The sequence below is a fragment of the Loxodonta africana genome, chromosome 4 (genome assembly GCF_030014295.1).
Source record: "Loxodonta africana isolate mLoxAfr1 chromosome 4, mLoxAfr1.hap2, whole genome shotgun sequence".
Lineage (NCBI taxonomy): Eukaryota > Metazoa > Chordata > Mammalia > Proboscidea > Elephantidae > Loxodonta > Loxodonta africana.
In genome coordinates, this window is record NC_087345.1 from 106,500,028 (window position 1) to 106,572,116 (window position 72,089).

Sequence of the window (72,089 nt, forward strand, 5' to 3'; positions counted from 1 at the left end):
TTTCAAAAAATTAACAGATGAATTTAATGGCACATTGACATTAATAAAAATGGAGAGCTGTGAACAACATTTAGCATTTTATAATCAAACACATAGAGTTGGCTATCTCATCCTTATTTTGCCCAAACGCAATACACACCCCGTTAATACATTAGTTTCTCTAAAAGGACCCACATATAAGACTATAATATCATTTCCAACTTCTCAGGGGTGTAATCTGCTAATTTATATACCACCGTACACTTCAGCCTCATTTTTACAGCAGTGTTTAACACAGCAAATCCCATTTTTGTTTGTACTCCTGATAGTCAGAAACCACCACCATTCATTAAAATTTTCCCGAGGACAGAATTGTTGAAACACATGAAAAAATTTCAACACAGACAATACAAAAATAAAGACCCAGTAATAACTCTTAAAAAGCATCTGGCTCTGGCTTCACATAAATGACAATTGAATATTGTTTATCATACTTTGACGACAAGCACTGAAACTGTCTTTAGCAATGCTGAATCAGAGCAGGACTTGCTGAGAAGCAGGGAGCATTTTCAGACTTTTCAGTGGTTACACATTAGACAAAAGCTTTCACCCAGCTTTCCATTTGATATTCTATTAAATATTATAAGACTAGCTGATAAAACAAAGCAACGGTCATAGAAAAATCTGTTTTTATTTCATGTCTTGCAAAAGAGAATTATAAAAATACCCTGCAGGATAGTCAACTTTCCACTTCTGAGCAAGGTACAATTAAACCACGTGTATGTGTATAATCAACAGCCTATTAAAAGCCATGGGAGACAAAGGGCAATCAAATACAGTGGCACCAAGAGGTAAAAGTACATTTTGCTGCCAGATTTTTACAACCAATTATATAATCTTTTGGTGAGAAATGACTTTCCCAACAGCAATACCATCTGGCACAGAGTTAACTCAAGGTGGGTCTGTTCTCATAAGCAAAGTCATTAATAGTGTGTATCAGATGAAGACCAGCTGTATCTTTGAAAAGTCAGATAAATTCATCAAAAAGAAACAAGAGAAATAAGTTACACAAACCAAAACCAAAACCCACTAAAGAGATCAATTATAAAAATATATGCCAAACAAGAAGAATATGAGACACCACTCAGCAACATGTGTTTGATTTTCTTATTTAATATTTTTCATCATTTCAAAAAAATGAACACTAAAAAATATTCTGGGAGATTCATGACATCCTCTTCTGTAGCAATGGATCTGTCAGTTTTCTCCTGGCTTGTTTTAGTTGATGTTGTTTTTTAAAGAAAAGAATACTTATAATCTCTATGTAATGCACATTTTTTTGGAAAACAACTGGAAACTCCAAATCAAACCAAGTATTTAAAAATGTATTAAGTCTTCACAAGTAAAGATGAAGCCATAAAGATAACTCAGTTAAAGGAAAAGCAATATGTTAAATATTAAATATTTTTAAAATCCAAGTTTACAGAAGGTAGTTATTCATTTTTCAAAGAAATGAATAAGGATTTACAATGGCAAGCTTCCTAACCTAAAATTATTTGATTTTTAGAAGTTTAATTGAAACAAAGACATTCAGGAAAGATTTATTAAAGAAAATAAGGTTCACCTATAGGTTTATAGCCAACTTACCTCTTTTTGCTTTTGATGTCAAGTAGTGCACAAAAAGAGAAAGACATTTAACTGATTCTATTGTTGTTACATAATGTCTTATACCATAAATAGAGTAAAACAACTACACTATGCGCATGTTTTTAAAGCTTCCTGTGAATAGCAGTGGAGCTGGGATTGCCTGGAAAGCCAGAAGTAGGCATTTAAGATCAGCTAAGCAGCCTCCTCATTGGGATATCTGTGACAGGGACCTGGGCACCACTGACCTGAAACAAATGGTCGTCTCTTCCTACTTTAAATTTACAAGTTGAGTTCTTATTGATCCACAGTGATCATAGGCTGACTTTTCTATTTTTAGTAAAACATAATTTCAAGCAATAAAGAGTTAGGAGGTGAGGCTCAGTTGAGAGCAAAAAATGGACAAGATGTTCAACATCGGAGCAGCAAGAAAATCCCTAACATGAGGAAAACCTGTCTCCTTTGACTAAAAAAGGTACCAATTATTTTATCCACCAAAATAAGTTTAGTTAAAATGACAGTCCTATTCTAGATCACTATCCTGCAAAATAGAAAAAAAAATACGCTGCATAAATCTTTAAATCTCAGCTTTCTAAATTATAGTTGTTTCTTTTAACTAATTTTAAGAGTAATAATCCAATGTAGTCCACCTCTGGAGAACATCCACTGACTAAAGCAACAATATGAGAAGTCAGCCCCAGAAGTCATCCTTCAGAAGGAGATCTGATTTGTGGAGCTAGGCACACTAAAGTGACATAAAACACCTGCACACCAAAAGAAAGAAAAAAAAAATCTCTGGGGTCCGGCAATGATTAAAGCCAAAACAAACTTGGCTTTTGCATGTACGGTTCATAAAGACTCTAAATTTGTGATACTGAGAGTATATCGATGACTGATTATTTTTGGCTGAGAGGTGACAAAAGACAAGGAATTTAATGGTTATATGACATCTTTTGGGCTTTACCTTTTTTTTTTTTTAAATAATTTTTATTATGCTTAAAGTGAAAGTTTACAAATCAAGTCAGTCTGTCACATATAAGCTTATATACACCTTACAACGTACTCCCATTTACTCTCCCCCAATGAGTCAGCCCACTCCCTCCTTCCAGTGTCTCCTTTCATAACCGTTTTACCAGTTTCTAACCTTCTCTACCCTCCCATCTCCCCTCTAGACAGGAGATGCCAACACAGTCTCAAGTGTCCACCTGATACAAGTAGCTCACTCTTCATCAGCATCTCTCTCCAACCCATTGTCCAGGGCTTTACCTTTTTAATAGTAAATAACAGAAAAGAATGTAGTTGACCATTTTCAGTTGTGTCTTTCCTTTTTCCTCTCCTACCTTTCAGACAGAATATACTGGGCAACAGTCGAGAAAACTGAACAAGCATCAATGACTAAGGAGATGGGTGTGTGGAGGAACACAAGAGGGTGGCAGGTGCTTTATTGTTGTGTAGGGAATACAGACCCACCCAGTGCCGTCGAGTCAATTCCAACTCATAGCGACCCTATAGGACAGAGTAGAACTGCCCCATAGAGGGAATGAAGTGCACTGTGAATTCTTTCGGGTTGATTAACTGTACAAGCTGAATTACTAGGTTACTTTAAGAAGTCTGGAGCCCTGGTGGTACAGTGCTTAAGAGCTACGGCTGCTAAGCAAAAAGTCAGCAGATCAAATCCAGCTGCTGCTCCTTGGAAACCCCATGAGGCAGTTCTACTCTGTCCTATAGGGTTGACTATGAATTGAAATTGACTCGGTCGAAATGGGTTTGTTTCGGGTTTTAAGAAGTCCAGGTGTTAAGTGCTATGGAACTGTATTTTTACTCTATCATTTAGAACAAAGGAATAAGAAGTAGAAGTGTGGGCTTCCCATAAGCATTATAACTACAGTCATTTGTGACAGGCTCACAGCAGAGCTCAGGGTGCTCCCTTCAGACCCTGCACAACTCACTCAGAGCTCAGGAGGCCTGCTAAACTAAGGCTTAGCTTTTAGAAAATTCCATCCCTCAAACTGTTTAAGGCCTCATAGGAGGTGACGGGCACCACAGAAGCCTTTCTGAATGAAAACAGTGGCCCCATATCCAGGCTAATAATAACAGCTATACTTGTAGAAATTGAATCCCATCAGTTTTGAGGAGGAAATCAAAGCGTTAGTACACTGCAAGAACATCGTTCCTTCCTGCCTTCTTTAGTCAGTATAACACACAGATACTTTAATCTATCTAATAGGCTTGTTTTATACATTAAATAACTGGAATTTTCCTTTTTCTTGATGAAAACTATACCATATAGCGCTGAGATGTTTTAACATATTTATTATTTATAAGTCAATTTAGAAACCTGGATTTTATACAATGAGCTCCAGTCCCAATCATGGAGAGAATAATTTATATTCAGAGAATCTGAGAATCTCAGAGCTTGGGGGTGGGGGGGGTAGGGGTGTGGGGGGGTGCAGGCCCCTCAAGATTCTGCACTGAAATCTTTCCTTTACATTTATAAGCATATTTGGGCAGCAGATAGAGCTAGCTAGCACAGACAATGGGCTTCCTTGAGTACCTAATTATGGCCTTTTCTTAATATTTTTTGCAAATAGGAAAAAATCCTTTGAAAGTTACAGTTTGGATACAACATCCCACAGTGTTTAAAACCAAGGTGGTTATGTAGTTACAGTCAGGGCAAATTGGTGAATACAATAGACTGGTGCAGGCAGATAAGATTAAACAGGGTGGGCATAGCATGTAAGACAGTGATGGCCATTTTCTTCTGGAATACAAATGAGAGAGGCCCAGCTGCCCACCAGGACAAATCCTAGAACTCTTCTCTGCATGTGGGGGTCTGGGTGTCAGGACAAGGCAGCAATTGTAGTGCCCAACCCACTAGTGCACGGGATACCAAATACTGTTCACTCTTATTATTTCAATAACTGAAGCCTGTGGAACGAGGAAGTATAGTGATAGGTGGAAGTGGAACAGACATATAAATGGAAAAGCCTCTACAGAAAAAAAACATGCTTTAGAAAAAAAATCACTAAGGCTGCTAGTCCAGGAACGAAGTTCAAATAGCACTCACCGAGCTCCTTCTACATACAGAACATGGGAAGATGAGGGGCAAGGGCAGGAAGAGTAGGCTGTGTGTACCTAGGACACGCTGGATTTCATATATAGTTAGACGTCTGTTACTTCAGACAGGTGTAAACAGTCATGATCTTTAATTTTGATTCTGGGTCTCCACCACCTCTCATCTGCATATTTCCTTAGTCTCCTAACCTGCTTCTTTATCTCAGGTGTCTCTCACATCTAATCTATTCTCCACCCTGTCATCAGGGTGATCCCATACAATGAAAATCTGATCATATTCCTAAAACTGTTAGCTATACCCACAGAATAAAGTCTGTGCTCACTAACCTGACCCTCTGTTCTCAGGTTCCTGCCCACCTGTCCACTCACACCTCTTCTGTAAGACTGTTCCTAACCACTCATCTCCTTTATTTATTCCAAGAACATCTATTAACGTCATTACTTATTTGCCTATTTATTTTCCCTACCAGATTACAAGTTTCTTGAAGAACAAGGGTGGTGTTTTATTTGAATATTATTGTATACCAAGAGCCAAGAAGAGTGCCTGTCGCATAGTGGCTGCTCAATAAATATTGTGAATTGTGATGAGTGAGTGAATGAGCAAACGAGTTAATGCAAGAAATGTGATTTTGGTACGTGCTGAAAAACACAGGCTTTGCAATACGGCAAACAGATAAATGTCTCGATTGAGCGTAATGAAATGTAAAGGCAAATTTCACTACAAACATGTTTGTCTATCACTGGCTATATATCTAAAGCAGTGATTATCTATCAAAGGTTAACACATTTGTCGTAGAAAATGTTCATTTTAAAACAATACCATTCTCTGACACTAGTTCAGTAATCCATGTCAGAGAAAGACAGAAGAAGAAAGAGAGGGAACAAGGGAGGAAGGAAGGGTGGATGGAGGGATGGAAATGATATGCGCAAACAAAAGATCCAAGAGGAAAGGCTCCTACGGAAGAAGACACAGTGTAAGGAGCCAGCTGCTTAGGCTATTACTTCAAGAAGAGAGTTTAAACTTGCTTTCCAAGTTTGAAATTTCTTATTCTGTACAAACGCTGCACTTAGGTCCTTATTACAGAAATAACATCTCTTTCTATAAATCACATGAGTTCCTTTTACATATTCTGATTGTAATTACTGATGAAATAGATTTTTTTAGTATTTATCATTATTACAGAGGCCTAGGTAGTTAAGGCAGCCAGATAAAATATCAACTACAAATAATGATTTGATGAAGATCTACAGTCTGCTGCCAGACTGCAAACTCCTTGATGACCACAGAGTCCATTTTGATTAAGGATCACCAAAACTGGAAGCATTTGACAGGTTAGCTGGTAATTAAGACCATAAAAACTAAGATGAATCGGCATGTGGGAGGACAGTGGAGTTTGTGGGCAACGGAAGGGGTAAGTCAGGAAGGCAAGGGATAAGTAGGGGACAAAAAAGTCAACAAGACATGGCCAGAAGCTCTGGAATTTCAGGGGCTGAGGTGGCAGAGGCTGAGTTAAAGTCAGAGGCAAGGGTCAGAATTTCTCCCAAAAGGGTGAGTTGTGGTAATGTTGCAAATCAATGCTGCACCCTAGGGCTGATTCTCCAGAAATTGAGCAACTGTGCCTTTAAGAAGATGGACTTTTCTGCTGATCATCTCATAGAACTGTAATCTATTTGAAAGTATCTCATATTTGGTGAAAAACATTTTATTTTATGTTTTGGATCTTAAAATTTTACATGAGATTTGTATCTCTCTCAATTGCTCAACCAAAAGACCCAAAACAAATCAGCTTTATTTTTGTTGATATAATTACTTAAATGATCCTCAATAGAAAAACAACCTCCAACTGTGCTTATTAGACTAATTAAAATTATCTAAAAAGACATATTACGAACATATTTTAGAAAGCAGTGCTCATCAAAAACATTATGATACGTTAACAGGAAATTGATCTTGAAAAGAATCATTAATATATATTGTTACCCACCAGTAAATTTTATAATAACCAACAACTTATATTAAATTCATGAATAAAACAAAATACTCATAGTTATTTCCCATGTGTTTAAGGCATGTTTTCTTGCATAGAACATTGGGCTGATTATACATAGCATATTTTCTTTTTCTCAGCTTAATGAAAACATTTTATATAGTAAAAGCATCATAAATAATGTTTAATATGCTTTATTCAATATAGGTCAGCCTAGAAAAAATAACATATATTGTCAACAATGCAAGTATTTTTAGACGCTACAATTTATTAAAGCAGTTAGTCACTTTCTACAGTAATTCATTTAACTAGACTGTTTATAAAGTGTTGCTGGATTGATATGCTAAGAATTCATTGATTCTTCACCATGATCACCATGATATATAGTTGAAAACTCCTAAGGTTATAATCACAGCTTTATTTCCTTCTCCTATTATTATTTTAACATCGAATGAATGGTTAGAAATATAGAGTGTAAAGTTTATCAATTTGCTATGTTGTCATTAAAGTGATTTTCTGGGCAAGTGATAATTATGAGTTCTATGTTATTTACAGCACTAGTCTGGTATGTAGTAATCATTTATAAGGCCAATGACATTTTCTGGTTTTCCAGAATTAAAGCACTTAAGACAATCTAACGGCACTCACATTCATCTGAGCTGACTGGCCTTAGAGGTGGAGAATGGGAAGAGTGAGCAGTAAATAGAAGAAAGATTCAGAATGTCTGAAAATGAGCAAAACATTTTGTGGAGCTTTTATTGCACTAATATACCCTTACAGACAGCAATATCAAAATGTAGCAAAGAAAAAAGCATAAAGATGCTCCTACTTTTAACCCAGTGATCTCACTCTTGAGAAAAAATTGAATAGATGAAAATTGAGTACATTAGGATATTCACAGCAGCATTCTATAATTAACGAATAATGGGAAACTATCTCAGGGGACAACAAAAGGGAAATTAGTCATTCATGGGCTAACATTTGAAATAAAATTTATGATGCAACTACCTTTAAAATTAAAAATACTATGCAGCAACATGGAAAAGCTTATGATATAATGTTAATGGTTTCCACAATGTAATGACAATTATGTTAAGTACATACTCATATGAACAAGGATCAAATGGTCATATGCGAAAATGAAAACATTTTTCATTACTGTTGTTCCCACCATCCACTCCCGTGGAGTCAGTTCCAACTCACGGTGACCCTGTAGGACCGAGTAGAGCTGCCCCACTGCGTTTTCAAGGCTGTAAATCTTTACGGAAGTGTACTGCCACATCTTTCTCCTGCGCAGCAGCTAGTGGGTTCGAACCTCCAACCTTTCAGTTAGCAGCCAAGTGCTTAACCACTGTGCCACCAGGGCTCCTTGTTACTCTATTAATATTTATTATTTATTTTTTAATCTTATTGATGTGTCACCTTTTGTTAAAACAAAACAGGGGTTATTTATTAATCTTACAAATGTACTTTCTAAGTTCTAGTAGATAGTGCTACGAAGAAGAAAAAGAAGACTTTTTTGAGTTTTATCCAAATTGGTGTCCTGATGAATCATTACCACTTTGGTGATTCACCGGCTCTACAAAGGTACCTTCCAAAGGGGCCTAACACAATAGGAAATGAGTTACGAAAGTAGAAACACCCATCAGTGTGGCTGATTATTTTTTTTAGATGTACATTTTGGCTATTATGCTCTTCTAACTCAGTACTCCTACCAATTTCCTCAAACGTTCTTAGAATGTTGAACGCGTGCTGTAAGTTTCCACACCACATCTTTTAATCAGAATCAGTAGGCTGATTACATGAATCAGAGAAGGAAGGTATTACAGACCCAAAGGCAGAGGTTTCCAAAAAGGAATTACGGTAAAATTGAAGAAAATTAGGTAGGAAGACAATAAATTAAAAAAAAAAAAAATTCTGTAGCAAGTGTGGCAAACTAAAAGGTTACAGAGGGGCCAGATGATAATAGAAATGAACACAGCAGGCTGGGTATAAGGTAATACTGAGTGATGGGGACTGTGGCAAAAATGAGAAAGCTTCCCCTGTTCTAAAAGCAGCAGTTACTACATGGCTCCAATGGTTTGCTGATATGTAAGAATGTAGACGCAGGGCTGCCAGATAGCAAAATCTTCCAAAAGAGACCAGAAATATAGATGCTCACGTCAAATCTTGAATTTTTAACGACTGACAACTAATTTGAGTTAGTTTTACTTTCTCATTCCCTCTGGTAGCCAAGTAATAGCAGCCCTTGGGCTTATTTCATTTCATGGGTTGTCTCTCTGCCACTTTTGACCCATGGTTAACATGCAAAACTTTCTCAGAAGGATGATCTTTCTTTGCCAGAAGTCACATTTTCAACTGAAGCCTCTTCATAGGAAAAAAAATTTAAAAAGAAAAGAAAAAGCTAAAGTAAATTGTGAGCATATTAGTAAGCGTAAATAAGGGCTTGCAAACTACAAGAACATTATGCTAAGACCTAAATGTTCCTGAGGAACAAATGCTTAAAGGATTTTCTTTTATTTTCTATATACTGATTAAGGAGACATTCTGAGTCACTACAAAAGGAAATTACCCCCAAAGGCTTTTTATAGAGATGGCTCTCTTTACTAAAATTACGTTAAAAATGGTATGAATGAAATGACAAAATCTGACCCAAATGGACTTGCCATTAGCTACCAAATTGCAAATAGGATCCAGGTGTGTGTCCTGCATTGTGCCTGTTGCTAATTTACCTTTACTTATCCCATTCCTTCCAACTCTCATTTTCCATCCTTCTCCGTTCAAAAGAAGTCTCTAGAGACACCTAAGGAATTACTGTCTGGCTGCCAATAAAGGAGGAAACAGGAAGCTAAGCATAAAGGAGTTTTTACTTTAAGTGTAGGAATTTATAAGTCATCAAAGTTAGACTGTGCGGATGGGTAGGCATGAGTGGATGGAAGGAACGGGAGAGTTGTCTGTTCAACTAACCATTTGCGTCACATGCACCCAAGGAAAAAATGTTTACCTGGTGGAGCCACGGTTAACCTTTTTTCCTTGCTGAGCCGCTGCCCTTGGATGAATTCACTCATGGAAGGGGGGCCCTTCAGAAGAAATGATTCTGTGGAGGTGGGATCAGGGGGAACTCTTAATAAATTCTGTAGATAGGTAGCCCCTGAAGTCCTGGGACGGCTCTGATCACAAAGGGAAGGTGAAAATTGTCTTGCAGGAGATCCAAGAAAAATACATATAGGAAACAAAAAAGTTTTACTTTAATTACCTTTCAACGCCTCACCAGTGACAACATTATTTATACTGCCATTTAATTTTTTTAAACATGTAAGTCAAGATTTTTGCTTTTTTTTTTTTTTTTCAGTTTTCACACCAGGATACAACCCTACTTGGAAACTGTATTAGATACTGGAAAAGAAGTTTATTACAGTTAGTCAGTTTGAACCACAAATAAAAAATACTTGAATTATTTGATTCTTTACTGAAAGCTCCTAAAATAAAGTTTTTACCATTACCTGAAAATATAAGATTAAGTAACTCAACATCCAGGATTCTGGCAAAAGGTCACAAAATCAAGCCACTAAAAATCTTACAAGTGGTTTCTTTTAGCAATATTCACATACCAACTGAAAAGCATAAAAACCTACTTTTATGTAAAGAACTAGAAGTATTTCACTCCATTTTACCCAAATGTATACATCCGCTTTCTGCCAGTCATCAGTTTTGGTAATACGGACAAAGCTTCCTCTAAGAGAACATTTTCAGACCCTTGCCCCACTATCGAGAAGCTGGTAAATAGCACCATTATCAGAGGTACATTGACCTTGAAAACTGTAACCCTTGTAAAACACAGCTTCATTCTTAACATTCACTTTTCATATAGCAGTTTTTAGGCTGGAGGTAAGGGGGAGGCATATTTATGCATAGAAAGAGCAGCAAAAAATGTTGACAGGCACTTGAAAATTATTTTATGGTGAATCAAGAGGTGGGATGGGGACAATATATAAACACACTTCTCAAAAGGTTTTGATCTGCAAAGATCAACATTAGCAAGGTCTCCCAGCTCCCATTTTTTCCCTTTTCCTTCCCCTCCTCCATCCTCCACAATAAGAACACATTAATTTTTGCAGTTAACTAAAATCTGGCCACTGCACCACACTATGAAGATCGCTGCATGCATACCTTTTCCTCTGAGTGCCACTGCTGACCCGAATGGTGGGTGTCTGTGGGCCCTGACTATGCAGGAGGTAAGTGTCTATGGTGGACACGGTGACTGATGCCTCCCCACTTACTTTAGGGCTGCCGATCTTGCTCTTTCCAAGTTTGCCTTTGCTGCGTCGAGACTGCTCATGATCAAACTCTAAGTCCTCCAGTCGCTGGGTCAGGGCGAGTTTTTGCTGAATGGCCATTCGTAACAAAGTGTTTAGAGTCTTCTTCTCATCCTCTGCGGCTGCTAACTGTCTCTGCATCTCATCCAACTGTATGACATATTCATCACATCTGGAACCAAAAAGAAAAATGGTCAGGAAAAAATCTTGGTGAAGTTGAATTTGGAACTTAAGTTGAAAAGTAATAAACGTTACTGGTATTTAGATATGAGACCACTGGTCTTCCTAGAAGCAGACTGGGGACAACCTATAACAGTAGAAAATTTGAAACAGTAGAGTAGGTTCAATAAATGATGGATCATACAAGGGAGTATATATGGGGATATTTTAATAGGTGAAATCTTAAAGCCCAGGGGTAGAATTATTTTGAAGGCTGTTCTGTGGTGACAGAAAAATGAACAGCAAAGTCAAGTTGCCACAGCACCTTGGGTGTGTGCTGCAGAGACGCTCCTTCTGCTGTGTAGCACGGCATTTTTTGGAGGAATGTGAGAAGTTTCTTATAGACTATGCCTGTGGCATCCAAAAGAGATCCTTGGGTGGCGCAAATGGTTTGCTCTGGACTATTAACCTAAAGGTTGGCTGTTTGAACCCACCCAGAGGCACAGGGGAAGAAAGGCCTGGCAATCTACTTCAGTAAAGATTACAGCCAAGAAAATCCTATGCAGTAGTTCTACTCTGTAAAACTCGGGGTTGCCATGAGTCAGACGCAACTCAACAGCAACTGGTTCAGTTTGGTTTTGGTGGCCTCCAAAACAATGTTTGTTAGAGAAAACATTCCCTCCTTATCTATAGTTATAGGTTTTATTTTAATATGGTAGAGATTAGAACTGTCACTGTTTTCGACATGGCAGATTAGCCTGATTTAGAAACTTGAACATTTTCCATGATTTCTGCGGTGGATTAATTACTTTTGTGTGTGGCCTTTCTAGCCATGAGTCAGAATTGACTCAAAGGCAATAGGTTTGTTTTTTTTTTTTCCTAGCCATGGTTTTGTAACTTCCATCCAGATGATTGTGTGATAGGGTTATTGTGGACTACCAAGGGGATTGGTCAGTTTTGCTTTAAAAGAAAGCCAATTCCAGAGCAAAAAGGAAAGCCCACCACCACCACCAAGGAAGGAGCAGAGACCCGCGGGATATGGTGCAGTGGACTTCCCAGCCCACAGAGACAGAAAGCTAGTGCCTTTGGGCAGAGGCTGAGGGTTGGGAAGAAGTCTACGCCTGACCCACGAATTTGGGACCTGCTAGCCTCCACAACTTCCTGAGCCATTTCCTTTACATAGTTCCTGAGTTCTGTAATATCTTCCAGAGAATTAGGGAACCCAAAGACAGGAGGGAGAGTACTGAGGTGAGAGGGAGTAGTTGATGTTAGAAGTGGTGGAAAAGTTAAGACATTTGGGACATCTTTAACCTCTGCCTCATAAGAACCAGCTTTGTGCTGATCCTTACAAAAGAAATAATTCGTTTTGTTTCTCATCCAGAAGGTAGAGGCAATGACTTGTCAAAGAAAACCACGCTTTGCACGGGGCCTGGATATAGAAGAGTGTCAGGAACATCTTTATTTCTGTTTGATGCTTATGCTGTAGCAGGCAGATAAGGTCAGAGATCTTTTTCCCACCAAACTTAAAACCTGAGCACATACACACTGAGAAGGAAGAAGTGGGGTGGAGGAAAGCTCACCCTAAATTTTTCTGAGTTTATTTACCCAGTAAGATATTAATGGAGCCCATTGGTTAAGAGCTGTGGCTGCAAATCAAAAGGTCAGCAGTTCAAATCTACCCGCTACTCCTTGGAAACCCAATGGGGCAGTTCTACTATGTCCTGTGGGTTGCTATGAATGGGAATGACTCTGTGGCATTTTTTTTTTTTTTAAAGACATTAATAACAGGTACAGTCTGCCCTCCATATCCATGGTTTCGGATTTGTGGATTCAACTAGCCATGGACGGAATATACAAGCAGACCCCCTCCCCCACCACCCGTCATCCACGGTTTCAGTTTCCTGAGGTAAACCGCGGTTCCGGGCTCAGCTGGAGCCACTGGCTCCGCCACGTGCACCTATTCACCGTCAGCCTACCGGCATCCACCTCCCCACAGTCCTCAGACCTTCACCTACTAGTCTTCCTTTTTCAGGGGCTCGCGGGTTAGGCTGCTCTTCGCAGGCGCAGGAATGGGCACCAGCGCAGGGCACCGGCACAGTGCGGGTCCTTGGACCACAGCCATCTTATATAAGGCATTTGAGCATCCGCGGGTTTTGGTCCGCGGGCGTCGTGGAACCAATCCCCAGTAGATAGCGAGGGATGAGTGTAGTCTTCATGCGCCAGCAGATGGCTCATAACTTTATGGAATGAAAGAGGTAATGTGCAAACTTTGAAATTAACACAAGACTTGGGGCATTTTAAAGGAAAAAAAAAAAAAGTATTTTAAAGAAAAAGCAGGCAGGGTCTGTAGTGAAACATTTTGAGACCCAGGTGGTTCCCTATTATTTTGTTTAACCTTGACTGTCTACAAGCAGAGGGGCAATATGTATGTCATAAGAAAAAGCAGGGTACCGTAAAATACAATGTAAATTTCAAGACCCTGAATTCATCTTATTTGGTCAGTTAACAATATTTTTTTTAAATACTATAAAGTAAGGCAGCTACTGTACGTGAAAAAACAAATGTCTTTGAAAATGCATTATTTCGGGGATAATTCTTATATAAACCAGATTAAGACTTTAAATATCCCTTTAAATTTTTAAAAAATTTATTCTCAAAGAGAAAATTTATTTTCTTGATTCCACACGTAACGCCAACTGATTTCTTTCATCAAACAGGGGAACATGGTGCCTCATTCCCATTCTTCATCCTGCCGCCAAAGGGCCAGAGATGTAACATTCTATTCCCCAAACTACTGTGCTCTGGGACCCAGAAACCAGCTCCCTTCATCCTCCACACTCCTGAGTCATTTGGGCATGCAGCCTTTTGCCCATCTCCAAGAGATTCAAGCACAAAGCCTGAGCTTCAGCCTTTTCTCCCCTAATAAATGAAGAAAGCTGGACAGACTCCAGGGACCCCTATAAAGCTGAGGATTTTTTTTTTTAATGTTTTCACCAGCTACATGTAAATTATTCATTGCATCTGCAAGTAAAGGCATAGCTATGCTTTGTAAATTCTGCAACCAGATTTGCATGATACAAAATATTTTTTGAGGACAGGCACTGAAATGTGGCAGCAAAAAAAGAGATTTCAACTATATTGAAAATCTCAGGCTTTTATACCTATGAAGTAATGAATTCTAAACAATAACTTCAAGTTTAAAAACAAAATATAATGGTGTTTCATGATGAAACTAGTGGGGGAAGTAGTAACTAGTATTCAATTAATTGGTTGGACAATGTGAAAATTTTGGTGATATATATGTAATTACATTTTAGAAATTATAACAAGTTTTGGTGATGATAATATTCAGCTATTTTAGGGAGTGTTTTCTTTTTTCCTTATTAAAGACTTTTTTGTTGTAGCTCTAATTCTTTAGAGCACATAAAGTCTTTTTCCTAATTTAAAAATCTTTCCATGTAAATGAATTGTTTGATCCAATGTGTCCAGTAGAAGGTTGTAGAAAAATGGCACAAAAGGTTTTATCTTCATTTGTCACAATGGACTCTCATGTATTTTCTTCATAACCTTACCCTTCTAGATAGCACACCAAGTCACTCAAAATACACAAAGAATTTCAAAGTCTTTTCCCCATGTACAACCCTCCATGTTAGCAAGAAAAAACTGTTACCTTGTTGCAAACATTGCTCTCAGGGATGAGAAAGTTGCTGCATCTTCTTTCAAAGCCTTCAATTCATTTCTAAGTTTCGTCATAGTTTCAGTCACCATTGCTTTTTCATTTTCATATTTGTTCTTGAGATTAGCTAGTGCCACCTCAGCTGTCTGAAGCAGAAAAATCATAATGCTTACACAATTTTCGTATCATGATTTTAGATGATACATATCTCTTCATGGTGGGCTTATTATTTTCTTTCATACATGCTTTGGACATAGGCAGTTTTTCTTTAATGTCTAAATGCATTACAAATCCATAATGTTGTTAAATTGCCCTAGAAACCAGATATGAGCAGAGTCAGTATCAGGTGCTGAGGGAATGACAGCAGTTACGTAATTACTTAGTGCAGATTTACGAGGGTGTGGGATTTTCAGATACTGAGGGGGCCAAATTGAACAAGCTGCAAACTCTATACAAGAATTTTATCAAGGAGAAGTCAGTGAAGAAGCACAGCTTCCAACTGAAATATGTTAGAGCTCAACTTTTTTTGTAAAATTCACATAACATAAAATTAACCATTTTAAAGAGATCAATTCGGGGCGTTTAGTATGTTCATAATATTGGGAAATTACCATGTCTATTTAATTCCAAAACATTTTCATCACCCCCAAAGAAAACCATGTACCCTTCAAGCTGTTACTACCCACTCTTTCCTCACCCGAGCCCCTGGCCACCACCATGAACTCAGATATTCTTGTGCCACCTATGTTCTGTGGACTAGAAACATAAAGAATAACAATATAGACCATTAAACTTATAACAGAAGTATATTGCAAACTATAAATCCATATTAGTATATTAGTATATTTTTAAGGAAAAAAAATTCCACAATGAATCGATTATTTTCTTAGTCTTTGCATACAGCTTCTTCAAAACACTGAATTAAAGTCACATTTAATGCTTCACAATCTCCATAAAAGCAGAGATTCCAAAATGTTGACTAAGTTAAAATATTTGTATGAATTTGGGATTTGGTCATGTCTGAAATTCTTGGAATTGATATTGCTTCAAATCAAGAACTAGCCTTGCCTGGGGTTTTACACCTTGATGTCTCAAATGTAGAAAGATTATCTAAAAATCATAACTTGAATACCTCATAATTTTTTTCTTTAAAAAGAAAAAAGACTATGTCTCTGTATCAATCCCAATAAATGTGTTGCTTGATGATTTAAAACACAAAAAAGAAAACATCAAACCTAGCCTGGTACATAAAGGAAGTTAAAAAAGTTGAATGAATGAATACATGAAATCAGCAAATATTTAGGGCGTGCCCATTTGGTGTATAGCACATGGTTCTATGCATAATGAAACAAACTACAAACACCATTTTTACAAACTGTAAACTATAGGGTAAAAAAAAAAAAATACCCCGCTGTTGTCCAGTTGATTCCAACTCAAAGCAACCCTATAGGACAGAGTAGAACTGCCCCATCAGTTTCCAAGGAGCAGTGGCTGTTGGATTCGAACTGATGACCTTTTGGTTAGTAGCCAAGCTCTTAAGCACTCTTAACCGAAACTATAGGAGAGTTGTGTAAATATATCCAATACTAAAGAAAAAGTCCCTTATTGATGAAAAGAAATCAATTACTAATGGAATTTCCCAAGAAAACTACTCTGGTTTTTCACATCTCCTTTGTGGTGGTGTGGTGGTTAAGAGCTACAGCTGCTAACCAAAAGGTCCGCAGTTGGAATCTACCAGCTGTGCCTTGGAAACTCTATGGGGCAGTTCTGCTCTGTCCTATAAGGTTGCTATGAGTTGGAAATCCATGGCAATGGGTATAGCTTTTTGTTTTTTTGTGCTTGAAATGGACAACTTCAACATTCTTACGCAAAGTACTAACTTCTACAGAGATAGATTATTTTTAATTAAAACAATGTTGGGATGGGATAGTTTATTAATGTTTTGAATTCAAAGAAGTTTCTCATTAGTTTAGTTTAAATCTAAGTTCAGATTAAAATGAGAAGCTACTCATAAAATATTTTTGTATATTCTGTAGTGACATTTTAGAAATATTATTGATTCAGGAAATTATCCAAAATACAGAAACTGACCTGAAGAAAACAACAGATGTTTAGTTTTTAAGAAGTTTAGACATGTTCATAAATTAGAACAGATAATGAAGTTTAAGCTATGAAAGTAAATATGTAACAAGTTTGTAATCACACAGAGCCACACGGAGAATGACAGAGGAGCAAGATCTCAAGTAAAGTACAAATTCATTCTGTTATTTATGAGAAATGCCCAGAAGGATTCAGCTTTGTTTGTAGTTTTGTTTGTCCACAGGCTGTGCTAACCTTTGTCAGAGGTTAAGGAATTTTAAATACTGAATAAGCAAACTTTAAAACTGGGGCTGGTTGGCATGACTGAAATGGTTAATCTCAGACCTAAACTGAAATTCTATTTTAAATTAAACTGCAACTAGGTTTGAAGGCTGCCTCTGCCTTCTACAAAAGACAAGTTGGCTTCCAATGAAAGTTTTAATGGCTTGTAATGTAAAGAGTATAGAGACCCTTTTATGTAAATAATCTTGCTATCTTAACAGCTCTCAGGCAATTGATCCAGTGAAAGCCTAGGCCCTAACTCACTCCCTCCTAGCCAGATGGGCAATGTTTATATTTCAAAAGGTTTTGAATGAGAGCTGATTTAATCTCCTTCCTAACTGAATGGTCAACTTTTACATTTCAAGGCCTCCAACTAGGGTTGAACCAGCAAGCCTACAATCAATGACTAAACCCACCACATCAGGAGTGTCTACACAGTTTGCTTTAGAAATATTGCTTTAGTCAATTTATATTGGGAAATAAGAGAGTGATGTTGGGAAAGTTTGTAGCTTGACAACCCCTCATAAATTTTTCCTCCCTTCCCCTGCACTCCCTTGATGTGAAACCATTTTGCCTTTGCTGCCTGATAAATACCTCACCGCCAACCCTGAAAGCCAGAATACATGCTGCCTCTTGTTTGAACACCCATGTGATTCTCCATGTAGTGAAATGACCTTATTTGCTTTTTTCCTTGAATAAAATTCTTTGTTATAATTTCTAGCAGAGCAACAGTCTAGTGTTTTCACTAGGACAATACTTTATAACCCATGGTAGATTTGTTAATGTCTACACTGACCATATTCCCTGTATACTCTCAAAATTGACTTTGTAAGTAATCTTTTTTCCAACTACAAAGATTTTCACAATTCCTTGAATATATCACCCTATTTCTCACTTCTTTGCCGCTCTACCTATTATTCTTTCTGTCTGGAATTATTTCTTCCTCCTCTGGAAAACAACCTTCATCCTTTAAAAACCAACTCAATTAAAATTGCTTCTGTAAAGTCTTTTCCAATTCCTCTAGAAGACAGAAGTCCCCGGCTGGTATAAACAGTTAATGCAAACAGCTGCTAACCAAAGGGTTGGAGGTTCGAGTTCACCAGGAGGCACCTTGGAAGAAAAGCCTGAAAAATCAGCCACTGATAGCCCTAGGGAGGACAGTTCTAGTCTGACACACATGGGGTCGCCATGAGTTGGAATCGACTTGATGGCGCTGGGCTAGGAAGCATTAATTGATTTCTCTGCTATGTTCCCATAACTTGGATTACAGCATGCATAATATTGAACTGTAATTATCTGTTTATATTCTGACATCTCACTAAGCTGTGAGCATCTTTCTTGAATTTTCAGCATCTAGCGTGGTTCAATACATAGTTGGTGCTTCATAAACCTTTACTTATTACATCAGAAGCGTATAAAAATAATCCGAAAGTATATTAAAAGATTTGTGGAGAATGTAAAATGCTAATTTTAAAATAGGAGGATTCCCTTTTTTTTTTCCATATACCACAAAATTCTCACCTTAGCCTTAAGAATGAACATTTTACAATGTGTACATATAATGGATGCCATCTGTAGATACTTGAAGCTAGAAAGTATTACAGTGATAGGCCCAACACCATTGAAATGCACACCAAATGCATGACTAGAAATACATTTTCATTTAATTACTGAGCATATTAGGGATGCGGCTCTACTGCAGTGCAAATGGTACCATAAACCACTGCGAAAATAAGAATTCAGCCAGAAATGCTTTGGTCCACTTTACATTCCTACGGGACTGTTTATGCCACTAGTGTTTGTTACATTCTGTCCTCTAGATAGTTACAGGCATGTGCTGAATTCCTACTAAACAAAAATCAAATCAAACCAAACCAGTTGTCATCGAGTTGATCCTGACTCATGGCAACCCCATGGGCTTCAAAGTAGAAATGACCTCCATAGGGGTTTTCAAAGGCTGTGGCCTTTCAGAAGTAGATTGCCAGGCCTTTCTTCTGAGGCACCTCCAGGTGCATTCAAACTGACAACCTTTCAGTTAGGGGCCAAGCACTTACCTGTTTATGCTATCTAGGGACTCTTCCTACTAGACTGTTGTTGTTACTTGCCATCAAGTCCATTCTGACTCATGGCGACCCTACTTAGTAGCTTTCATGAACTATGTAATCAATGAATGTTTGTTCCCGAGTTACTCTCTTTTGGCTGATCAACTATGCTTATCTATACCTGTGTCACTTAAGCAGCTTGGCATTTTTATGGATCTAGGATTCCAGACTGAGGTTTGTTAATATTCAGCCTTCAGGAAGACATTGGAAGCCTTATCGGAATGGTTTGCCCAAGGATGCCCCAGGATATTATGTCTTTGACAAAATTTGTGTGAGCGTCATCTGATATGGTGTTAGTTGTTTCTGACCATGTTGAATCTTTGGATCTTTGGATTACAGTGGAGTTTATGGTAACAAATTTCTTCATTCTAACCTCAAACTGGAATCAGATCTCTCACAATTTCTTAATTTATCCTAATCTTTTCTATTTCTCTGAAGTGGTGACACAAAATAAGGTCTAATTTTGCCCTTAGATTTATACAAAACATGTTTCTAGAGCAAACAATATTGCTTCTGGCATAGACCTCCACTTTATATCAGTGGACTTTGAAAACTACAGGCACTAGAAAACTGCACTGCAGGTGGTCTCCCCCAGACAAGGGCAAAAGAAGAAGGTAATCTGAGATTAACCCTCCCTCTCCAAAGAGTGAGCACCACGATCCTCTACTAGTCACTGGCACCACTTGTATTTGCAAGGAGGTATTTAATGCTTTGTTGTTTCTCTTTACCACCAACATTTCTTCAATACTCTCTCGAAGATGTGTCTTTCAAGACTATCTTTACAGATAAACTAAACAGAGGTTAAAAATATTTTCCTGCCTCTATTCCATAGCACTCTCACCCAGGGTGGAAGACAAATTCAGTTATCAAGGAGGTCCAGGAATTCATGTTGTAGAATTCGTACTCATTCCAGAAGGACAAGTTCTATGGTTAGGAAAAAAACTCCCTACTGTTTAAGCTATGACCCAGGTGAATTAACATCCCTAACTGAGCCTAAATTTCAGATATGTGGTCACTGGTAGAGGTAGTTTGTCCAAGTGTGTGTTCTCTCTCAATTTCTTATATTGCTAATGTGTCCCCAAATGATTTTGTTTGTGGTAACAATCTATTTTCATGTATGTCACTCAGTTTCCCACAGTTGTCTTGTCTTTCATCCCTGAGTATCAGACTCAATCATGCATCTAGTACTTTGTTTCTCTAAGTCTGGGGTGAAGGACTTCTAAAAAGTGACTCTTGAATTTGAACCTCCAACCCCAAAGTTGGGATCTGGTTACTGGCTGACAGACCTCTCTCATCTTGCCTATACTAAGACTCCCCTCCGTTGTTCCAGCTGCCGGCCAATGTTTGTCTTTCTTGCTGAATGTCCTTGATGTAAGCTGCACACCTGCACACCAGCCTGGCCTGCCAACTCTCCATCTGTTGTACCCACACTCACTGACTGCCAGACTCCATCTAAGCACCACCCCAAATTCCTCTCTGCATCTGCAACTGGATCTTTTCCTCTGTTCCTACTCTAACTTCCTTTACCTCTACCTCCACCTACAGAGCTGTGGTGGCGGAACGATTAAGAGCCTGGCTGCTAACTAAAGGGTTGGTGGTTCGAACCCACCCAATGGCTCCATGGGAGAAAGACCTGGCCATCTGCTTCTGTAAAGATTACAGCCTAGAAAACCCTATGGGGGCAGTTCTACTCTGCACACATGGGGTCACTATGAGTCAGAACTAAATTGATGGCACCCAACAACAACAACCTCCACCTAGCTTAAAATAAGTTAAGTTCTGACTAGCACTGTGGATGTAGTTTGTTTTATTCCTCCACTGATCAGGAATCTGAACTCTCATTCTGTTGACAGTGGATACTCAACAAAATCAAGGAATATATTAGCTAAGAGAGCATTTCACTAGCATTCTTTGTCAGTTGAGTGAGATTACCTGTTTGTTGGCTTTCAATACTGCCCTCAACGTGGCAATCTGCTCTCGTTTGGTGCTCAGCAGGGACTTTAGCTTGAGGATCTCTTCCATTAAGGCTTCCTTGTCTTTATCGATCATGGGGGCCAGCTCCCGTGCCGCTGCTCTTTGGCGGGACAGTTGCAAGGACCGGTCCACAGCTTTCTGCAGATGCTTGATTTGGTCCCGGATTATGGCATTAAGGTTGTAGATATTCATTGGCTCTTTGCGGATGTCACTGGTATCCAGTACTGGAGATGACGGTGGGGCAGTAATAACAGGAGAGACTGTGGGAGTCTTAGTTGGACTTGGTTCTTTGCTGGCCTCTGTGTTTTCTTTTGAAGCTGGTTCAGATGAGGGCCTTGTTTCTACTGGGGATGACACACCCCGCCTGGCTAACCGTGGAGACAAAAGTCCCCTGGGATCATCGGGCCCTTTCAGACTGCCACTGCGGGTGACTCTGCTTTGCCTGTAGTAGTCCAGCATAACTCTGTTTGGAGTTTCATTATTACACAGACAAACATGGTGGTAAAGCTGAGCTAGCTCCTCACTAAATGTCACTAACTCATCCTGAGCTGTATTAAGGGTATTGTGATTTTCGTTGGCTATACTGGTCATCCTTTGCAACTCCTTCTCCATGTGCACCATCTTCTCACCACTCTCTTTGGTGGTCTTCTCAAGGCTTGTCACCTGCTCATCATACATTTGGATCTTACTCTCATACTTGGCCTTCTCATCAGTATAGTTTTCTACAGATTTATTGTATTTCTCCTTTAAGGCCTTAATTTCAGCTTTCAAATCTATCACCTCAGTTACTGCCACCCTGTACTTGCACTCAAGGATCTCTAACCCATTAATGTCCACCTCATAGTCATGGGCCTCCTCCCCTGAGTCCCGGCCCTTCTCCCCGTCCAGGTCCTTGAGTTCTTTGCTGCTCTGCAGGCCTCTCATGGCATTGACGTGCTCTGTTAGCCGATGCACCCGTTCATGCTGCTCCGTCAGCGCCCCCTTGGTGTGTTCCAGCTGTGTCTGTGACTCCTGAAGGTTGGCCAGAAGAATGGCCTTTTCCCGCTCTACCTGCAAAGGCAAAAGAAAGTCAGTGAATGACTTAACGCAACTTAAACAACTGCAGCAGGGCCAATGTTCCCATCATTTCAAATTAAATTGGAGTATATTCAATGCACTTTAGTAATGCAACCTTATTTTAGAGATACTGGTGAGTCAATATAAAAATATATAGTATAAAAGAATTGGTCTGCATAGATTACCTATTCACACTCCTATGCACCATACACATATGAACTTATGAAATTTGAATGTTAATCAACAACCTTACTTTTATCTTTTTGCACCTTGGGAAAACATAATATGACTTCAAGAGATAAGCACAGCATTTGGCATTGGTTTTATTTTGGGGGTTGTAGGAAACCCTGGTGGCACAGTAGTTAAGTCCTACAGTTGCTAACTAAAAAGGTCAGCAGTTCAAATCCACCAGGCACTCCTTGGAAACTCTATGGGGCAGTTCTACGCTGTCCTATAGGGTCACTATGAGTTGAAATCGACTCAATGGCAATGGGTAGAGGACATCTGATCCTTAGTTCAAGTGGGACAAGTGACTGTCTCTATGTGCTTATGAATCATCATTTTCTTCCCAGAGCACAACCCAAAATCAGATTTAAAACCTAAGGCTTTAACTTAATGAATAATGCCAAATACCTTAACCATCCCCTTAACAATAAATATTTAATGCCCAAAATAGACGTGTACTCACTTGGATAATTTTCAATATAAAAATCATAGAATCTAGCTCTTTAAAGTTAAAAGAACAATTAATAAATCTTTCAATTTCTTCAGTCCAAACCAGGAATTTTTTAAATTATCAATTAATTTGAGTAACATGACACTTTAATTATTGTACAGGTGGCAAATATTATTGTATATTGACAAATATTCAGGCATCTACATAAAATACATAATCTGAGAATTTTAAAAAACCTTTTCTCTGATTCCATATGGGTAATCACTATTACGAATTAGAAGTTGTAAAATATTTATAATGAAAATACTTTTCCATAAACAAACTATACTGTTTACAGTTTAAAAGCATTAAATAAAAGCTATCATCCTGTTCATATCCTCCTGTACCTGCTCTTTCTTTTCTTTCTTCTTCTTTATATATTCAATTTTTAATAAACCATCATGAAATTTGCTTTAAGGATAATGGATTGATGTTCAATGTCTTTAGATCTAAAAGTCTTTACATCTAAATAAAAAAAATATTTAAAGGAAGGTATAAATTCAAACTTTCAAACTTTCCTAGATTATACATTAAATCTATCCAAACTCTTCTAAATTCCTAGGAAGCAAATAAGATTATCATGTTTAGTAATATTTATTTTAACCAGCATATTGGGAATATATATGTGTGTATATATACATATGTGTATGTATATATAACAGAAGAATAGCATGTTTATGATCCTTTGTAGTTCTTGAGGTCCTTCATAAAATTATCATGTATAGACAGTCCTCACCTGGCAAGGTTACAATATGCATAAATTTCAGTTAACATAGTTCAGTTAAAACACCAAACCCACCCAAACCAAACCCATTGCTGTTGAGTTGATTCTGACTTACAGTGACCCTATAGGACAGAGTAGAACTTCCCCATAGGGTTTCTAAGGCTATCATCTTTATGTAAGCAGACTGCTACATCTTCCTCCTATGAAGCAGCTGTTGGTTTCAAACTGCTGACCTTCTAGTGAGCAGCCAAGTGCTTAACCACTGCACCACCAGGGCTCCAATTAAAACACCAGTTTTCCCAAAATTTGGCTCAAATTTCAGTTACCAGGCATATTAACTGTGAGTAAAGCATTTTTTTTTTAAAGCATAAAGTACAAACTGCTGCTAGCTCTTCAGTCTACAGATCACTATGTAATACCATCATGATCAATGACCAATCACATGACTTCTTTCAAAGTCTGTTGTTGATTGGTCACTGTGTATCTGTTATTCAGTTCACACAGCAAAGTGTATGCTTGTGTTGCTTTCTTGTCTCCCAGTGATAAACCAACATAATATTTCACGAAATGAGTGACTGTAAGAGGAAATTGGCCAAAAAAGATGAAAGTGCAGCAAAGAAACAGTGATAACGCTGGAAGTGAAATTTGAATCAAATTAAATAGCAGATGGTAGGAATGATGAGAAAGTGGCATTTGAGAGACTCAGATATGCAGTCAAAGGAACTCAGTGAAGGTGAACTTACAGATATAAACCACTTGCCATCAAGTGGATTGCAACTCATAGTGACCCCATGTGTGTCAGAGTAGAACTGTGCTCCATAGGTTTTTTAATGGCTAATTTTGAGGTGCTCTGGGTGGACTTGAACCTCCAGCCTTTTGGTTAGCTAACAGCCAAGTATGTTAACCATTTGTACTACCGAGAGACTCCACTTACAGACAGAAATAAGAAGATGGTTGTGACTAAAAGGATGAAGATGTCCTAGAGGAAGTGAAGCTGTCACATTAAAGATATTCTCGGAGTTATTCCAAGATTTTGAAAACACAAAGGATAAAATGTTGGGGGCCGGTCCAAACTCAGGAAGGAGTATAATTTGCTAACACCTAGAAAAGATGTTCACTCCGTATAGTAAGTTATACAACATGAAGACAAGTTCAACTACACTTGATAAGCTTTTTACAAAGAAATAAAGCAGTTTAAATCCCAAGGTTTCTAATGTTTTAAATGATTGTGTAGTAAATCAGTAGTTTTACAATTTTTAAAATTTCCCTGTACTTTTATAACTAACAGTAAGAGAGTTTTGAATGTTCTGACAAAAGACTTTAAGGGACACAACACAACTGTAATTCTTCCCATTAATTATTAAGATTATTTTCCATGAGTTCAGTTTGCACAGTCATTTTCATAGTTCTACACTACTGTGCAAAGTAAGGACTGCCTGTAAAGTATGATCATGTGTATTAGAACTGAAAATATAGTTTTGTTATTTAAAATTATTGTCTAGAGGCTTTTGAGTTGTAGCTTTGATTTTATACCATAGTGTTTGAAGACATATATGTCGGAAATACAAAATCCATGAGAAAATAATACTGATCTTTAGATAATCCTATTTACAATATATTTTTGAGCAATGCACTATGGCCTATATGAAGTACCTTGTTAATTAGTTTAACTCCTCCCTTCCCTGCTATGGTGTTTGAGACATAGATGTTGTAGAAAGCCAAGTTCCAGGTAATTTGTATTAATATATTTACCTCAGCCCAAGAAGCAGCGTTGGCCTTAGAGATTTCAAGCTAAGTATGTTAATATAAACAACACACAGCTTTCCCAAAAGAAACAGTCAAGTAACTCAGGGTATCTGAAGCCACGATTACATCTGAAGATAGAATATTCATAAAACTTGATCTGGAAAGTTCTCTGTTCTCCCTCTTTTTAAATAGGCAAAACATTCAGTGTTCAGAAAAATCTGGCTGGTGTCATGGACTAAATTGTGTCCCCCCAAAATATGTGTATCAATTTGGCTGGGCCATGATTCCCAGTATTGTGTGATTGTCTTACCATTTTGTTGTGTGATATGTTGTAAATTCTAATCTCTGCCTATGGTTAATGAGGCAAGATTGAATTATGTTAAGGAGGATTAGGGTGGGATATAACCCTTGTTCAGGTTACATCCCTGTTCCATTGTAAGTAAGGGGAGTTTCCCTGGGGTATGGTCTGTACCGCCTTTTATCTTATAAGACAGAAAAGGAGAGGGAGGAAGCAGGGATGCAGGGGGGACCTCATACCACCAACAAAGCAGCACTGGGAGCAGAGCGTGTCTTTTGGATCCGTGGTCCCTGCGCCTGAGAAGCTCCTCCACCTCAGGAAGGCTGATGACAAGGACCTTCCCTTCCTCCAGAGCCGACAGAGAGAGAAAGCCTTCCCCTGGAGCTGATGCCCTGAATTTGGACTTCTATTCTACTAGACTATGGGAGAATAAATTTTTCTTTGTTAAAGCCATCCGCTTGTGGTATTTCTCTTATAGCAGCACTGGATGACTAAGACAGCTGGTTCGAAAAAAGTAACCAGCCCAAAATTCATCCCATCAGCCCCAGCCCACCCCACCCCAAATTGTAGGCTATTGCATACTTAGATATGTTTCAAGCAACAGTCCTAGATTTAAATGCCACCCTAAATCTGGGATATTAGAAGGACCCATGTGAGTATTTTCTTTCCAGAACTTAAAAAAACACACTTTCTCTGACAGGACATTTTAAAACAAGATCATAAAAACTATCTTCATAAAATAAAACCGGCTATAGGAATTCATTGTATAAATAACCACTAATGTTTTCTAAATAAAACAGCTTTATGACTTCATGGTCAAATCGCAGCACCGACACTTAGCTATGTGATTCTGCACAAGCTTCAGGTTCTTTATCTATAAAATGAGCTTGATAATGTCTCCCTCATATGGACATTTTGCTGATTAAAGGAGATAATGAATTCAGAACTCAAGGCATAGTAATGGTACCTGTTGTTAACACATTGTTAGCTCTGACCCAATTCTTACCACCAATGCTTTTACAATACAGACATATATGTTTTCACATATTTGTACCTGTATGTACAAAAGCTACTCATTTATTTCAGAATCAGGGTGGATCTGAATACAAATCCTCTTGGCTGGGTCTTCATTACATATAACGGATTGTATCTCTATAGCTGAAATTGAGTTTATTTACTCAGATTATTGAGCAACAATTTTACCTAGTGAAAAACCAGGTAATTATGTTGTATGGTAGTCAATGAATAGCCAAGTCATTTGTATTTTTTATAAAGTATATGGAAAAATTGCTAATTTTCCAACTACTGGCATTATATACAATTTTAATAAAAATTAATATTAAAGTGTTTTCTGTTTTTTTTTTTCCTTTGAAAATTTAGTGAAATTGCTCTAAAAACTCTAAATACCATTTGATTGGGATATATGATCACAGATGAATCTGCTTCTATTTGTATAAAATAATCTTTGGATAAAAAAATTTTATAAAAAATGTTTCTATTTCCATAAAATAAAACTGGATCAAAGTATACAGAATGTGTCTCAAGCTTGTTGTAGAATCAACAGTGTTAGGCTGAATGAGGTAATTCCTTTAGAAGAGTTTTCAACCTGTACTCTAGTTGCAAATTCAGATTTAACATAAATATTTTCTAAGCTTAAAAGAAAAAGTCTACCAGGTTTCTTTATGATAGAATATCCAACAAATAGGAAATAGAGTATTGCCTTTTTCATGTGTATGTGCTCCATAAACTGTATGGCTCTATACAATAAATGTCTAATAAAATCAATTGAATAGGAAGTGGTATCCAAATTTTATATACATGTGTGTGTATGTATAGGTACACAGACACAGACACACACCCAATTTAGGATGATCTGACGAAATGCAAAAATAAATAAACAAATAAGAGAAAGACTACTAAATTACAGATAATTTTGTGACACCTCACTGTTACATTTTTACTCAGCTATCCAGGCTTAAATCCATTCCCCTAGAGGCAATTCTGCTCAAAGTGACCCTATATCCAGGCTTAGAGTGCTTCAAATTGTATTCAGACTTCAGAGAGCAGGTGCTTAAACTATTTAAAACTCATTGCTCTTTGAATTAATAGATGCAAAGCATTTAAGATTAAAATTACCATATATGTTAAGTGTCACTAATCTCCATTTGTGAAGAATTTATTCAAAAGAGATTTGCTGCATTAATTACAATCGTTTTGCATTGTTGTTGTTAGGTGCCAGTGAGTCAGTTCTGACTCAGAGCAACCCTATGTACAACAGAACAAGATGCTGCCTGGTCCTGTGCCATCCTCATAATTGTTATGCTTGAGCCCATTGTTATAACCACTGTGTCAGTCCATCTCATTGAGGGTCTTCCTCTTTTTCACTAACCCTTTACTTTACCACCATGAAGCCCTTCTCCAGGGACTGGTATCTCCTTGTAACATCTCCAAAGTATGTAAAACGTAGTCTTGCCATTTTTGCTTCTAAGGAGCATTCTGGTTGTACTTCTTCCAAGACAGATTTGTTTGTTCTTTTGGCAGTCCATGGTATATTCAATATTCTTCACCAACACCACAATTCAAAGGTGTCAATTCTTCAGTCTTCTTTATTCATCATCCAGCTTTTGCATGCATATACGGCGATTGAGAACACCATGGCTTGGGTCAGGCACACCTTAATCTCCAAGGTGACATCTTTGCTTTTCAACACTTCAAAGAAATTTTTTGCAGCAGATTTGCCCAATGCAAAGCATCTTTTGATTTCTTGACTGCTGCTTCCATGGGTGTTGATCGTGTGTCCAAGTAAAATGAAATCCTTGACAACTTGATCTTTTCTCCATTTATCATGATGTTGCTTTGGTCCAGTTGAGAGGATTTTTGTTTTCTTTATGTTGAGGTGTAATCTATACTGAAGGCTGTGGTCTGTGATCTTCATCAGTAAGGGCTTCAAGTCCTTTTCACTTTCAGTGAGCAAGATTCTGTCATCTGCATAAGGTAGGTTGTTAATGAGTCTTCCTCCAATCCTGATGCTCAGTTCTTTTTCATAGAGTCCAGTTTCTTGGATTATTTGCTCAGCATACAGATTGAATAGGTATGGTGAAAGAATACAACCCTGGTGCACATCTTTCCTGACTTTAAACCAATCAATATCCCCTTGTTCCGTCCAAACAACTGCCTCTTGATCTATGTAAAGGTTCGTCATGAGCACAATTAACTGTTGTGGAATTCCCATTCTTTGCAATGTTATCCATAATTTATTATGATCCACACAGTCGAATGCATTTGCATAGTCAATAAAACACAAGTAAACATCTTTCTGGTATTCTCTGCTTTCAGCAAGGATCCATCTGAAGTCAGCAATGATTTTCCTGGTTCCACGTCCTCTCCTGAATCTGGCTTGAATTTATGACAGTTCCGTGTTGATGTACTGCTGTAGCCACTTTCGAGTGATCTTGTGTGTAATATTAATGATAATGACGCAAGAAGCATCAAAAGAAGATGGAAGGAATACACAGAGTCACTATACCAAAAAGAACTGGTCAACGTTCAACCATTTCAGGAGGTAGCATATGATCAGGAACAGGTGGTACTAAAGGAAGAAGTCCAAGCTGCACTGAACGCATTGGCAAAAAACAAGGCTCCAGGAATTGACGGAATGCCAATTGAGATGTTTCAACAAATGAATGCAGCGCTGGAAGGGCTTGCTCGTCTATGCCAAGAAATTTGGAAGACAGTGACCTGGCCAACTGGCTGGAAGAGATCCGTATTTATGCCTATTCCCAAGAAAGGTGATCCAGCCGAATTCAGAAATTATCGAACAATCGTTCTATAGTGCCTAAGAATAGTTGCCTCGTTTTCTCTTCCTATAGCCTTCACCTGTTATCTGGAACTGGGAGTTTTATTTTTCACAGTAAGGCTAGTTGTTTGGCCAGAAAATCTGAATGCAGAATTTTTAAACTGTTTAGTCTAGTGCCAAGCTCAGTGCAAGTGTACAAAATATGGTAACTACTATTATTGTTGCTGTTATGTCCTGTAGGAATTATTTTTTATTACACTGAGTTTTTGCCTTTTAAATAAAAACATTTACATGTATTGAGAGCTGCTGGATCGTTTTGTGAAGGAATAACAACAGCAACAACAAAAAGTTAATCAGAACTTATATATTCATATTGGAGCTTCTACAGTAAAAGAAATTATAGCTGTTTTATAAGCTATGCATGTCTATAAAGTCTTTATTCTGGTCATCTGGCTCTCAATTTGAAACCTGAATGATTGGTGTGATTCCTAACTGTAAACATAGGATATTAATAAGTAAAAATAGGACTCAGCAATAGTTTATCCTTCTCTGAAGTGAAGCAACTTTGCCAGTGTGTGCCTGTGCCCTGACAAAGGAGTACTCTGAAAAATGGTCACAGAAACCCCTGGGTGAGGGAATCTAGCTGTTAGAAAAGAAGGGCATATGTTTTGAAGAATGTGGTGAGAAGAAAACTCTTTCTCTCTCCTTCTCTTTCGACTCTCTCTTTTTCTCTGCCTCTCTCTACACACACCCACACACAAACACACGTCAGTCAGTTGGATAAAGACTCAAAAAGACAGAAGAAGGGCCCTTCCCAGCTCATTGTAGGAGACTAGTATTACTCTGATACTAAAACCAAAGACATTATAAGAAATGAAAACTACATACCAACATCTCATGAATATAGACACAAAAATACTCAACAAAATACTAGCAAACCAAATTCAGCAACATGTAAGAAGGATTAGACAAGATGATCAGTGGGATTTATACCAGGAATACAATGTTGGTTTAACCTCCAAAAATCAATAAATGTAATACACCATAATATTTAGAATACAGGACAAAAAAAAAAAAAAACCCACATAATCATCTCAATATATGCAGAAAAAGCATTTGACAAAATTCACTACTCTTTCATGACATAAGAAGCCCTGGTGGCACAGTGGTTAAGCGTTCAGATGCTAACCAAAAGGCTGGCAGTTCGAATCTACCAGTCATTCCTTGAAAACCCTATGGGATGGTTCTACCCTGTCCTATAGGGTCGCTACGAGTCAGAATCGACTCTACAGCAACGGGTTCATGATATAAACACTCAACCATCTAGTAATAGAATAGGAATAGAAGGAAACTTCCTCAACCCAATAAAGGTCATCTATGAAAAGCCCAAAGTTAACATCATACTAAGGTCTCTGAGTGGTGCAAATGGTTTTTGCTTGACTACTAACATAAAGGTTGGCAGTTCAAATCCACCCAGGGGTGCTGCAGAAGAAAGGCTTGGTGATCTGCTTCTATAAAGATTACACCCAAAAAGTCCTATGGAGTAGTTCTATTCTGTAGCACATGCGGTTGCCCTGAGTCGGAACTGATTTGTTGGCAATGGGTTTTGTTTCTTTTCTTTCTTTTTACAAAGCTTATAAATGTAATATTTAACTATGAGTTGGAACTGACTCCACGGCAACAGGTTTTTTTTTTTTTTTTGGTAATACCTTCATCATTTAAATTGTCAACTTTGTACTAGGAAACTATTTGCTACCTTAAGTTTTAAGAACTAGGAGCTGATTCGTCTTGTTTTAATGAATTTCACCTTACAAATACTCTGTGAATCTTTGTTAAGCAGAGATAATATAAAGTGCTTTGAACTTTAATAGGACATATAGCAAATTGACCACTTACCATTGTTATAGTAAAAATTAAAATTGTCCTTAATGAAGTAGACCCAAACACATGAATCTTTATTTCTTCCACATCCATGAGGACATAACAAATTAATTTCAGTTTTTTAGAAACATTAGTTTTTTTCTTCATACTACATGTGAAATTATATAGCCAGTTTGATACTAAAATATATATATATATATATATTTATTTTTTCCAAAGAGTTTTGTCCTGCTTAGTTTGACTCTATGTAGATGGGAAGTTAAACAGAAGATATTTATTGAAGGCAGAAATTTTAGCACAAGCATAAAGGACTCCTTTAAATAGATTAAATAATTTAGTTTTTCTCAGACAGACTCTACTTATTTTCATTCTAATAAAAATAATTAAAGGGCTTGACTATCACTGGAAAATGTAAACTATAATCTATTTGAAATAAGCAAGTCTTAAGGGCACCAAGAGCCAAAATAATTTATCTAATAATGCTCAGAGAAATTCTTCTCAGGCAATAAAGGACGACACTAATTGAGCTGTTCTCTATTAAGGTCTATTGTCACATGTACAGGGATTCTTAGATGAATTAAATATGTTCTCTTGCTGTGTTTCTTTTTTTGTGTGTGTGTATGCTTCTGTGTTAAGTAAAAGCTAGGATGACTGGCTAAATTTAAATATGACTATAATTTATTCCATAATCTAGGAAAAAAAATAATTCAGAAAAATATTTGCTCCAGGAAAAAAAAAAAGAAAAAAGCACCCCTAAATTTAGGTCCCTGGGTGGCCAAACAGTTTGCATTTGACTACTGACTGAAAGGTTGGCACTGCTAACCAAGCCAGAGGCACTGTGGAAGAAAGGCCTGAGATTTACTTCCAAAAAATCTGCCATAGAAATCCTATGGAGTGCAGTTCTACTCTGACACACATGGGGTCACTGTGAATCAGCGTCAACTCGATGGCAACTAGTTTTTTAATTTAGATACAGTCTTACCATCACTTGCCTCTTCCTATACTTTCTATGGTTTATATTTTAACTGAAAGAAAAGTGGTGACCTTTTTGGCACTTCAAAAATTGATGGCAGGTTCTAGTACAATAATAATACCTTGTAACGTTTTATAACTTATACATAGCTTTATATGCACTATCCTATTTGGTCTTCACAACACTCCACAAAAGAGATATAACAATATATGCCTATGCAGGTTGTATACCAGGAAGCACTATTTAAATTGGTGGCACACTGGTTAAGAGCTTGGCTGCTGACCAAAATGTTGGCAGTTCAAATCCACCAGCTGCTCCCTGGAAATCCTATGGGGCAGTTCTACTCTGTCCTATAGGGTCGCTATGATTTGGAATCGACTTGATGGCAAAGGGTTTGGTTAGTTGCAGATTTTTATATTTATTATTACAATTTCCCAGCAGATGACAGTATGGTACCTAGAGGAAGGGGAACCCCCCCCCCCACCAGCTCCAACAAAGGCATCATAGAGACTAGTTGTGGGGCTAATTTATTACCTGCCCTATAACTATGAATGGGCCTCACAAAAGTAAAGCAACTGATCCACGAGTCCTGATACTCAAGGCAGGAACATAGGATTTTTTTTTTTTTTCTTGAATCAGGTTAGCTAAATACCCTCAGATGAGAAAACATGATTCATATGCATAAATCCTTCTAAGGTAAGAAAGGGCCAGCAGGCTATTTTCAAAAGGTTCCTTCATCACAAGGAAGATCTTAAAAGCTGCACATTGTGCTCCTGCCTGCGCCCTCTCCCTCTTCACAAACCGCCAACAGTAACTAAAGGCAGGCACTGGATTTGAAGGTACACAGCTTTCTCCCAGATGCAGTGTTTTGGATTCTGGCCAAATCCTAAGAGACAAGAAAGCTATGAGAATACAAAGCGTCGCCTCCAAAGTCTGCCGATGCTATAAGCTGAGGTATGCAAAATAGAGAGCTGCCCAAAGGAGGGCAACTGCTGCACCCATGACAGCACAGTTTCAAAATCCAAAAGGCTCTAAACAAAAGTTTGATCATAACTCACTTGGTGGCAATATTCAGACAGCCCTAAACTCACTGGGCAGCAAAACCGCATGTGACTGAGGTGAAGCCATTTATAGTCCTTATTTTTTCCTTTTTTTTTTAATGAATACTCATACAATTCACTAAAGAAATGCTAATATTATTTGATTATTGGGTGCCACACCTGACCCCACTGGGCTATTACAATATTTGTGGTATATGTTACATATAAAACCAAAAAAAAAAACCAAACCTGTCGCCGTGGAGTCGATTCTGACTCATAGCAACCCATTATGAGCCATATCTGCCATAAATAAAAGTGACTGTCAAAGTCTAAGAGCCTCTATTTATGAGCTACGCATGAAGAACTTTGAGAGTTAACAGACTGAAGATTAGGCCTCAAACTTACTCACCTAACAAGCTCGTTAAACCAGAGAATCCTGGTTCAGTAGATCTGGTATTAAAAAAAAAACAAATCCATTGCTGTCGAGTTAATTGCGACTCATAGCGATCCTATAGCACAGAGTAGAGCTGCCCCACAGGGTTTCCAGGGAGCACCTGGTGAATTCGAACTGCCGACCCTTTGGTTAGCAGAAGTAGCTCTTAACCACGATACCAACAGGGTTTCCAGATCTGGTATGGGGCCCAATAATTTGTATTACTAATAAACCCCCAGGTGATGGTGATGGCGGTGATGCTCTTCCTGAGACATTTTCATCAAGCCCTTGATTAAGGTATGGCAGGGAGGCAAGACTCTGAACTAGAAAACCGTTTCACAATGAGATAGGGTTAAAGCCTCGGGCTCTTCACAAGACGTCTGATTTGAAGATGCTAAAAATTTAAGGCCTTGCATACTGTATTTTTAATTATAATCGTGTCCTGGCTGTTTGTATATAGGAAACTCCCATGTCTTTTAAAGCTTAAAGTATTCCTGTGAAATGTGACTATTAATCTTGGAGCTATGCATGCAGTTGCTTGTAATAGAAATGTGCGTTTTCTGTCATTTCACTTGTATATAAAGCTTTTGGATTCTTTTGTTAGCCAGGAAAGCCTTAAGAGGCTGTCTTTTCTCCCATCAGATTGAACCGGATCTAATTATGTGTCTAAGAGATTCATTTCTTAAAGCAATGCAAATGAGAGATTTCTCTTGAATAACCCTGCCACGTCTGTTTAAAATATTGTACTTTCAAAGTTGCCAGTTAAAGAAGCAATATTTTAAAAAACAATCTGAAACTAAAATAGGAGAATATGAAATCCCCATAACACACTACATGGGACCTACATGAAATTCACTGTTGACTGCAGCAGCCCTAAACAAAGTTCTTACCTGCATAAGTTGCTGCTTCAGCTTCTGTATTTCTGTAATGTTGAGCTCACTGAATAAGTCAGAGACAGGGTGCAGGGACTCTCCTTTCCTTAAGGTGGGAGTCCGATAATCTCCATTCAGTTTCACAAGAGGCCCATGGATGTGCCCATTCATCTTGTCGTCATTGTTGGGTTCACTCCCATCCTCAGCAAACTTGAGTCCATCGACTGAGATGCTGATATGGTTATCATTGAGGGTGATGTACTGGGAGAGCTCCTTCCGCAGGTTGTTCTTTTGCTCCCTTTCATTTTTTAAGGTCTCAAGGGCCTCTTCCAGCTGGTGCTCAGCGATCTCCTTCAACCGGATGGCATCTTCCAGCTGGCTATTCAGCAGCACTGTTTCCTCCTCAAATCGCTTAATCTCATGCTTTAAGCCTTCGTATTCAACCTGAATCAGATAGGATAAAGAAGATTCATAAAACTAAAATTTGGGTCTTACAAAGCTGCCATTAAACACCGTAGTGGACCTAATAATAATTTAAAAAATTGGTACATTAGTCTAAAAATAAATCATAAAAAAAGCATATCACGTAGTCTTGGCATAACACAGGATGGTTTCTTTAGAAAAAATAAGCATTTAACATGGAAAAATCACCTTTTTTCAAACTGTAGTACATAAAATTCAATTCTTAGTAGAGATGAAAAAGGAATCATCTCTTGTTTTAGTATTTCTCTTATGGGGTTCAGTGGTCACAAGGGGGCACTGTTTGCCTAATAAATCAGGAATATTTTTGCAATAATTCATTCAGAATATTCATAACCTAAGAAAAGATTTTATTGTAACTATTAATTTTGTTTTATTTCATTATAATAATGAGGAAATTTTTATATACAGAGATAAATTAGTTAAAAGATCACAATAAGAACATAACCTCAACAAAATGTTTGGCAGTAAGATGAGAAAGCCAAAAATGATTTATGTGCTTAAGGAAAGAGTCTGGAAGAAAAGTTACAAATTATCCAATAACAATAAAACCAAAAACAAAACCCATTGCCACTGAGTAGATTGTGACTCATAGAAACCCTATAGGACACAGCAGAACTGCCCCACATGGTTTCTAAGGAGTGCCCGGTGGATTCGAACAGCCAACCTTTTGGTTAGCAGCCGTAGATCTTAACCACTATGCCACCAGGGTTTCGCCAACAACAATAACTATATATATATATATCAATGTAATATTCCTTTGAATTATAATCAAATAAGAGCCTAGTTCAAACACCCTCTTGGTCATTAAGGCTGCGGTGGGATTGATTACTTCCATGTGAACTTTCTAGACATGGTCTTGTAACTCCCTCCCAGGTGACTGGGTGACTGTGTGATAGGGTAATTGTGGCCTACCAAGGGGATTGGTCAGTTTTGCCTTAAAAGAGTGCCAATTCCAGAGCAGAGAGGAGGATCCTACAGCAACCAAGCAAAAAAAGCCAGGAGCATCCTTGGGACCCAGGATCCCTGTGCTGAGAAGTTCTTGGAACCAGGAGACTAAGAAAGAGAGAACAAGCTATAACCCTGAAGATGGTGAGAAATAGCGGCAGGAGAGACCCAGCAACAGGAGCAGCAGGAGATGGCATGGTGGGCTTCCTGGTCCATGGAGAGAGAAAGCTGAGAGTTTCTGGGGAGAGGCCTAGGGCCAGGGAGAAGTGTGCCTGCGAGCATGGTTAGGAAGAGGCTGTCCTGATGGAAGAACTGCATCTGAGTGTTCTTGAGCCTGTATTGGAACTGTTAGTTCCCTAATAAGCCCCATAATTGTGATCATGGTCTGTGAGTCCTGTGTGGCCACTGCAATGAATTATCGAAGCCAGAAGAGAAGTACAGAGTGTTGTGTGAGGGATGACTGGTGTCAGAATTAGTAAAGATAGCATAAAGAAAAGGCTTGTCTGGCCTCCACCTCGCGGGAGTCAGCCTTGCACTGTTGATCTTGGTTCTCTTTCCTTCTTGCGGGTTGGAAGAGGTCAGATACCGCGCCCAAGCTGTTTTTACAGAAGCCCACAGATGAACAGGATCTATCCTCTGAACTGACATGCCTCCTTGGGATCTTCTCCATGGCACTTACCACAGGCCACCTTTTATAAAATATTTAATCTCCATTTGTTACTACCTTGTAATATTTTTAGAGAGAGGAAGTACTTGTGATTCACTAAGTGTTCCCTCATAGTGCTTCAGTGTTCACAGTGTTTCAACAGAATTCTGCTTTTCAATAAGCATTTGCTGAAAAAACAAACTAAAGCAAATGAAAAGAATAAACTAGAAAAAGTCACATAATAAAGTCATTATGATATTAGATACTGTTATGGATTGAACTGTGTCCCCTAAAAGTGTATGTTAACTTGGCTAGGCCATGATTCGCAGTATTGAATGACTGTCTACCATTTTGTCATCTGATATGATCTTCCTATGTGTTGTAAATCCTACCTCTGTGATGTTAATGAGGCAGATTAGAGGCAGTTATGTTAATGAGGCAGGACTCAATCTATAAGATTAGATTGTGTCTTGAGTCAATTTCTTTTGAGATACAAAAGAGAGAAGTGAGCAGAGCAACAAGGGGACTTCACACCCTCAAGAAAGCAGCACTGGGAGCAGAAGACATCCTTTGGACCTGAGGTTCCTGTGCTGAGAAGCTCCTAGACCGGGGGAAGATTGATGACAAGAACCTTGCCCCAGAACCAATAAAGACAGAAAGCCTTTCCCTAGAGCTGGCACCCTGAATTTGGACTTCTAGCCTCCTAAACTGTGAGAGAATAAATTCCTCTTTGTTAAAGCCATCCACTTGTATTTCTGCTATAGCAGCATAACATAACCTATGTATCCAGTTTTATGTTTATTTTAGTATTCATATCAGTTTAAACTCTTTAAAATTTTTATTATGCTTTAAGTGAAAGTTTACAAATTGTCAGTCTCACATATAAAAATTTATACACACCTTGCTATATGCTCCTAGTTACTCTCCCTCTAATGAGACAGCACATTCCTTCTCTCCACCCTGTATTCTCCGTGTCCATTCAGCCAGCTTCTGTCCCCCTCTGCCTTCTCATCTCCCCTTCCGACAGGAGCTGCCCACATAGTCTCGTGTGTCTACTGGAGCCAAGAAGCTCACTCCTCACCAGTATCATTTCTATCTTATAGCCCAGTCCAATCCCTGTCTGAAGAGTTAGCTTTGGGAATGGTACCTGTCTTGGGCTAACAGAAGATCTGGGGACCAAGACCTCCAGAGTCCTTCTAGTCTCGGTCAGACCATTAAAGTCTGGTCTTTTTATGAGAATTTGAGGTCTGCATCCCACTGCTCTCCTGCTCCATCAGGGATTCTCTGTTGTGTTTCCTGTCAGGGCAGTCATTGGTTGTAGCTGGGCACCACCCACTTCTTCTGGTCTCAGGCTGATGTAGTCTCTGATTTATGTGGCCCTTTCTGTCTCTTGGGCTCATAATTACCTTGTGTCTTTGGTGTTCTTCATTCTCCTTTGCTCCAGGTGGGTTGAGACCAATTGATGCACCTTAGATGGCTGCTTGTTAGTGTAGTTTAAACTTATATTAAAAAAAAATTTTTTTAACTGAAGAATAGGGTTCATAGGCCATCTTATATAACTATTTGTCTGTCTTCATACATTTTCAATGCAATGGGTTGTCTTCAAAAGGTTAGGATATCGATTTTGGATATAAGTTTAGTTAGGATGTAGGTTTGGCTGATGTAACAGAGACCTAAATATGAGTGATTTAGTCAGGACACAAGTTTGTTTCTGTCTCATAACATAACAGTATGGAGGTAGACAGTCAATGACCAGGGAACCTCTGTTCCATGAGGGCATTCAGGAACCAGATTCCTTGTCGCACTGCCATTCCTACTCTAATCCACATGATCTAAGGTGGCTGATCAGGTTCCAAGCAGAGGGATGGAGTGAGGGGCACACCTCTTCCCTTTGATAAGATATCTCAAAGCTGCCCATATCCCTTCCCCTCATCTCCGACTGGTCAGCACTAACCACATGACACTTAGTGGTAAGAAGGTGAAGAAATACCATCTTTAGTCTGGGTAGTCTTATGTCCAGTTAAAAACTGGGTAATAGTTTGGGAGAAGTGAGCAAAGGATATTGATGGACAACCAGCATTCTGCCATAAAAGACCACTGGAATTTCATCATGTCCATGACAGAATCACACAAAAGAGTCAAATCATAGAGACATGTTTCTATTATTTACAATAATAATAATAAAGAACTAATTGTTTCACCCAAATATACCTTTGAATAAATAAAAGAAGTAAAAAATAAATATATCCATGGCATACACCATGGATAGAATTGTGTCCTCCAAAAATATCTGTCAACTTGGCTAGGTCATGATTCCCTTGTACAATTGTATGGCTGTCTATCATTTTATCTTCTGATGTGATTTCCCTATGTGTTATAAATCCTATCACTATGATGTAATAAGATGGATTAGTGGCAGTTATATTGGTGAGGTCTGCAAGATTAGATAGTGTCTTAAAACAATCTCTTTTGAGGTATAAAAGAGAGAAGCGAGCAGAGAGACATGGGGACCTTATACAACCAAGAAAGCAGCACCGGGAGCAGAGAGCATCCTTTGGACCTGAGGTTCCTGTGCCGAGATGCTCCCAGACCAAGGGAAGACTGATGCATCACAAGGATCTTCCTTTCAGAGCTGAAAGAGAGAAAGCCTTGCCCTGGAGCTTACACCCTGAATTCGGACTTCTAGCCTACTGGACTATGAGACAATAAATGTCTCTTTGTTAAAGGCATCCACTTGTGGTATTTCTGTTATAGCAGCACTAAATGACTATGACAGCATATTATCAATAATTGTCTTCTAAAAGTATTCAGAAGGAAATTTCTGAGTTTCATATCAATAGTCATCTATCAATTACCACCTATCAAGATCATGGGTGCTTCATAGGAGAATAAATTGCTCTTTGGGGAAAATGCATAACTGGGCATTTTAATATGGACAAAGACATATTTTTTAAATTCCAATTCCATGTTACCTATGTGAAATATGGAATAGCTTCACAACCCCTTACTACCAGCTACCCCAGATTGGTTTGTTCCTGTGTCTTCTTTCTGTACACTAATGGGCTCCCTGGGAAAATACATGTTCCAATGTCCTTTCCATCAATTCAGACATTAAATGCTTTCAGAACAGTGATCACAAAATAGTAGCTCCTATATATTTTATATTTGCGATCACAAATAAAAATTGGTATGGTTAACTATACATCATTGTTGTCAAGTCAATTCTGACTCATGGCGACTCTATAGGACAGAGTAGAATTGTCCCATAGGATTTACAAGGCTGTAATCTTTACAGAAGCTGATCGCCACATCTTTCTCCTGCTGAGCGGCTGGTGGGTTCAAACTGCCGGTCTTTGGGTTAGCAGCCAGCCTGCATCACCATGGCTCCATGGTTAACTATAAACCAAACACAAACCCACTGCCGTCAAGTCGATTCCGACTCATAGCAACCCTATAGGACAGAGTAGAACTACCCCATAGAGTTTGCAAGGAGCACCTGGTGGACTTGGACTGCCGACCTTTTGGTTAGCAGCCGTAGCACTTAACCACTACACCACCAGGGTTTCCTTATGGTTAACTATACTAATCTTAAACTTAAGTTTTCTTTCTAAGTTGCGGTGTGAATTAAAAGAATGAAAAAAGTTTATCCATGCTTTCAACAAGTATTTATTTAATGCCTACTCTGTGCCAGGCCCTGTTCTAGGTGCTATATCTTAGGAAGAGAGATGGAAAACAAACAAACTAATAAATAGTATATAGGGAGTAATATGTGCTATTTAAACAATAATTATTTGCAAATAATCAATCAATAGTTAAAAACCACATGAAACTTCAGAAAGGAAAAATCTAGTTCTTTGAACTAAGCATTTAATAATGTTAGTAGCTTAGCTGTTTTGAGAAACATTAAACAAGGCTAGAGGAGTGTACTATGAAAAGAGAGCTCAAATCTAAAGCAACATTCAGACCAATTTTGTGAATGAATGCCAGTCATCTTCATCTCCTGAAAACAATCTGTGTCATCTGTACCTAAGATATTATATATAATATTTCATTAATTAGAAAGAGTTTCTAATAGATGCTAACTTATAAATAAAGGCCAACAGTAGTGGGGAAAATGGTATTTCCTTAATCGGGAGAGATTTGTGGCACTACAGTGTACCCATTTGTCATGGAATAAGCCAAAATGGCCCTAATGACTTCAAAGTAACTCATCAGACACTTAACGGGGAAAATTACCACACTGCATCCAAAAAAATAAGAGAGATGTGTAAATTTCCCCATTTTTTACTGAGTTAACCATTTGTTCCCCACGTTTCAATTACTGGTAGAAGGGGCAGGTAAACTGTAAAGAGTAATCAGTCCAACTGATAATACCAATTCCCACAGAAATGAACACTCGCAGGATGCTTGGGTAGGCTTTCAAGAATACCTAATACTGGCCTTAATTAACCTCCTGAGTAAATTAGTCTACCACATACATTCATGGAAGACTCTACAGGGAGGATGTCTGGTTGTAGGCTACAGGATAGAGTGTGCCTGCCCATGCAGAGAGCAGTGAGGATTTGTACGAGTCGAGAAGTAATGGCCACTTTAAATATTCACATGTCAGTGAATTTGTTCCAAGTTCTCTACGTTCTTTACCAGGAACAAAAAAACAAAACAAAAAAACACCACCAACCAAGAATTTTATTTTAACAAGTTTCTGGGAAGCACATTAAAAAGAAAAAAATAAAATATCCTCATTTCCTCTACTGTGAGCTCAGTTACCCTAGCCAAATCAAGACCTGTGATGTCCATGGTACTGCCAGCCCTCAGGACACACAAAGTATCAGTGACTCAGCGCTTATGAGGGAAGGAATGAAGTGAAAACACTTGGGGATATATCCTGGTAACCTTTTTTTTTAATGGCCTAAAACTGTCCTCTATACTCCTTCCAAAAAAACCCAAACCCGTTACCGTCGAGTTGATTCCGACTCTTAGTGACCCTATAGGACAGAGTAGAACTGCCCCATAGAGTTTCCAAGGAGCACCTGGTGGATTTGAACTGCCATCCTCTTGGTTAGCAGCTGCAGCACTTAAGCACTACGCCACCAGGGTTTCCCTACACTCCTTAGCAGACCTCTTATTCTCCATCACTCCAAAGCTGGGGGAAGTGGCAAGGATCAGGAATCAAATTTCAATTGTGTCAATGCATGGATTCCCCCGCCCCCCGCCCCCGGGTTTTTCCATTCCCCCTCACTCTTTGCCCTTATATCAACGCCTATAATAATTTTGGACATAGACACCCTACTTGGGAAGGGAGCAGAAGTAGAAACATATATCTGGACTGGTCTCTAAGTTTACTGGGGGCAAGATTCATGCCCTATGGGTTTTTGTATCTCTTCACTTCAGCACAGTGCCTAGCACCATAGTTGATCTGAACTGAGAGATTACATTTAGATCAGAGTGTAGGTTGTAGTTGAAGAAGCTCCTTAAAAAGAACTTGAACAGCCAGTTCGCCTTTGCCTAGCTGCTGATAGAACTGTACTCATGAATACACTCTATAATTACAGATTCAACAGCGCTATTACTAGTCACTATAGAAAATCACAATGCAAATCAATCAGAAAACTTAGGCTGTCTAAGGCTCACTATAACAAAACTTCAAAAAACAAACAAAAAAATCTTTTTAGTCAGGTTACAGGTCTCTAAATGGGCATCTTCTTTTTATTATTTTGTTCTTACTGGTTTATACTTTCATAACTTGTTTCCCTCTAAGATTTGAAAACAATTTACCAAGAAAAAAAAAAATATATAAGTAGTTGTGGGAAGACTGAAGAGAATCTTCCTTTACTTCTTTAGCTTGTAGTACAAAAAAGTTCATAGGCCCAGGCTCCTAAGTGAAATTGTTAAGTTAAATTTGAGCCAATACATTTTACTTACTCCTAAAATAAATTAACACGGAACTGAAGTATATAAACTAAAATTCTTCTTTTTACCAGTAAAGTTTTATTGAAACTATACTACTTATAGCTATCAATTTCCTTCTAAATTTTAATAGAAATAGAAGAGTTGAGAAATTTTATCACATAACTTTTTGTGGAGAGAAGATTAAGGAGTTACAGCAAAAGTGGACAAATTCCTTCCTGAGTGTCTTAGTTATCTAGTGCTGCTATAACAGAAATACTACAAATGGGTGGCTTTAACAAACAGAAACTCATTTTCTCACAGTTTAACCAAAAAAACCTGTTGCCATTGGGTCAATTTTGACTCATAGTGACCTTATAGAACAGAGTAAGGCTGCCCCATAGAGTTTCCAAGGAGCACCTGGTGGATTTGAACTGCTGACCTTTTGGTTAGCAGCCGTAGCTCTTAACCACTACACCACTAGGATTTCCTCACACTTAAGGAGACTAGAAATCTGAATTTAGGGTGCTGGCACTAGGGGAAGGTCTTCTCTGTTGGGTCTGGAGGAAGGTCCTCTCTCTTCTGAGCTTCTGCTCTTGGGCAGTCTTCATGTGGCTTGGCATTTCTCCCCATCTCTGCTACCTTGCTTGCTTGTTTAATCTCTTATATCTAAAGAGAGATTGACTGAAGACACACCTACACTAATCCAGCCTCATTAACATAACAAAGACAACCTATCCCCAAATGGAAATATAACCAGAGATTAGGAATTACAACACATATTTTTGGGGGACACAATTCAACCCACAACACTGAAGTGTAAAGACAAAATTTAACCTTAGTAGTCAGAATACGCAGATCCATCTGAAGTGTACCTCAAGAGAACTTTTGAAGCCTTACCTGGTTCTGCTTTAATGTGGACACCAGTTTCTGCAATGTGATATTTTCTTCCTCCAGTTCAGTATAGTCCTGAAGGAGTCGGGCCTCCCGGAATTTATATTCTCGGATTTCATCCTTCATTCGTATTCTCTGTAGTTCCAACATCTCGTTGTTCTTAAACAATAGAATAAATAATTAATACTAAATTTTCTTATTCTAGATTTTACAAAGTGTAGACAAAGTCTTGGTAGTTAAAAAGTAATAACAAAAACACTTCACTGAGTGTAAATCGGTACAACCATTTTTTAATGACAATCTAATGCTATCTGTCAAAAGTTTAAAAGCACATACACATGACCTAGCAATTCCACTTCCAAAAATCTTTTTTAAAGCTATTCTCATAGTATGTCCCCTGGACACCCTATCAGCTCAGTAATGAAGCCACTCCTGAGGTTCACCCTTCAGCCAAAGATTGGATAGGTCCATAAAACAAAACAAGAGTAAAGGGGCACACCAGCCTTGGGACAAGGACTAGAAGGCAGAAGGGGACGGGAAAGCTGGTAATACAGAACCTAAGGTCAAGAAGGGAGAGAGCTGACACGTCGTGGGGTGGTTAACGAACGTCATAAAACAGTATGTGTACTAACTGTTTAGTGAGAAACTAGTTTGATCTATAAACCTTCATCTAAAGTACAATAAATTTTTTTTAAAAAGATATTCTCATAGACATAAACAAAATGAAAGATAAATCCATGTATAAATACACAAATAACTAGAAACAGTCTAAATGTCTTCTATTAGGGGAACAATTAAATTATCATGTATCCATTGAAAGGAACATTATAAAATTATAAAAATGAATAAAAAAAGATGAGGAGGAATTTTATATACTAAAATGAACAGATATCCATAATATATTATTAATATATACAGTAGCTTATAAACTAGTATGCGTATCAGGATCCCATTTGTGGTAAAAATAAAGAGAGGCATATATGTACACACACAGGCGTGTGTGCACACATACACACACAAATGTTATAAATTTGTGTATTTGTAAGAATATCCCAAAACTGTCAATAGGAATTATTTCTAAGGACAGAGATTGGACCATCCATAGGGATAAAGACAAGAGGCCTGTGTGAATTTTATGTCCTCTGGGGCACTTGAGGAGCCCTGGTGGCACAGTGGTTAAGCGTTTGCCTGCTAGCCACAAAGTCAGCAATTCGAATTCACCAGGTGCTCCTTGGAAAGCTTATGAGGCAGTTCTACTCTGTCTTATAGGGTCGCTATGAGTCAGAATCGACTCAATAGCAGTGGGCTTGGTTTTGGTTTCTTTGGATCACTTAAAGATTTTACAAAAAAACATGTATTACCAGGTCTTATGTACAAAGGTATAGGATACAAATAATACAATTAAGTAAAATACTCAGCTTTTTTCCTAAACTTGTGTAACAAGTATAAGCTGTGTTTTAATTCAGAATATATAATGACCTAGAATAAAATCGATTATACATTTACACATGTTAATATATTTGTAGTCATGGAAAGGAATATAAAAGTTTTGTCTTTTTTTTTAAACTCAGAATTCATTAGTTTCCTGGTCAAAGACAAATGTGGAGGGAAAGTACTGAAGAAACCATAGACCACATTTTTATTTTATGCAATACTTGGTATATTAAAAAATAAATCATGACCACATTTGACCCACAGGCCATAGTGTACTGGCCTTTGTTATAAAATTACGAAGGGCTGACAATGAATAAACTAAAAAAAAAAAAAATTTTTTTTTTTTTAATTGCAATGTGGATGAATCTCAGTAATATAATGTTGAGTGAAAGAAGCCAGGTGAAAAGATTACATGCTGTACGATTCCATATATACGAAGTTCAAAAACACACAAAACTAATCTATGGTGATACAAGTCTGTACAACAGCTACCTTTGGAGGAGGGGGTAGTGACATCTGCAAGAATATGAGCAATTTAAAAGGTCTCTGTCCTAACAGAGAACCCTTCCTAAGATAAAACCTGATTTTCCTGTGTATGTTTTCAAGCGCTCCTCATTTTGCTTCACTTTCTACAGCTCTTGACCTCAAATAACTCCTTTTGACTCTGGTTTTTATTCTCATCACTGTCTAAATATGGTGATTTTCCCTACTGACTTGGACCCTAAGTACAGCTCTCTGTGGTTCTGCTTATGCTTATGTGGAACAGCAAATTATAAACCTGTAATCTTTAATGTAAAAAAAGAAAACCGTAAGCTCCATACCCACTGATTCAGTTCTGGCTAATAAAAAAAGTCATTCTAAGTCAGAGACTGCAGTCTCTAAATAGTAGTTGTTAGTTCCAAACCTTGGGAGTGTAGGAGCTGTGGATTCTGGTGGGAAGACAGGCAGTCATAAACAGCCATCAGATAAGGATGAAGGCTGAGAATATTTGCAAGTCATTTGACTTAGTGATATAAATTCTAACTTCTGCAGGGCAAAGGCTCTTTCAGCATCAGATTTATACCTATTCTGTATCTTGTCATCATAAAAGCTCTCTGGCTAGACTGTACAGAGCTCCCTGGAGATGTCCAGACTTCATATATTTAATGTACTCTCCTGTGGAGAGTAATTGTCAATCTGGAGGCTATACAAACTAACTGGCTGTCTTGGAAACTTGTATTCAACTTACTACGTGTAACGTCACTTGTATATAAGGGAGGGGTTTGAGCTCTTTTGTTAGTCAGAAAGCTTCCAGACTTCCTGACTTTTCTCCCTTTGGCTCTCATTATAACAAATTGATGACTCTAACAGGATCATCTACGCCTGCTTCGTTAACTGATAACTGCCTTATGCCCCATCTTAAGCTTCACCTCTGTTTATAGCAACACTGACCTCTTAAAGGGGTCCTGCCCCGCTACGGGTCATATGTTAAAATAATTTAAGAGTTCTGAAATTGTACCTTGTCCATTGGAGTCTGATGGCTTCAATGATTTTCCTAAAAACTAAAAAAAAAAAAGGGGGGGGGGGAGGAGGATGGGGGTACTTTCATTGCTTATCTTTATAATGAAGATTATTTTAAGTAAATATGATTGGATTGATGGAACATTAGATGTTAGTATATAATCCTGTTGGAATGAGGTTTTCCTGGCTCTGGGAAGCTACTGCTCAAGCATTCTTTATAAGCAACAGATTCTGGTATCCCAGTAGACATATGGAATACCAAAGAGTTTCATTAATTCAGGCAAGATAACCAATAAAAATTAGCAATGACCAAAAAGGTTGAAAATGCAATTTGAATACAATCCCCACTTTCCATGCCATGGGGGAATCCACCTGCACATTTCAAAATCTGCCAAAGAAGTCATATGATCTGGGTCTGCCTCTCTCTCCAACCACTTGCCTCCCTATCACTCTGCTCCAGCCACTATAGCTTTCTTCCTGCTCTTTCCTCTTGCCAGACATGCCAGCTTGCTCCTGCATTGAGGCTTTTTCACTCTTCTTTCCAGAAATTCCCTGCCTTCAGATCTGGGGTTCTCAACTTCATTTTGTAGCATGACCCTCGTTGACAACCTGGTGAAGTCAGTGAACCTCTTCTCAGAATAATGCTTTAAAAATAATGGGTATAATATAAGAGGCAGGATTACAAAAGAGACCAATTATGTTAAAATTAAGTTATTAGAATATTTTTTTAAAATTACGATACGGTAATTGGGGTAGATAATGGACCCCAATTATCACACATCCCTGCAGTCCCCCCTTGTGGAGTCTCCTCTCAAACTGACTCTGAACTGGCCTTCTGAATTGCTTTGACCCACAGAATGCAGTACAAGTGATGTTGTGGGGCTTCTGAGCCTAAGTCTCAAGAGTCATTGCAGCTGACACACTTCCTCTCTTAGAACACTGCCACCATGTTCTAGCTGGCTGGAGCTGTGCAGCCCAGCCATTAGCTGCCAGGCCTGTGAGTGAGGCCATCTTGGGCTATTTAGCCCCAGCTGAGTGGCGAGATAGATGACTGCAGCCACATGAGCAACCCCAGTCAAGTCCATTAGAGCCGCCCAGGTGAGTCCAGCTTAGATGGCTGGCCAAAGAATCACGGGCTATTGTTTTAACCCCCTAAATTTGGGGGTTATTTGTTACACAGTAATATATAACCAATACTCTAAAGCATGTGCTTCTTTATTCATATAATATATAATCAGATCTAGTGAGGATCTAAGAAATACATAATTCCAATGCAACGATATTTTGAGATACCTGCTAAGAATCAAAATGTGATATGAAAACACCTATACTTTCTACTTACCACAAAGTAACACATACTGCTAATACTTCTGAACTTTACCGACGATATTCAGATGGAAGAAAATACTAAAATTTAGTCAGAGTTTAGTGAAAATGAAGATGTCTTTATTTTTCCTATCCAAATTCATATACCCATTACCATCGAGTCAATTTCGACTCATTGCGACCCTGTAAGACAAGGTAGAACTGCCCCATAGGGTTTCTAAGGCTGTAAATCTTCGCAGAACAGAATGCCAGATCTTTCTTCCATGGAGCAGCTGGTGGGTTTGAACCACTGACCTTTCCGTTAGAAGCCGAGTGTTTAACCACTGCGCCACTAGGACTCCTCCTTCCAAGTTTATAGGTCTCTTGAATTCTACCCACAGACTCCCAGTCCATAGACCCAGATTAAGAAATTTGTCTTCTACTTGTCATTTAGATCTCAGTTCAAATGTCCTCTCCTCAGAGAGGCCTTCCCTGAACAGCTGATATAAAACAGCTCCTCTCCTCCTGCCCTCACCCATCACCTGGTATCATTCACTTTATAGATCAATATTTAGCTTAGAGTAGGCACTCAAAAAAAAAGAAAAATGTTGAGTGAATAACACTAACCATGACTTGAAATTAGTAGTCACCTATTTTTTGCATTTATTACATTCCCTCTGTCATCTGAATAAAAAGTACCTTTTCTGTTTTGTTCATCACTGTGCCTCTAATGCCTGGCACAGTCTGGGCCCTTATAACCATGGAATGAATAATAAAACAGGAATACAAATGGCTAAAACCAAAATAACTCAGAAAAAAACTAAAATAAAGAGGGCTATTACTGAATGGATGATGGGTTTTTTGTCCTGGGTTGTTTTCCAGGGGGAAGAAAGGAACAACGCACTTTTAACTAAAATATAGTTAAATCTGTGAAATAACTAAAAAAAAAAAAAAAAACTAGACTTGTTATAATTCTTATTCAATATATCGTTGAGCTACTTGGAAGCCGAAATAACTATTTTATCCCCTGCTCCTCGGACAATACTTTGAGCACACATGGTACATAAGCACAGAAAGAAAAATAGTCGTGTTCCACTAATTTGGTTATAAACCCAGACTATAATATAGCCCCTAAATTCTTTTATTCTGAAGAAACATGAAATCTTAATATCGTTTTTCTATTTCCTGAAAGTCTATCATTAATTTAGTGAGTGACATATATTTTTTTAATTGTCTTTATTCAACATGTACAAAGATATAAGAAAGCCTAATAAATTGGATACCAGTCATTTATATAAAATTATAAAGAAAAATGTTAAGATGCAAGAGATTCTGTAAAATATGAATATATACATTGTATATATACATTGTAAAAGATGTAATGGCCAGAAACCTGGCTTGTATACCCTGGGAATTAACCATAAAATCTAATACAGTAAAATAGTAAATGTCAAGACAAACTTAAGACCAAGGCCAAGTTAATGAAGATCAGAAAACAAATAACTCGTAAAAAAGCTAATGAAAACTGATGCTAATTAGGGAAAAGAGAAGAAAAAGAAAGAGCTTGGGCTGGGAGACTGGTTAAGGGAGACTTGCTAGAAATCCCTAAGATTAAACTGCTTAAGATGAAATTCTAAGGGCAATATTCTTTGCCTCCACAGTAGATTTCAAAGATTGCCACTGTTGTTTCTTGTACTCCTCCTACAATTTTTGTCTTCCGATGATAAGACGGTGTTGGGCTCTACTAAAAACTCCCATCAGGAATATTGAGATGAGAAAAATAAAGCAGGAGGGAAGTCAACACAATGGGGAATGCGTTAGTCTTTCACCTCCGGACACTCGAGCTCCTGCTTTTCCTTAAGGGAAGAGGGAATTAACCTGACATGTTTGGGGTAGACCATCCTCATTTTCACTGCACCTGAGTGTACTAGCATTCTTGAACTTTTATTTTAATTAACATTAAAAGGATTTCTTCATGTAGGAATAATAAATTCCTTCTATTACTGGTAAGAAGTACCATAAGGGAATATAAACATAAACACTTGTCACCACACGAGAGTAATGTATATTTTTAAACAAATGCCTTCCAATTACATAGCTATTAGTTTTTTATAATTATATTCATTGACAGGTGAGTGGGTAACATAACTACTAGTTTTCTCACCTGTAAAATGGGGCTCCTAATCAGTTAAGTGCTTGGCTGCTAGTCAAAAGGTTGACAGTTCAAACCCACCTAGCAGCTCCATGGAAGAAAGACCTGGCAATCCACTCCCATAAAGATTAAAAAAAAGCCTAGAAAATCCTCTGGGCAGTTCTACTTTGTCACTTGAGGTCACTATGAGTCAAAATCGACTTGATGGCACTTAATGACAATAACCAGTAATAACCAATCACTGTTGAGTTGACTCTGACTCATGGCAACTCCATGTGTGTCAGAGTAGAACAGTGCTCTATAAGGTTTTCACTGGCTGATTTTCAGAAGTAGATTGCCAGGTATTTCTTCTAAAGCACCTCAGGGTGGACTTGAACTTCCAACCTTCACATTAGCAGCCAAGTGCATTAACCATTTGTACCACCCAGGGATTCCATAGGGTAATTGGAAGGGTTTAATGACGGGGCAACAGTGGTTCAGCGGTAAAATTCTTGTCTTCGATATGGGAGACCCAGGTTTGATTCCTGGTCAGCATACCTGACGCACAGCTACCAATCTTCTGTCAGTGGAGGCTTGCATGTTGTTATGATGTTGAATGGGTTCCAGATTAAGACAGACTAGGCCTGGTAATGTACTTCCGAAAAATTAGCCAATGCAAACCTTATGGATTACAACAGACTGGTCCCATGGTGCATTTGGTGGCTATGAGTCAGTAGCCAACTCGACAGCAGCTAATAACAACGGTAAAACAGGAAATTTAGCAGGGATTCGAGGCACGTGATTAATTTACCATAACACAATGGAGCAAGTGCTGTTACAGGGATCCACACACAAAGGGCTGAGCAATCGATTGCTCCTGGGTGAGTCAAGAAAAGCTTTATAAAGTGAGTTACATCGGATAGAACCTTGAAGGGCAAGAAAAGTTAAGTAGATGGGTAAAGACGAGGACAGACTTTTCAGTCAGAGATGAACCTAAGAAGAAAAACAGTCATATTTGTTTGAGGGCAGTGGTAAAATATCCAATAGGCTAACCACTTCCTCAGGGCACTGACGGAGAGAGAAAAAGAAATCTAGAAAAACCCAGAAAATAGCTAAATATTTTTAGTACATACCTAAGTTTGGTGGCGTTTCATCAAATATGTTAAATTACAGTCCAGTGTTGTTAACCTTTAGGGTAGTGGGGAGGAACCAAAATAATTTCAGTGCTTGGAATCTCTGAAGTTCTTAACACGTTCAGGAAATGGTGCAGTTTGGTGTGGCTGGAGCAAAGTGAATTTGCAGGAAATTTTATGTTAAACAAAGGAATTAGGAGAACCATCAAAGTCTTTTAGGCACAACAGCTACAAGATCAGATCTATGTTTTGACAAGTGACTCCGAGTGTAGGGAGGGTAGACAATAAGGAACAGAATCACAGAGAACAAACCAAGCAGCTTCTCAGGCAGCCCAAAGTGAGAAAAGACGATGAGGAATATTGAGGAGGGAGTAGATCAAGGAATATCTCAGAGTCAGAATTAACAGCATTTGGTCATTGATTAGGGGGATAATAAATGGAAAAAAAAAAGTAAAGAAAAATGCCCTAGTAAGAATAAAAGTACTTAAATAGAGTTGCAAGAAAAAAAGAAATTTTACCTCAAAGTTAATGTGAGAGTTAATGATGTGTTCTAGAAATAATTTTAAGTAGAAGTATTAATTTAGATAATTAAACCAGAAATTTCTGGATCTAAAAGGAAGAGATGGCTGCTCTGGTCCAGGTGGAGAAAGCTCGAGAGGGGGAGGGTAGGGCATATGTACATGCTTTGTTACTCTCCCTCAATGAGCACTGAAACTGCTCTCATCAAAGTCATAGACTTTCATGTTGCCCTTGGACTCAGTGACCACTTCTGGGTTTTCCTCTTACTTGACTTCTTCAGCAGCATTTACCAACCTCCTTCCATTTTGAAACATTTTCTTCTATCGACTTTCCAGACATCTAACCTCTAACCTCACTGGCTATTTTGCTTAAGTCCTTTTTACTTGTTTCCCTCTTTCTCTGCTCAAAGTCTAAACGTCCAGTGTTCCAGGCCTATAGTAAGGCTTCCCCACACCTTAACCCTTCCCCTGCCCCCTGCCCCCACTTTTCTATTTACTCACTTTCCATAGGCAACCGCATCCAGGCTCTCCTTAGGAATATCCATCTATATGCCATCCGGTGGCACCACAGGAGAAAGACCAGCCATCTGCTCCCGTAAAGATTACAGCCTAGAAAACCCTATGGGGCAGTTGTACTCTGTCACATGGGGTCACTATGAGTGGAAATGAAGTCAATGGCAGCTAACAACAACATATGCTGACAATTCTCAAAACTTTCCAGGGCTAACAAAATGCTATGCGATCTGACTCTTGTTCACCTAAAGATCTCATCACTATCTTTTCTCCTACTCACCCACTATGCTCCTCTCCATGGCCTTCTTTTGGTTTCTTATAGATCTCAAACTGGGTCCAGCGCTAGAGTTTTTTTTTTTTTTACCATGTCTCCTCTGCCTGGATGTTCTTCTCCTTGTTCACACTGCTGTATATTTTCATTATGATCTCAACTCAAATGTCATCTCTGCAAGAAGTTTTCAGGGATCATTCAGTCTAAAATAGCTACCCAGTCAGTCACATTCTATCACATAGCCCTATTTTAGTGATCTGAAAAGCATCTATCACTATTTTATTTGCTTGTTTACTTGCTTATTGAATATCTTTCCCCCGCTAGACTGTAAGAGCCCGAGAGCAGGGATCTTGTTAGTAATTGCTCACCACTGCATCCTCAGAGTCCAGAGGAGCGCCACTCAGGGTAGCTGTTTCCCACTGCTCAGTCTCATCACTTCCAGCCTGGGTTGGATTGGTGGTGACTTTAAAGAAGGTAGGGAAGTATTTGTAGGGTTGAGTTTAGCTTGGTGTAGCCAAAGAAAGGAAACACAAGTATATTTCATGAGTCTAGAGATAAAATTCACACCTACAAATCAGGCCCCCTGTAAAATTCTCCAGTGTTCAGAAAACCCTTCCTGGTAGTACCCATCCCATGGGTACTTACACTTCATTCCATTTCTGTAGAAATGTATGCTAAGGAAAGAATTTAATAAACTCACTTACTGTAAGGTATGTATGTCTGATAGGACTTAGTATGTTATCTCTCTTGAGGATGGTGCAGTTAAGGAGAGACAGAGGAACCCATCTCTGTGATATCAGACAAGAACTAGCTGATGGATGGACACAAAGGGATTCCCCGCCCCCCCCCCACCCCAAATCACAATAAATCCAGCCCTATTGCTCTATCAGGTAGTAATGTAGGCTTCACAAGTCTTCAGGGGGTGCTATCAATCAAAAAAACAAAATCCAGGGCAATCAAAGAAACAAGAAGACAGGCCTGGAAATCTGCTTCCAAAAGGTCACAGTCCTGAAGCTCAGTTTTACTCTGACACACGTGGGGTAGCCATGAGTCAGAATCAACTCAATGGGAACTAATAACAACAATGGTGAATATAATTAATGTCACTGAATTGTATACTTAAAAATGCTTAAACTAGCAAGGGGGGGCAAAGAATTAATTTGGAAAATGTTAGGTTAAATACACTCATACAATTTTTTTTTTTTTTTTGCTGCTGGACTTCCCAAAACCTTTAACATGCTTGTGTGCATAGACTTCCTAAGAGCAAGAGATGGTATGCAGTGTTTGCTAAATTTATTTGGCCACAAAACCTTTACCTTTTTAAAGGAGCATTTTGAACAATCCACAGATCAAATCTTGGAAAATGTTACTCCAGGACAACAGAAAATTACACTATTTGTATAGTCGGAACACCACAAAGCTTCTTGTAGTCCTAACCCCAGGGTATTTTCAAATGCTGGGAGGGCTAAATGGACCATCAGATTTAAATAATGGCATAAGAATTATACACAGTCCAGTGGATAGATATACAAAAGGGTGAGATAGGATGATCAGGTCCTGATTGACAATGAGAGAGTGAGTAAACAAGAGTAATACAGCTATAATGAATCCAAGACTCTCATTTTCTCTTTGAGGCAGATGCATATCTCGTTGAAGAAAGTGTCACCCTGAAGGGTTAACTATCCTAGATCAAATCTGAAGCAAAGCAGGCTTCATCCCATGGGATATCTGCCTCCATTAGAAGGCAAAGAGCAGGCCATTTAACAACCAGTTCACATTTCAATGCTACATTTCAAACATTTATCATAAGCAAAATCTTGACAGCAACATAAAATCTTTTATTTTAAACAATTTAAATAAATGACATAATACATGACTACTTTTTTAAATTTTATTTTCGTGTATAATCATGCATCATTTAACGTCCACAATACGTTCTGTGAAATAGGACGTTTTGTGATTTGGACCTTTTGCAAATACCTGGGTCCACAGGGTGCAGGGTTCCAGATCGCAAGAGTGGGGGTCTGCTCTGCCCTGCAAGGCCCAGGCAGCTCCCACTGCGGATACCTCAGGTGAGCACTTGGCCAGGTCCTGCCTGGGGCCGGCAGCCAGGTGGAGGTCAGAGCAGGGAGGCTCTGGACAGCTGCGAAGGCATCCGCAACCTGGTGCCGCTGCCCAGGCAGGGCCTTGCAATCTCGGGCACTTGGGAGCAGGACGGGGCGCCCGCTCCTCCCAGTGCAGGGGCGCCTTTTCCCACAGGTGGGAGGCGGCGGGGCGAGTTCACCGAGTCAGGCTGTGGGCATCCCCTGGTGGACATCCCCTGGAGGGCACGTGCCGGACCGTGGACGTACATGTGGGCAGGTGTCGCCCAAATGGATGTTAGGCACCGCATGACTGTACTCTAATTTGAAGTTTTTTCTTCTTTTACTTGTGTAAAAGAACATTTTTAGAAGATGTATTACTCTAATAAAACAGTTTAATAAATATTTAAACTGCATCTTAGCTGGGTGGAACATGTATTTTATAGAAAGCTTTTTGTATAGATTTTTTTTTTTTGGGTATCAGCTTTGAGATATAATTCACATACCATACACTTCACCCATTTAAAGTGTATAATTCAACGGTTTTTAGTATACTCACAGAGTTGTGACCATCATCTCAATCTATTTTAGATCATTTTCATAACCTCTCTCTTCTTAAAATGCCCTACCTTTAGCTATCACCCCGTTTCTCTAATCCCCTAGACCTAAAAAGACCTAGGCAACCATTAATCTACTTTCTGTCTCTATAAATTTGCTATTCTGGACATTTTATATAAATGGAATCACATAACACGTGGTCTTCCATGACCAAGATTTTAAACAGTTTGGTTATGGCTGATAAAATTTCTTCGTTATTCGAAATCTATCGACAGCCTCGCTGCAGCACAAAATGTATTTCACACCATATCAGCAAAGTACTGCATTATGCTGGCATTTATCCAGCATAAAGCAGATCCAGTAATTGTGATATTATTTTCACAAGGTAGCATGATTGTTTAAAGTTCCCTCAACGCCCTGTGAGTTATTTTTTTTATTAGTAAAAATGTGGCTTGGTGACCTAGATATTGTAACCTGAGCATACTAATTCATTTTAGAACACGCTTTCGCAAATATAAAACACTGGAATCTTTTTTCTATAATCAACCTTGAAGTCAGGAAACCATTGCTCATTTCCCGTAGTAGTCTGGTTACTTCTTGCTTACTTGGCTTGATTTTTTTTCTTTCTCGCTTTTCTTAACTCAAAGATGCAAAGAACCATAGTGAATGACCGTTTTCTTATCTGACAGTATTGCCTTATAACTATGAATATGCATACTGCCTTGATTACAAAATTACTGTAATAAAATCATTAAATAGAAAAGGGAAATAAACATAATGCATAAAATAGGTTTGGAATCTAGATTGTACAATGAAGGTGAAGGCTGGGTTCATAAATACTCTAGAAAAAGTTCAATCTCTAACAAAAAATCCTTTCACCTCAGCTTCACAGACTTTGCTGTGATATTTCTGTAAAGAATAAGACAATCACAAAAGGATAAATACTGTATGAGACTACTATTATAAAAACCCAAGAAAAGGTTTACACACAGACAAAAATAATCTTTGATGGTTACAAAGGGAGGGTAAAATGGAGGGTAGGGAGTGGAAATCTCTAACTAGATAGTAGACAAGTGTTAACTTTGGTGAAGGAAAAGACCACAAACAATATAGGGGAAGTCAGCACAACCACTCCCAAAGTCCACCTTTCAGCCAAAGATTAAAACAAACAATAACACACGTGAGGAATGTGCTTCTTAGTTCAATCAAGTATACGAGACCAAATGGGCAACACCTGCCCAAAAACAAAGGCGAGAAGGCAAAGACAGGAAAACTAGACGAATGGACTCATTAAAAAAAAAGAAAGAATAACCTAACACAATAGCACCAGCAGTCTAAAAATCATTGATTATAAGTAATTTTAGCTCCCGTCACCATGGGAACACACTATGTATAGATTTTAATTAGGAGGAGAGAAACCGTGAAAGGGAAAGTAATGGACAAAAACAGAGATAATGGTATACATTAAAGCAAGTTTTTAAATGGAATTAAAAATTGAAATAAATTTTTTAAAATTTAAAGAAATGAGTAATGAGAAGGGATTGAAGAAAACAAAATGCAAGATCAGTACCATCACGAAGAAAAAGTTAAGCAGAAAGGAGATACTAATATAATGTATAATTTGATTGGAAAGGTACAAGTTAACTCCTCAGGGGACTGAAAGCTATTAACTATACTATTGTTGTTTGGTGCCCTGGTGCTGCAGTGGTTAAGAGCTCTTCTGCTAACCGAAAGGCTGGCAGTTCAAATCCACCAGCCGCTCCTTGGAAACCCAATGGCAGCAGTTCTACTCTATCCTCTACAGTCCCTGTGAGTCAGAATCAACTGAACGGCAATGGGTACAGGTTTGGGTTTTGGTTACATAATGCTTATACTGTGCCGAGACGGTTCCAAGTACTTTAAAATATAAAACCCTTTAAACCCATATAATAACCCTATGAAGGAGACGCTATTATCAATGCCATTTTACAGATAAGCTAACTGAGGTATGAGCAGGTTATGTAATAATTTGCCCACAGTTTGAAAATAAGTAAGTGGCAGGGTCAGGAGTCAAACCCAGGCAGTCTAGTTCTAGACCACATGTTCTTAACCACTCTGCTACCTCTAAAAATGATTTGTTGATTAAATGGGATGGCTAATGATAACCAGGTTATTGTTACCTCTGATTTTAAGTCACAGTTTTCTTCTCTATGTAAAATAATAAATTAATATAAACATTAATTCCTCAGTATATTTGCCTCAGATTATAATGCTTTAAAACAAACAAAACTGTTGCCTTTGAATTGGATTCCGACTCACAGCGACCCTATAGGAGAGAGTAGAACTGCCCCATAGGGTTTTCAAGGAGCGCCTGGTGGATTCGAACTGCTGACCTTTTGGTTAGCAGATGTAGCTCCTAACCACTACACCACCAGGGTTTCCAAAGCACATTATAGCAGAGCATGATGCTTTAGTGGATACTATTTCTGAAATATGTATTATTTTATTATTTTCAAGATGACTTTCTGTAAAAGTTTCCTCAGAATTGATTCTGGAGCTAATGGTATAAGGGCAGCAATAGCTGTCCATGTTTTGGACGCTCACTGCCTGTTAAATAACTTTCATACGTAGAAACTCTAGTTGCTGAAACAAAACAATACCTGTGACCCTAACCTTTAACGTGTTTCCACAGTCTTTCCTCTTGAAAGCTTTCAATATTCTGGGAATGTGAGTTTTAAAAGCTAATTAATATAGAAATCCAGTTGTATATGTACTTATTAAAATATAAGTTATAAATGTTGAAGTATTGATCTAACTTATCTGGCATTCCAATTTTTAATAATATTAGAAGTCTAAGAAATTCAGGATGTATTTTTTAATTATTAAAGGTGATTGACTTTCTACCTCATAAGATCTGTATTAAAGTTTCAAAAAGAACTTTCCTTATCAAGGTCTTCCTGGTATCATCTTTTCCCTCTTGCTTTGAAGAATGTGGAAACTGAACTTTGGAATCACTTAAAGAAAGGAATTTTGCAATGGCAGAAGGTGTGATAGCTTGGGAAGGCCTAGGTAGTAAAGGGCAGCGACTGCTGTGTAAAGGAAAAAAAAAATTTTTTTTTTTTAAGGATAGGGTTAAAGTGCAATTGTGGCAGCTCTATGCTTTTCTCCAGGGACTCCTGGAAGTCTGGGACCAACCCTGGGCCACATGAAATGGACCAAATAGTGATTTATAATGTGCTGTTTAAAGTCTAAAACTTACTTGGGGGCACCTTCTACTAGCTTGTCAATATTATTTATAGAATATTTATAGATTGATAGCTGGTACCTGTTTTAATATGTTGCATACTGCCTGGACATGAACAGTGGGGTATAAAAGACTCCTCTGTAAAATTTTAAGTGCTGGCTTCTCTGAACCAAAGAATCTTACATGTTTCTATCTTGGTGGCTTACAACCTGATAACGAAGTACGTCTGGTGAGACTAAGAACAGGCACTGGCCGCTGGCCTGGAAGCCTCAGGCCTCTTTAAGCATGCTGCACTTTCTTTCTCCTGCTATACCACGTCCTCAAATTTATTAAAGCCTTATATGATCCCTTTGGAATCTCACAAGACCTTTCAATTATTTGACTAACTGTAATTGCTGCAACTTCAGTAAAATCAAACAAAAGCAGAAATTGAGGCTAGGAAAATGGAACTCAGTAGTTACAAATTCTGGCAACCACCCAGAAAGACACAAAAGACAGGAAGGCAACCTCCAGCACATTCTTTCACATTCAGATGAGGTGGAGCCTCTCGTTGCCAGAAGTCCCAGTATACAAGTTGGCCCTAAAGCTAAACAAACAGAGGCGTCAAGAATATGAACTGCGTCTGAATTTTTCTGCCTTCCTAAGAGAATACGCTTAGGCATTTTCTTCACATACTCTGGGGCACTAAAAACATTTGGAATAGAATGTTTTTCTATAAACTATACCTTTTGGATAGACTGCTAACGATAAATAAAGGATTACAAGTCAAGGTGGACAGAACAAAACGTGTGAACACTGCTCTCCTGACAGAAATTCAGTTTATATTTAAAATGTATGCTTATGGATATATGTATAAATACATATATTCAACATTTTTCTTCTTGGCAGGTAAAGGTAAATAGATTCTAAGTTTTATGGTTTTCTCTTTCTTTTATACTCAAATAACAACTGTTTTATTGTCGTTACTCATTTTATAATCATTCACAGTGACCTTTTGAACCAATTACAACAGAATTGAACTAGAAAATCTTTTTTTTTAAATATTTTAATAAAAGCTGTTTTAGCCACATTTATCAGACATAATAAAGAATTCTCAGGCATAAAAAAGACAACAAAAGGAATTTACGATTTAACTGTATATATAACCAAAATATAATATTAGTTGTTGGTAGTTAAGGTATAGGTAATTATTAAAAAAACAAAAACAAAAAGCTTGCAGTACATAGTTTACTATAGTAATGAGAAAATTGAGGCCCAGAGAGAGTAAAGAAATTGGGATATGTTAAGAACTTAGACATGATGCCCACTGCCATCCAGTCTATTCCGACTCATAGCCACTCTACAGGACAGAGTAGAACTGCCCCGTAGAGTTTCCAAGGAGCGCCTGGTGGATTCGAAGTGCCGACTTTTTGGCTAGCAGCACTTAACCACTACACCACCAGGGTTTCCTTAGACATGATAGATCTGGTATTTGACCTAGGTCCTTCTGATACCTAATTCTGGGCTCTTTTCTCTAAGCTGTTCTGACTTTGGCTCCTGGCTTCATGCAGAGGGCCAAAGAAAAACAGACTGAAACAGAATATGCAAGGAGAAAAGGAAAAGTTCCTGCAGATCAGGAGGAGGAGGGGAGAACTGTAAAAACAGGACTCGGGCCACAGCCTTGAGTTCTGCGTAAAGGCTTATCTGGCTCAAAGAAAGGACACTAATTCTGGCTGAAAATGGAGCGTTTAGGGGATGCGAACACGTTTTGCTGCCTTGGAGACTCAGAGTTCCACACAGAGGCTTGCAGGATGGGTCCCTTCCCCCAGCCCTGGGAAAGAAATTTGGAAAGCTTGAGTGTCCCCTTCTGGTGTCTAATTGCCAGTAGCCTCTCCAGCCTTTGAGCTGCACTGTTGAGGAGAGAGAGTATGATGGCTCCTGGCTGGTGACTGACTGGTCTCTATGTTGTTCTTTTAAGACCCACCGAACACATTTCACACATAGGGACCCACTCAGTTTGCAGAGAAGAGAAGCTTTTATACTGTGCAGGGTCCAATTAGAAGGCTTTTCATAGACAGACAAAGGCCGGTGATGTAGTTTTCCCTGTCTGGAATTTCAATTAGCATCTTAGGCAATAAACCTGAAAATGACTAATTGACAAATGTCTACATTTAGTTTATAGGCCAAGGTCAAGAAAATATTATAAAATATATATTAAGAATCAACATTAGCCAAAGGCACTCTCAGTTGGGGGGAAGGCGAATATCTCAACAGAATATTCTGCTGGAGTTTCATTTTTTTTTTTTTAATCTTGTCATATTTTACCTAAAAACTCCTGGTAATTACCTTTTTGCTTTATCTATTTAACAGTTTAGTGAGTTGAATAGTGAAATAAAATATGTTTCCAGTGATCATTTAATTAATCAAAGTATGTTTGAGAAAGATTTGATTCTTTGGTGATATTTCATTTATTTAATGCCATATGGCTCTATCAAACTTTTATACTTCCAGTAAAGCTCACATTCTTAAGAAATAATTAGACTTACAGACTTTTAAAACATGAATTTCCCAATAAGTCAGGATTACATTTTGTAAAGAACCAGCCATAACATAAGTACAGTCCCAATTATATTCAGATTTTGAAGACATATTACATTATTTCATTACTATTTATGTATTAGAGCCCTGGTGGCACAGTGGTTAAGAGCTCAGCTGCTAACCAAGAACTCTGTAGTTCGAATCTACCAGTTGTTTCTTGGAAACCCTATGGGACAGTTCTATTCTGTACTATAGGGTTGCTATGAGTCAGAATCGACTTGATGGCAATGGGTTTGGTTTATTCATGTATTAAAACATTTTATTCATTATTACTTTAATCTCTTTCATTTATAAATTAAGGATACCCACAAGGATATAAAACTAAATAATGATATTTTAGATCATTAGATCATTTAGAATGTTTTTCTGTAAACTACATGTTTCAGATAGGCTGCTAAAGATAAAGGATTACAAGGCAAGGTGCATAGAACAAAACATCTGAACACAACTGTCTTGACAGAAATTCAGTTTATATATTTTAGATCATAGTTTTAAATTAACATACAGCTGGGACTCAAAAAAATAAGATTGGCTTAGAACAAACATATGTTAAGCAAACATAGAATTAAATAGTATTTAAAAAAAAATCAAAGCTGACAATTTTATCATATATTCCTAATGGGTTACTTACCAGCATCTGTGCCATCAGGTTTTATGGTGACATCAGAAGGTAAGTTAAAAGTGTTATAACCCCAGAGAACTTAAAATTTCATCTATAACACTGTTAGAAACACTAAAATAATGCACTAAATATTTAGCTATCTTTGTCTGAATTTTTTTCTTTACAGTTTGTTTTTTCTTTTTGGTTTAAACCAAATTAGAAAGCTGTAAGTATAGACTGTAGCCCTGGCGCATAGTGCTTAAACATTTGGCTGCTAACCAAAAGGTCAGCAGTTCGAATTCACTAGCCCCTCCTTGGAAACTCTATTGGGCAGCTCTACTCTGTCCTACAAGGTCACTATGAGCTATGAGCTGGAATCAACTCAACAGCAATGGGTAAGTATAGACTCCAGGCAGTGCCCAGGTTACAAACGAGATCAGTTCCTAACTGTGTCTTTAAGTTGAATTTGTAGGTAAGTTGTAACAGGTGCATACAGTTCTTATTTAGCCTTAAACTTTAGTGCAAGAAAAGGCTTGAAGACTTTTCAGTGATTTAAAAGTTGCACGTGTAGCAAGTGAAGGTAATTCTGATGAAGAATTTGCTGCAAGTAAGGGTTGGTTCAGTCATTCAAAGTGAGGGAAATTTACATAACTTTAAAGGGCAAGTACCAGTTGTCTGTAAGTGGGATGTTCTAACCTGGGGACTGCCTGTACTAAATTTTTTTTAAACATATGGACAGTAGCCTGTTAAATTACTCATCTTATAGTTTCTGTGGAAACCCTGGTGGCTTAGTGGTTAAGTGCTACGGCTGCTAACCAAAGGGTCAGCAGTTCGAATCTGCCAGGCTCTCCTAGGAAACTCTATGGGGCAGTTCTACTCTGTCTCATAGGATCGCTATGAGTTGGAATAGACACGACGGCACTGGGTTTGGTTTTTTTGGTTTATAGTTCCTGTAGAATATGAAGGTCTAAAGAGGAATCAGCTTTTAATTCTCATAGTCTAAGAAACTAATTTACATTTTTAAAAAACATACTATCAAAGACAGAATTCATATTTATATTCCTTAAAAAAATTACAGCTTCTGTATTACACTTAAAATATTATATATTTATTCATGTGTATATTTCCAATATGCTTTAAATAAATCTGCCTTTTTAATATGACATTCAGTATAATATATACAATAGTTTAAATCTGATGACATTTTAGTTCTGGGGGAAAAGGAATAAATAATGACCATTATGGATATATTATCAATAACTGAGGTTCTCAAAATATAGTTCCAGGACCAGCAGTATCAACATCACATGAAAACTTCTTAAGAATACAAATTCTCAAGCCCCACCCCAGGCCTACCAAGTCAAAAACTCCAGTAACCTGGGTTTTAACAAGTCTTTCTCATAAAAACTAAAGTTTGACAAGTGCTGGTCTAGAACAATAAAAATTAACTTAGAACAGCTTAAGCTAGTTATTTGGCTATTCAATGACATCAACTGTCTGGCAATTAAAAGTAAATCGATTAGACAAACAGAGAATGGAACACAACAGAGAGCCTAGGAACAGACTCATATTTATATTAAACTTAGTAAAAAATGTCATGGAAGATGGGACCAAAGAAAATATAGGAGAATATCTCTGTGACTTTGCAGCAAAGGATTTATTTTTTAAGAAACAAAAATGGCTTACCACAAAGAAGCTGATCAATTTAACAACACTAAAACTGAATGATTCTATTCATCAAACATTATTTACCAAAAAGCAAATGAAAACACAAGCTTCTAACCAGGAATAGGCCACCTGTGCAATGCAGGTGGTTCCAATCTACCCAGAGGCACCTGGAAAGAAAGGCCTTGTGATGTACTTCTTGAAAGGTCACAGCCATTGAAAATTCTACAAGAGTACAGTTCTACTCTGACACCCATGGGGTTGCCGTAAGACTCAAAGGCAGCAGGTTTGGGTTTTGGGTTTTAGGTAGGAATAGATATTTCTCACACATATAACTAGTAAAGGTTTGTATTTAGTATTTGCTCATTCAACAACTGTTTACCGAGTTTACTGAATGCTTATTGTGTAACAGACCCTATTATGGATATAGTAGTGACAAAAAAAACTATGAAGGTCTCTTTACCTGAGCTTACACACATAGCTTACAAAAGATGATTCTAAGTGAGTTATATAATTTATTTACTGAAATTACAGGTAAATTATAGATAATATGTTAAAAGCTATTTAGGTAAGCACTCAGAGGGAGAAAGTTTGGAAGATTGGGGGCAAGGAGATCTGGGAAAAAGGCATATGAATGAACCCATAATAGTGATCATGAAGTGTGAAGGTCTTTGTATTGCATGTTAACAACTATGAGAGAGTACCCACCATGGAAGAGGCACTAAACAACCAAGTAGACTGAGTGACTTAGAGAGTTGACATCTGATAACCTCCTTCATCAGCCAGTCTTGTGTTGGCGTGATGGATCTATGAATGGTACTGAGGGCCACTGTCAGTACATAATAGATTTTAAGCTGCAGGATCAGGGTTCCACAGCAGGGCTCTAATGCCCATGAAGAGGACTGGTTTCTTACCAGTGAGTGATTGAGGAATTATTTATCAACTTTATGTCCATTCTAAAGTCTACCTCAGCTGAATTTTTCCATTACCCTTAATAGAAGCTCAGTGCCCCCTAACCATTGTGCTTTCTTTCCTCCTCCCTCCCACCCACCTGCCCCTGATAACCACTAATAAATTTTGATCTCTATATACTTTCCTATTTTAGATACTTAATAAAAGTGAGATCATAAAATATTTGTGCTTTTGTGACTGACTTATTTCACTCAGTATAAGGTTTTCAAGGTTCATCCATGTTGTACCATATATTGGGCCTTCATTTCTCTTTATACTTGTGTATATATATACATATATACCACATTTTATTTATCCATTCATCTGTTGATGGACATTAGGCTGTTCACACTTTAGCTACTGTGAATATGCTTCAATGAACATAGGTGTACAAGTAACTGTGTTCCTGCATTTAATTCTTTTGGGTATTTATCTAGGATTGGAATTGCTGGATCATATGATATTCCTATGTTTCACTTTTTTATTATTTTTATTATTGCACTTTAGATGAAGGTTTACAGAACAAACTAGCTTCTCATTAAACAATTAGTACACATATTGTTTTGTGACATTGGTTACCAACTCCACGACATGTCAATACTCTCCCTTCTCAACCTTGGGTTCCCTATTACCAGCTTTCCTGTCCTGCCTTCTAGTTCTTGCCCCTGGGCTGGTGTGCCGCTTTAGTCTCATTTTGTTTTATGGGCCTGTCTGATCATTGGTTAAAGGGCGAACCTCAGCAATGACTTCATTACTAAGCTAAAATGGTGTCTGGGGTTTCTCCAGTCTCCGTCAGGCCAGTTAAGTCTAGTCTTCTGTGAGTTAGAATTTTGTTCTACATTTTTCTCCAGCTCTGTCTCGGACCCTCTATTGTGATCTCTTGTCAGAGCAGTCAGTGTTGGTAGCCAGGCACCAGCTAGTTGTGCTGGACTCAGTCTGGTGGAAGCCATGGTAGTTGTGGTTCATTAGTCCTTGGACTAATATTTCCCTTGTGTCTTTGGTTTTCTTCATGCTTCCTCGCTCCTGACGGGGTGAGACTAGTGGAGTATCTTAGATGGCCGTTCACAAGCTTTTAAGACTCCAGACGCTTTTCACCGAAGTAGAATGTAGAACATTTTCTTTATAAACTATATTATACCAATTGAGCTGGATGTTCCCCAAGACCATGGTCCCCAAAGCCCTCGGCCCAGTAATTCAGTCCCTCAGGGAGTTTGGATGTGTCTATGGGGCTTCCATGACCTTGCCTTGTAGAAGTTGTGCTGGCTTCCTCAGTATTGTGTACTCTCTTACCTTTCACCAAAGTTACCACTTATCTATTGTCTATTTAGTGTTTTTCCATCCCCACCCCTCCTCTCCCTTGCAAGCATCAAAGATTGTTTCTATTTGTGTGTAAACCTTTTCATGAGTTTTTGCGGTAGTGCTCTCATACAGTATTTGTGCTTTTGTGATTGATTTATTTCACTCAACATACTGCCCTCCAGATTCATCCATGTTGTGAGATGCTTTGCAGATTCATCATTGTTCTTTATCGTTGTGTAGTAATCCATCGTGTGTATGTACCATAGTTTATCCATTCATCTGTTGATGGGCATCTAAGTTGTTTCCATCTTTTTGCTACTGTGAACAATGCTGCACTGAACATGGGTGTGCATATGTCTATCTGCGTGACAGCTTTTATTTCTTTAGGATATATTCCTAGGAATGGGATTGCTGGATCATATGGTATTTCTATTTCTAGCTTTCTAAGGAAGCACCGCCAGCAGTAAAGAAGAGTTCAAATCTCCCTACAACCTCTCCAACATTTGTTATTTTCTGCTTTTTTGATTTGTGCCAGTAATACTGGGGTGAGATGGTATCTCATTGTGGTTTTGATTCACATTTCTCTAAGGGCTAGTGATCTCGAGCACTTCCTCTTGTGTCTGTTAGCCACTTGAATATCTTCTTTGGTGAAGTGTCTGTTCATTTCCTTTGCCCATTTTTAAATTGGATTATTTGTCTTTTTGTTGTAGATGTGTTGGATTTTCCTGTAGATATCAAAGATTAGACCTTTGTAGGATTCGTCACAGCCAAAATTTTTTTCCCAGTCTGTAGGTCCTCTTTTTTAGTCTTTTGGTGAAGTCTTTTGATGAGCTTAAGTATTTAATTTTTAGAAGATCCCAATTATCTAGCTTATCTTCTGGAGTGTGTGTGTTGTCAGTGTCATGGATTGAATCGTGTCCCCCATGTCAACCTGGCTAGGTCAGGATTCCCTTGTATGATTGTCCACCATTTTATGTGATTTTCCTATGTGTTGTAAATCCTATCACTATGATGTAATAAAATGGATTAGTGGCAGTTATATTGATGAGGTCTACAAAATTAGGTAGTGTCTTAAGCCAATCTCTTCTGAGACATAAAAGAAAGAAGCAAGCAGAGAGACGTGGGGGCTTCATATCACCAAGAAAGCAGTACCGGAGCATAGCACATCCTTTGGACCTGAGGTTCCTGTGCTGACATACTCCCAAATCAAGGGAAGACTGATGACAAGGACCTTCCTCCAGGGCTGACAGAGAGAGAAAGGCTTCCCCTGGAGCCAGGGCCCTAAATTCGGAGTTCTAGCTGGCTGGACTGTGAGAGAATAAACTTCTCTTTGTTAAAGCCATCCACTTGTGGTATTTGTTACAGCAGCACTAGATGATTAAGACAGTCAGTTATGGTTTGTAATCTATTAATGCCGTGTATTAGGGCCTCTAGTGTTGATCTGTTGATCCTATTTTTTCCTCTATGATCTTTATGGTTTCTGGTTTTATATTTAGGTCTTTGACCCATTTTGAATTAGTTTTTGTGTATGGTGTGAGGTATGGGTCCTGCTTCATTTTTTTGCAAATGGTCATCCAGTTTTGCTAGCAACATTTATTAAAAAGATGGTCTTTTCCCCCATTTGATGGACTTTGGACCCTTGTCAAAGATCAGGTGGATGGATTTACATCTGGGTTCTCAATTTTGTTCCATTGGTCAATGTATCTGTCGTTGTACCAGCACCAGGCTGTTTTGACTACTGTAGCTGTATAGTAGATTCTGAGTTCAGGTAGTGTGAGTCTTCCTACTTTATTCTTCTTCAATAGTGCTTTACTTATCTGGGGCCTCTTCTCTTTCCGTATAAAGTTAATAAGTTTTTCCATCTTTTTAAAGAATGTTGTTGGTATTTGGATCAGGATTGCATTGTATTTGTAGATTACTTTTGGTAGAATTGACATTTTCACAATTTGCATCTACCTATCCATGAGCATGGTATGTTTTTCCATTTATGTAGATCTCTTTTGGTTTCTTGTAGTAGTGTTTTGTAGTTTTCTGTGTATAGGTCTTTTACATCCCTGGTTAGATTTATTCCCAAGTATTTTATTTTATTTATTTAGGGGCTATTATAAATGGTATTGTTTTCTTGATTTCCTTTTCGTCATTCTCTTTATTGGTGTATAGGAATCCAACTAATTTTTGTATGTTTATCTTGTATCCTGCTACTCTGCTGAATCTATTAGTTCCAGTAGTTTTCTGGTGGAGCCTTTTGGGTTTTCTATGTATAGTATCATATCATCTGCAAATAGGGACAGTTTTACTTTTTCATTACTTATTTTTCTTGCCTTATTGCTGTAGCTAGGACTTTCAGCACAATGTTAAATAGTAGTGGTGATAAAGGGCATCCTTATCTTGTTCCTGTTTCCAAGGGGAATGTTTTCAGCCTCTCTCCACTAAGAATGATGTTGGCTGTTTATTTTGTATAGATGCCCTTTAGTATACTGAGGAATTGCCTTTCTATACCTATTTTATTGAGAGTTTTTATCAGGAATGGGTGTAGGACTTTGTTGAATGCCTTTTCTGTGTGAATTGAGATGATCATGTGATTCTTTTATTTACATGGTGGATTACATTGATTGATTTTCTAATGTTGAACCATCCTTGCATAGCTGGTATGAATCCCACTTGGTCGTGGTGTACTATTTTTTTTGATATGATGCTGAATTCTATTGGCTAGAATGTTGAAAAATTTTGCATCTATATTCATGAGAAATATTGGTCTGTAATTTTCTTTTTTTTTGTGGTGTCTTTGCCTGGTTTTGGTATCAGGGTTATGCTAGCTTCATAAAATTAATTCAAAAGTATCCCTTCCTTTTCTATGTTCTGAAATAGTTTGAATAGTACTGGGGTAAACTCTTCTCTGAATGTTTGGTAGAAGTCTCCAGTGAAGCCATCTGGGCCATACCTTTTTATTGTTGGGAGTTTTTTTTTTCAATTACCTTTTTAATCTCTTGTTATGAATCTGATCAGATTTTCAACATCACTTTGTGTTAGCTTGGGTAGATAGTGTGTATCTAGAAATTTGCCCATTTTCTCTAGGTTTTCAAATTTGTCGGAGTACAGTTTTTCATAGTACTCTGTCATGATCCTTTTTATTTCAGTTAGGTCTGTTGTATTGCCCCCCTTTTCATTTCTTATTGGGTTATTTGTGTCCTGTCATTTTTCTTTTGTCAGTTTGGTGTTTTGTCAATTTTGTTGATCCTTTCAAAGAAACAACTTTTTGTTTTGATTCTTTCTATTGTTTTTCTATTCTCTGTTCATTTATTTCTGCTCTGATCTTTATTATTTCCTTTCTTCTGGTGGGTGTTTGAGTTCTGTGGCTAATGTTTTGATTTTGTCCCTTTCTTCTTTTTTGATGCGTGCATCTATTGCTATAAATTGACCTCTGAGCACTGCTTTTGCTGTGTCCCAAAGGTCTTGGTATGATGTGTTTTCATTTTTGTTTGATTCTAGGAATTCTTTTATTCCATGGTTGGTTTCGTCTATTATCCAGTAGCTTTTAAGCAGGGTGTTATTCAGTTTCCATGTAATTGATTTTTTTTTCCTTGCTCTTCCTGTTGTTAATTTCTACTTTGATGGTGTTGTGATCAGAGAAGATACTTTGTATTATCTCAATGTTTGGATTTTGTTGAGCGTTCCTTTGTGGCCTAATATGTGGTCTGTTTTGGAGAATGTTCCATGTGAGTTGGAAAAGAATGTGTGCTTTGCAGCTGTTGGGTAGAGTGTTTTATATATGTCTATAAGTTCAAGTCAGCTGATTGTGTCCTTTAGATCTTCTGTATCATGTTGAGTTTCTTTCTAGATGCTCTGTCCTTTACCAAGAGTGGTGCGTTGAAGTCTCCTACAATTATTGTGGAACTATCAATTTCTCCTGTCAGTGCTATTAGAGTTTGTTTTCTGTATTTTGGAGCCCTGTCATTGGGTGTGTAGATATTTATTATGGTTATGTCTTCATGACGGATTATTCCTTTAATCATTATATAATGCCCTTCTTTGTCTTGTAGGGTGGATTTTGTTTTAAAGTCTACTTTATCTGAGATTAGTACTGCCACTTCTACTCTTTTTTGGCAGTTATTTGCTTGATATTTTTTTCTATCCTTTGATCTTTAATTAATTTATATCTTTGTTTCTAAGGTGTCTTTTGTAGACAGCATATTGATGGATCCTGGTTTTTTTTATTATTATTATTTTAATCCATTCTGTCACTCTCTGTCTCTTTATGGGTGCATTTAGGCCATTTACATTCAGTGTAATTATGGATAGGTGTGAGTTTATTGCTGTCATTTTGTAGTGCTTTTTTTTGTGGTGCTGATGTTTTCTTTTTTCCTCTTACTTTCCTGTGCTGAATTCCTTTTGTGCTTTTTTCATTTCTTTTGTTTTTGTAGCTTTTGTGTTTCCTGAGACTTTATGTTTTTCTTCTTTATTTTGATGAGTAGGTTTGTTAACTTTCTTTGTGATTACCTTGAAATTTATCCTTATCTGAAATCGGAAATTTTTTGAAAAATATTGTTTTAGGAGTGTTTCTTGGGCAAGAAAGTACTCCAGTAAATGTAATCCACTTCTCTGAAGGAATGACTTCCATGCCCTTTCTCCCCTACACCATTGCAGGGATCTATTGAAATAGATTGTTTATATATGATAGAGCCTGGTGGCACAGTGATTAAGAGCTTGGCTGCTAACCAAAATGTCAATGGTTTGAATCTACCAGCCACTCGCTGGAAACCTTATGGGGTAGTTCTACTCTGTCCTATACGGTCGCCATGAGTCAGAATCAACTCGAAGGCAATGGGTTTGGTTTCGGTATTTATATATGATAGAACTATAGAGCTATGACCTTAGAGAGGATATGGCTGATTGCATAGAAATGGTCTCTATGCTTGAAGAAATCTGTATATATCATCAGTAAAAGTTTAAACCAATTTGTGAAAAGCAATATAAAATCCTGAGAGATTATGGCTGTAAGAATGTACGCACAAATAAGAAGAGAGATGACACATTTATTCACCATCCTGCCTAACAAGCTATGAGATATGTGCTTTGGGGCATGTAACAGCAACATTCTTTACACTTTGGAATTTTCCTTCTCTGTTCTAACTTACTTAAGCTGAAAATGAAGCTGGAAGAGTCTGTTCTTGAAGCATACACCTGACTGATATGGAAAATTTGCCTAGCAGAACTGCTTTAAAAAATGAGGAATGGCACTGTAATTACTAATGAATAAAAGAATCAATTAAGTGAATTAAAAATCTTAGTTTACAGTCAGCTTATACTTATTCTTTTTTAACCAAGACACTTACAAGAGATCGACTGCTTCCAGGCATGATGCAGTAGTAATAACAGGATGCAATCTCCCACTGTAAACAATTAGAAAACTCAACAAAATATGAGACAGGTGTTTCCAGACATTAAAACTACAGGCCCTATAGTATTGTGATCTCTGAAAGAAAAGAAACATACAGGGTGAGCCCTATGAACACCTCAGCTTTCTTTCTGGAGGCAGTTTATGAACTGCAGGTGCACGGAGAGAAAACCCCAACAAAACCCAGAGGTCGGCTGAGGTGGGGAGATGGAACAGAGTTCTGGGAGCTAAGGAAGCTAGAAGTGGCAGGGTAGAATTCTGGAAAGAAAATGACACAGAATTTGAAAAAACTTAAATTTGAAAATTAAAAAGGAACTCCAGAAATGTGAATAAACATCTTCTTGAGTCTTTCCTGTGAACTAAGCTGCATGTGAATAGGCTGATACTTTGAATATCTGAGCAAGAAACAACCTGGGAGTGGTTTGCTGGATAATTCCCAGAGCTCCAAACTGCCAGAGTGGAGAGTCTTCACTGACCATCCAGGGCATTCAATGGATATGCCAGAGGGTCAAATCTTAATAATATGGGAATGAAGACTACTCTATACCCTCCTTAGAAAAGCTTAAAAATAGGCCTCACAGGGATTAACCTGATCCACAAATAACTGTTTGCCAACACAAAGTCCAAAACTCTGTAAAGGAAAAAACAAAATTCAGGTGCTTAACAATGCCATATCCATGATGTATAGCATTCAGTCAAAAATTAGATATGACAATACTCAGGAAATTGTGACCCACAAAAAAACTAGTTTTTTACCACAGCCAGGATAAAAATCAGTCAACAGAAACAGATCCAGAAATAATAGAGATGAACAAGAAAACAAGGACATTAAAACAGTTCTTATAATACATACAAGTATTTACAGTAAAAACTACAATGAGAGAAACGAAAGATATTAAAAACACCAAATGGAACTTCTAGATACGAAAAATGTGATACAAATATGTGAAATAAAATTTTCACTAGTTAAGGTTAACAGCAGATTAATATCAGGGAATTTGAAGATAGAGTAATAGAATCTATCCAAAACGAGGGACAGTGGGAAAAAAAAAGGCTGAGTGGTGGGGAGGGAGGGGTGGACAGAGCACCAGTTACCTATGGGCCAATATCAAGTGGTCTAAAATATACATGTGACTGAACGGCCAGAAAGAAAGGAGGGAAGGGCATAGAAATATGTTAGAGAAATAATGGCTGGAGATTTTCAAACTTGATGAAAACTATGATTTTGTTAGGTGCCGTCGATTTGGTTGTGACTCATAGCGACCCTGTGAA

At 38.0% G+C, this 72,089-nt stretch overlaps 2 protein-coding genes across 2 annotated transcripts; both read right to left on the bottom strand.

Moving 5' to 3' along the window:
- Nucleotides 1-10,590: 10,590 nt before the first annotated feature.
- LOC135231217 (protein bicaudal D homolog 1-like) lies at nucleotides 10,591-15,190 on the bottom strand. Its single transcript, XM_064284410.1, has 2 exons — nucleotides 14,832-15,190; nucleotides 10,591-11,174 (listed from the first exon to the last, which is right to left on the bottom strand). The coding sequence occupies exons 1-2, from the start codon at nucleotides 14,999-15,001 to the stop codon at nucleotides 10,805-10,807; spliced, it is 540 nt and encodes a 179-aa protein (XP_064140480.1). The 5' UTR covers nucleotides 15,002-15,190; the 3' UTR covers nucleotides 10,591-10,804.
- Nucleotides 15,191-21,214: 6,024 nt separating this feature from the next.
- On the bottom strand, nucleotides 21,215-43,812 carry LOC100665379 (protein bicaudal D homolog 1). The gene is made up of 3 exons (XM_023554237.2): nucleotides 43,669-43,812; nucleotides 34,827-35,252; nucleotides 21,215-22,324 (listed from the first exon to the last, which is right to left on the bottom strand). Exons 1-3 carry the CDS (start codon nucleotides 43,810-43,812, stop codon nucleotides 21,215-21,217), a joined length of 1,680 nt encoding a protein of 559 aa, XP_023410005.2.
- Between the last annotated feature and the right edge of the window lie 28,277 nt (nucleotides 43,813-72,089).

Bases quoted from the DNA above. Each gene is read 5' to 3' on its own strand.
- LOC135231217 (XM_064284410.1), bottom strand. From the start codon at position 15,001: ATGATTTTTCTGCTTCAGACAGCTGAGGTGGCACTAGCTAATCTCAAG. The intron at 11,175-14,831 runs GTAACAGTTTTT...TTTTGGTTCCAG, and splicing joins AGAGCAATGTTTGCAACAAG to ATGTGATGAATATGTCATAC.
- LOC100665379 (XM_023554237.2), bottom strand. From the start codon at position 43,812: ATGTTGGAACTACAGAGAATACGAATGAAGGATGAAATCCGAGAATAT. The intron at 35,253-43,668 runs GTAAGGCTTCAA...TATCTGATTCAG, and splicing joins CCACATTAAAGCAGAACCAG to GTTGAATACGAAGGCTTAAA. The intron at 22,325-34,826 runs GTAAGAACTTTG...TTGCCTTTGCAG, and splicing joins TGAAGCAGCAACTTATGCAG to GTAGAGCGGGAAAAGGCCAT.